This window comes from Pseudorca crassidens, chromosome 6 (genome assembly GCF_039906515.1).
Source record: "Pseudorca crassidens isolate mPseCra1 chromosome 6, mPseCra1.hap1, whole genome shotgun sequence".
Lineage (NCBI taxonomy): Eukaryota > Metazoa > Chordata > Mammalia > Artiodactyla > Delphinidae > Pseudorca > Pseudorca crassidens.
In genome coordinates, this window is record NC_090301.1 from 129052693 (window position 1) to 129122485 (window position 69793).

A 69793-nucleotide genomic window follows, 5' to 3' on the forward strand; every position below is an offset into this window, starting at 1 on the left:
GACCATCGCCAAACAATGGGAACTTCGCTGAATAAATTGTTCTTTCAAGGACTCTAAGTGTGGCTGGTTCCTTAACACAGGGAAGGCCTCAGCCAGGCGTAGTTGGCAATTCCTCTTACGACGACTACCAGTGTAACGTGAGGAATTGTGCTCTTTGCTCAGGTTGGTCCTCACTTCGACTTCCTGCTTAACCTAGAGAGGCAGCAAGTGTGAGCTCCCGGAAAGAACGCTGAGCAGAGTGTTCACCTCAATGCAGGTGGCTTTTCCTCACTGAATGCAAGTGGCCCAGCACATGAGACGGGCTCGGACTGCCTTCGTGAGCGTTGGCATGCTGGGGCAACGTAGGTTTCCAAGGAAGAGGACAGCGTGTCGCCTTGGAGTCTACATGCCAAGAAGTGTTATGAAGGGCCTGCACGGCGGCCTGTTTCTCAGCAGGCCGGGAAGAGACGTGTGGTCTTGCGTTCAGCTGCATGGCAAACTGTGCGGAGACCAGAGTTCTGTGAGAGCCGACAGCTCTCCTCGCTCTCCATTTAAGCCTGAAGACGGTGGAGAACTCACGGAAACCGCGGCAGGCAAGACCTGTCCGGCGGCCATTTCGCCACTACACTGAGGCCAAGGGTCGCCTTGCGGTTTCCCAGGACGAACGTGGGCTGCAGGATTAGCTCTCCTCCAGAGTTGCAAGAGCCCTGCTTCTCAGGCTAAAATACTCGCTTCCTACCCGGGCGTAGGGGCAGAGGAGAGATGCTGGGCAATAGCAGGGTCTTGCAAGCAGCCCCTGAGAAACCGGGATCCAAGCTTCCAAAGGGAAACGCCTGCTTCTGTATGCAGGGTCACCTAGCCTAGTTAGCAGCAAACCTAAGTCCCTGCTGTATTGGCCCTGCGAAGGGAGACCGTCGCAAGACACTGGGAACTTCGCTGAATAAAGTTTCCTTTACAGGCGTCTAAGTGTGGCGACTTCCCTAACAGAACGAAGACCTTAGCAAGGCCTAGTAGGCAATGCCTCTTACGACGACTACCACTGCAAAGTGAGCAATTGTGCTCTTTGCTCAGTTTGGACCTCACCTCGACATCCTGCTTAACCTAGAGAGGGGGCAATTGTGAGCTCCCGGAAAGAACGCTGAGCAGAGTGTTCACCTCAATGCAGGTGGCTTTTCGTAACCGAATCAAAGCTGCGCAGCACACGAGACTGGTTAGGACTGCCTTCGGTAGCGTTTGGCAAGCTGTGGCAACGTAGGTTTCCAAGGCAGAGGACAGCGTGTCGCCTTGGACTCTGCACGCCAGGAAATGTTAACAAGGGCCTACACGGATGCCTGTTTCTCAGCAGGTCGGGAGGAGACGTGTGGTCTTGCGTGCAGTTGCATGGCAAACAGTGCGGAGGCCAGAGTTCTGTGAGACCCGACAGCTCTCCTCGCTCTCCATTTAAGCCCGAAGACGGTGGAGAACTCACGGAAACCGCGGCAGGCAAGACCTGTCCGGCGGCCATTTCGCCACTACACTGAGGCCAAGGGTCGCCTTGCGGTTTCCCAGGACGAACGTGGGCTGCAGGATTAGCTCTCCACCAGAGTTGCAAGAGCCCTGCTTCTCAGGCTAAAATACTCGCTTCCTACCCGGGCATAGGGGCAGAGGAGAGATGCTGGGCAATAGCAGGGTCTTGCAAGCAGCCCCTGAGAAACCGGGATCCAAGCTTCCAAAGGGAAACGCCTGCTTCTGTATGCAGGGTCACCTAGCCCTGTTAGCAGCAAACCTAAGTCCCTGCAGTACTGGCGCTGCAAAGGTTGACCATCGCCAAACAATGGGAACTTCGCTGAATAAATTGTTCTTTCAAGGCCTCTAAGTGTGGCTGGTTCCTTAACACAGGGAAGGCCTCAGCCAGGCGTAGTTGGCAATTCCTCTTACGACGACTACCAGTGTAACGTGAGGAATTGTGCTCTTTGCTCAGGTTGGTCCTCACTACGACTTCCTGCTTAACCTAGAGAGGCGGCAAGTGTGAGCTCCCGGAAAGAACGCTGAGCAGAGTGTTCACCTCAATGCAGGTGGCTTTTCCTCACTGAATGCAAGTGGCCCAGCACATGAGACGGGCTCGGACTGCCTTCGTGAGCGTTGGCATGCTGGGGCAACGTAGGTTTCCAAGGAAGAGGACAGCGTGTCGCCTTGGAGTCTACATGCCAAGAAGTGTTACGAAGGGCCTGCACGGCGGCCTGTTTCTCAGCAGGCCGGGAGGAGACGTGCGGTCTTGCGTTCAGCTGCATGGCAAACAGTGCGGAGGCCAGAGTTCTGTGAGAGCCGACAGCTCTCCTCGCTCTCCATTTAAGCCCGAAGACGGTGGAGAACTCACGGAAACCGCGGCAGGCAAGACCTGTCCGGCGGCCATTTCGCCACTACACTGAGGCCAAGGGTCGCCTTGCGGTTTCCCAGGACGAACGTGGGCTGCAGGATTAGCTCTCCGCCAGAGTTGCAAGAGCCCTGCTTCTCAGGCTAAAATACTCGCTTCCTACCCGGGCGTAGGGGCAGAGGAGAGATGCTGGGCAATAGCAGGGTCTTGCAAGCAGCCCCTGAGAAACCGGGATCCAAGCTTCCAAAGGGAAACGCCTGCTTCTGTATGCAGGGTCACCTAGCCCTGTTAGCAGCAAACCTAAGTCCCTGCAGTACTGGCGCTGCAAAGGTTGACCATCGCCAAACAATGGGAACTTCGCTGAATAAATTGTTCTTTCAAGGCCTCTAAGTGTGGCTGGTTCCTTAACACAGGGAAGGCCTCAGCCAGGCGTAGTTGGCAATTCCTCTTACGACGACTACCAGTGTAACGTGAGGAATTGTGCTCTTTGCTCAGGTTGGTCCTCACTATGACTTCCTGCTTAACCTAGAGAGGCGGCAAGTGTGAGCACCCGGAAAGAACGCTGAGCAGAGTGTTCACCTCAATGCAGGTGGCTTTTCCTCACTGAATGCAAGTGGCCCAGCACATGAGACGGGCTCGGACTGCCTTCGTGAGCGTTGGCATGCTGGGGCAACGTAGGTTTCCAAGGAAGAGGACAGCGTGTCGCCTTGGAGTCTACATGCCAAGAAGTGTTACGAAGGGCCTGCACGGCGGCCTGTTTCTCAGCAGGCCGGGAGGAGACGTGCGGTCTTGCGTTCAGCTGCATGGCAAACAGTGCGGAGGCCAGAGTTCTGTGAGAGCCGACAGCTCTCCTCGCTCTCCATTTAAGCCCGAAGACGGTGGAGAACTCACAGAAACCGCGGCAGGAAGACCTGTCCGGCGGCCATTTCGCCACTACACTGAGGCCAAGGGTCGCCTTGCAGTTTCCCAGGACCAACGTGGTCTGCAGGATTAGCTCTCCACCAGAGTTGCAAGAGCCCTGCTTCTCAGGCTAAAATACTCGCTTCCTACCCGGGCGTAGGGGCAGAGGAGAGATGCTGGGCAATAGCAGGGTCTTGCAAGCAGCCCCTGAGAAACCGGGATCCAAGCTTCCAAAGGGAAACGCCTGCTTCTGTATGCAGGGTCACCTAGCCTAGTTAGCAGCAAACCTAAGTCCCTGCTGTATTGGCCCTGCGAAGGGAGACCGTCGCAAGACACTGGGAACTTCGCTGAATAAAGTTTCCTTTACAGGCGTCTAAGTGTGGCGACTTCCCTAACAGAACGAAGACCTTAGCAAGGCCTAGTAGGCAATGCCTCTTACGACGACTACCACTGCAAAGTGAGCAATTGTGCTCTTTGCTCAGTTTGGACCTCACCTCGACATCCTGCTTAACCTAGAGAGGGGGCAATTGTGAGCTCCCGGAAAGAACGCTGAGCAGAGTGTTCACCTCAATGCAGGTGGCTTTTCGTAACCGAATCAAAGCTGCGCAGCACACGAGACTGGTTAGGACTGCCTTCGGTAGCATTTGGCAAGTTGTGGCAACGTAGGATTCCAAGGCAGAGGACAGCGTGTCGCCTTGGACTCTGCACGCCAGGAAATGTTAACAAGGGCCTACACGGATGCCTGTTTCTCAGCAGGTCGGGAGGAGACGTGTGGTCTTGCGTGCAGTTGCATGGCAAACAGTGCGGAGGCCAGAGTTCTGTGAGAGCCGACAGCTCTCCTCGCTCTCCATTTAAGCCCGAAGACGGTGGAGAACTCCCGGAAACCGCGGCAGGCAAGACCTGTCCGGCGGCCATTTCGCCACTACACTGAGGCCAAGGGTCGCCTTGCGGTTTCCCAGGACGAACGTGGGCTGCAGGATTAGCTCTCCTCCAGAGTTGCAAGAGCCCTGCTTCTCAGGCTAAAATACTCGCTTCCTACCCGGGCGTAGGGGCAGAGGAGAGATGCTGGGCAATAGCAGGGTCTTGCAAGCAGCCCCTGAGAAACCGGGATCCAAGCTTCCAAAGGGAAACGCCTGCTTCTGTATGCAGGGTCACCTAGCCCTGTTAGCAGCAAACCTAAGTCCCTGCAGTACTGGCGCTGCAAAGGTTGACCATCGCCAAACAATGGGAACTTCGCTGAATAAATTGTTCTTTCAAGGCCTCTAAGTGTGGCTGGTTCCTTAACACAGGGAAGGCCTCAGCCAGGCGTAGTTGGCAATTCCTCTTACGACGACTACCAGTGTAACGTGAGGAATTGTGCTCTTTGCTCAGGTTGGTCCTCACTATGACTTCCTGCTTAACCTAGAGAGGCGGCAAGTGTGAGCACCCGGAAAGAACGCTGAGCAGAGTGTTCACCTCAATGCAGGTGGCTTTTCCTCACTGAATGCAAGTGGCCCAGCACATGAGACGGGCTCGGACTGCCTTCGTGAGCGTTGGCATGCTGGGGCAACGTAGGTTTCCAAGGAAGAGGACAGCGTGTCGCCTTGGAGTCTACATGCCAAGAAGTGTTACGAAGGGCCTGCACGGCGGCCTGTTTCTCAGCAGGCCGGGAGGAGACGTGCGGTCTTGCGTTCAGCTGCATGGCAAACAGTGCGGAGGCCAGAGTTCTGTGAGAGCCGACAGCTCTCCTCGCTCTCCATTTAAGCCCGAAGACGGTGGAGAACTCACGGAAACCGCGGCAGGCAAGACCTGTCCGGCGGCCATTTCGCCACTACACTGAGGCCAAGGGTCGCCTTGCGGTTTCCCAGGACGAACGTGGGCTGCAGGATTAGCTCTCCTCCAGAGTTGCAAGAGCCCTGCTTCTCAGGCTAAAATACTCGCTTCCTACCCGGGCGTAGGGGCAGAGGAGAGATGCTGGGCAATAGCAGGGTCTTGCAAGCAGCCCCTGAGAAACCGGGATCCAAGCTTCCAAAGGGAAACGCCTGCTTCTGTATGCAGGGTCACCTAGCCTAGTTAGCAGCAAACCTAAGTCCCTGCAGTACTGGCGCTGCAAAGGTTGACCATCGCCAAACAATGGGAACTTCGCTGAATAAATTGTTCTTTCAAGGCCTCTAAGTGTGGCTGGTTCCTTAACACAGGGAAGGCCTCAGCCAGGCGTAGTTGGCAATTCCTCTTACGACGACTACCAGTGTAACGTGAGGAATTGTGCTCTTTGCTCAGGTTGGTCCTCACTACGACTTCCTGCTTAACCTAGAGAGGCGGCAAGTGTGAGCACCCGGAAAGAACGCTGAGCAGAGTGTTCACCTCAATGCAGGTGGCTTTTCCTCACTGAATGCAAGTGGCCCAGCACATGAGACGGGCTCGGACTGCCTTCGTGAGCGTTGGCATGCTGGGGCAACGTAGGTTTCCAAGGAAGAGGACAGCGTGTCGCCTTGGAGTCTACATGCCAAGAAGTGTTACGAAGGGCCTGCACGGCGGCCTGTTTCTCAGCAGGCCGGGAGGAGACGTGCGGTCTTGCGTTCGGCTGCATGGCAAACAGTGCGGAGGCCAGAGTTCTGTGAGAGCCGACAGCTCTCCTCGCTCTCCATTTAAGCCCGAAGACGGTGGAGAACTCACGGAAACCGCGGCAGGCAAGACCTGTCCGGCGGCCATTTCGCCACTACACTGAGGCCAAGGGTCGCCTTGCGGTTTCCCAGGACGAACGTGGGCTGCAGGATTAGCTCTCCGCCAGAGTTGCAAGAGCCCTGCTTCTCAGGCTAAAATACTCGCTTCCTACCCGGGCGTAGGGGCAGAGGAGAGATGCTGGGCAATAGCAGGGTCTTGCAAGCAGCCCCTGAGAAACCGGGATCCAAGCTTCCAAAGGGAAACGCCTGCTTCTGTATGCAGGGTCACCTAGCCTAGTTAGCAGCAAACCTAAGTCCCTGCTGTATTGGCCCTGCGAAGGGAGACCGTCGCAAGACACTGGGAACTTCGCTGAATAAAGTTTCCTTTACAGGCGTCTAAGTGTGGCGACTTCCCTAACAGAACGAAGACCTTAGCAAGGCCTAGTAGGCAATGCCTCTTACGACGACTACCACTGCAAAGTGAGCAATTGTGCTCTTTGCTCAGTTTGGACCTCACCTCGACATCCTGCTTAACCTAGAGAGGGGGCAATTGTGAGCTCCCGGAAAGAACGCTGAGCAGAGTGTTCACCTCAATGCAGGTGGCTTTTCGTAACCGAATCAAAGCTGCGCAGCACACGAGACTGGTTAGGACTGCCTTCGGTAGCGTTTGGCAAGCTGTGGCAACGTAGGTTTCCAAGGCAGAGGACAGCGTGTCGCCTTGGACTCTGCACGCCAGGAAATGTTAACAAGGGCCTACACGGATGCCTGTTTCTCAGCAGGTCGGGAGGAGACGTGTGGTCTTGCGTGCAGTTGCATGGCAAACAGTGCGGAGGCCAGAGTTCTGTGAGAGCCGACAGCTCTCCTCGCTCTCCATTTAAGCCCGAAGACGGTGGAGAACTCACGGAAACCGCGGCAGGCAAGACCTGTCCGGCGGCCATTTCGCCACTACACTGAGGCCAAGGGTCGCCTTGCGGTTTCCCAGGACGAACGTGGGCTGCAGGATTAGCTCTCCGCCAGAGTTGCAAGAGCCCTGCTTCTCAGGCTAAAATACTCGCTTCCTACACGGGCGTAGGGGCAGAGGACAGATGCTGGGCAATAGCAGGGTCTTGCAAGCAGCCCCTGAGAAACCGGGATCCAAGCTTCCAAAGGGAAACGCCTGCTTCTGTATGCAGGGTCACCTAGCCCTGTTAGCAGCAAACCTAAGTCCCTGCAGTACTGGCGCTGCAAAGGTTGACCATCGCCAAACAATGGGAACTTCGCTGAATAAATTGTTCTTTCAAGGCCTCTAAGTGTGGCTGGTTCCTTAACACAGGGAAGGCCTCAGCCAGGCGTAGTTGGCAATTCCTCTTACGACGACTACCAGTGTAACGTGAGGAATTGTGCTCTTTGCTCAGGTTGGTCCTCACTACGACTTCCTGCTTAACCTAGAGAGGCGGCAAGTGTGAGCACCCGGAAAGAACGCTGAGCAGAGTGTTCACCTCAATGCAGGTGGCTTTTCCTCACTGAATGCAAGTGGCCCAGCACATGAGACGGGCTCGGACTGCCTTCGTGAGCGTTGGCATGCTGGGGCAACGTAGGTTTCCAAGGAAGAGGACAGCGTGTCGCCTTGGAGTCTACATGCCAAGAAGTGTTACGAAGGGCCTGCACGGCGGCCTGTTTCTCAGCAGGCCGGGAGGAGACGTGTGGTCTTGCGTTCAGCTGCATGGCAAACAGTGCGGAGGCCAGAGTTCTGTGAGAGCTGACAGCTCTCCTCGCTCTCCATTTAAGCCCGAAGACGGTGGAGAACTCACGGAAACCGCGGCAGGCAAGACCTGTCTGGCGGCCATTTCGCCACTACACTGAGGCCAAGGGTCGCCTTGCGGTTTCCCAGGACGAACGTGGGCTGCAGGATTAGCTCTCCACCAGAGTTGCAAGAGCCCTGCTTCTCAGGCTAAAATACTCGCTTCCTACCCGGGCGTAGGGGCAGAGGAGAGACGCTGGGCAATAGCAGGGTCTTGCAAGCAGCCCCTGAGAAACCGGGATCCAAGCTTCCAAAGGGAAAGGCCTGCTTCTGTATGCAGGGTCACCTAGCCCTGTTAGCAGCAAACCTAAGTTCCCTGCAGTACTGGCGCTGCAAAGGTTGACCATCGCCAAACAATGGGAACTTCGCTGAATAAATTGTTCTTTCAAGGCCTCTAAGTGTGGCTGGTTCCTTAACACAGGGAAGGCCTCAGCCAGGCGTAGTTGGCAATTCCTCTTACGACGACTACCAGTGTAACGTGAGGAATTGTGCTCTTTGCTCAGGTTGGTCCTCACTACGACTTCCTGCTTAACCTAGAGAGGCGGCAAGTGTGAGCTCCCGGAAAGAACGCTGAGCAGAGTGTTCACCTCAATGCAGGTGGCTTTTCCTCACTGAATGCAAGTGGCCCAGCACATGAGACGGGCTCGGACTGCCTTCGTGAGCGTTGGCATGCTGGGGCAACGTAGGTTTCCAAGGAAGAGGACAGCGTGTCGCCTTGGAGTCTACATGCCAAGAAGTGTTACGAAGGGCCTGCACGGCGGCCTGTTTCTCAGCAGGCCGGGAGGAGACGTGTGGTCTTGCGTTCGGCTGCATGGCAAACAGTGCGGAGGCCAGAGTTCTGTGAGAACTGACAGCTCTCCTCACTCTCCATTTAAGCCCGAAGACGCTGGAGAGCTCACGGAAACCGCGGCAGGCAAGACCTTTCCGGCGGCCATTTCGCCACTACACTGAGGCCAAGGGTCGCCTTGCGGTTTCCCAGGACGAACGTGGGCTGCAGGATTAGCTCTCCTCCAGAGTTGCAAGAGCCCTGCTTCTCAGGCTAAAATACTCGCTTCCTACCCGGGCGTAGGGGCAGAGGAGAGATGCTGGGCAATAGCAGGGTCTTGCAAGCAGCCCCTGAGAAACCGGGATCCAAGCTTCCAAAGGGAAATGCCTGCTTCTGTATGCAGGGTCACCTAGCCTAGTTAGCAGCAAACCTAAGTCCCTGCTGTATTGGCCCTGTGAAGGGAGACCGTCGCAAGACACTGGGAACTTCGCTGAATAAAGTTTCCTTTACAGGCGTCTAAGTGTGGCGACTTCCCTAACAGAACGAAGACCTTAGCAAGGCCTAGTAGGCAATGTCTCTTACGACGACTACCACTGCAAAGTGAGCAATTGTGCTCTTTGCTCAGTTTGGACCTCACCTCGACATCCTGCTTAACCTAGAGAGGGGGCAATTGTGAGCTCCCGGAAAGAACGCTGAGCAGAGTGTTCACCTCAATGCAGGTGGCTTTTCGTAACCGAATCAAAGTTGTGCAGCACACGAGACTGGTTAGGACTGCCTTCGGTAGCGTTTGGCAAGCTGTGGCAACGTAGGTTTCCAAGGCAGAGGACAGCGTGTCGCCTTGGACTCTGCACGCCAGGAAATGTTAACAAGGGCCTACACGGATGCCTGTTTCTCAGCAGGTCGGGAGGAGACGTGTGGTCTTGCGTGCAGTTGCATGGCAAACAGTGCGGAGGCCAGAGTTCTGTGAGAGCCGACAGCTCTCCTCGCTCTCCATTTAAGCCCGAAGACGGTGGAGAACTCACGGAAACCGCGGCAGGTAAGACCTGTCCGGCGGCCATTTCGCCACTACACTGAGGCCAAGGGTCGCCTTGCAGTTTCCCAGGACGAACGTGGGCTGCAGGATTAGCTTTCCACCAGAGTTGCAAGAGCCCTGCTTCTCAGGCTAAAATACTCGCTTCCTACCCGGGCGTAGGGGCAGAGGAGAGATGCTGGGCAATAGCAGGGTCTTGCAAGCAGCCCCTGAGAAACCGGGATCCAAGCTTCCAAAGGGAAACGCCTGCTTCTGTATGCAGGGTCACCTAGCCTAGTTAGCAGCAAACCTAAGTCCCTGCTGTATTGGCCCTGCGAAGGGAGACCGTCGCAAGACACTGGGAACTTCGCTGAATAAAGTTTCCTTTACAGGCGTCTAAGTGTGGCGACTTCCCTAACAGAACGAAGACCTTAGCAAGGCCTAGTAGGCAATGCCTCTTACGACGACTACCACTGCAAAGTGAGCAATTGTGCTCTTTGCTCAGTTTGGACCTCACCTCGACATCCTGCTTAACCTAGAGAGGGGGCAATTGTGAGCTCCCGGAAAGAACGCTGAGCAGAGTGTTCACCTCAATGCAGGTGGCTTTTCGTAACCGAATCAAAGCTGCGCAGCACACGAGACTGGTTAGGACTGCCTTCGGTAGCGTTTGGCAAGCTGTGGCAACGTAGGTTTCCAAGGCAGAGGACAGCGTGTCGCCTTGGACTCTGCACGCCAGGAAATGTTAACAAGGGCCTACACGGATGCCTGTTTCTCAGCAGGTCGGGAGGAGACGTGTGGTCTTGCGTGCAGTTGCATGGCAAACAGTGCGGAGGCCAGAGTTCTGTGAGAGCCGACAGCTCTCCTCGCTCTCCATTTAAGCCCGAAGACGGTGGAGAACTCACGGAAACCGCGGCAGGCAAGACCTGCCCGGCGGCCATTTCGCCACTACACTGAGGCCAAGGGTCTCCTTGCGGTTTCCCAGGACGAACGTGGGCTGCAGGATTAGCTCTCCTCCAGAGTTGCAAGAGCCCTGCTTCTCAGGCTAAAATACTCGCTTCCTACCCGGGCGTAGGGGCAGAGGAGAGATGCTGGGCAATAGCAGGGTCTTGCAAGCAGCCCCTGAGAAACCGGGATCCAAGCTTCCAAAGGGAAACGCCTGCTTCTGTATGCAGGGTCACCTAGCCCTGTTAGCAGCAAACCTAAGTCCCTGCAGTACTGGCGCTGCAAAGGTTGACCATCGCCAAACAATGGGAACTTCGCTGAATAAATTGTTCTTTCAAGGCCTCTAAGAGTGGCTGGTTCCTTAACACAGGGAAGGCCTCAGCCAGGCGTAGTTGGCAATTCCTCTTACGACGACTACCAGTGTAACGTGAGGAATTGTGCTCTTTGCTCAGGTTGGTCCTCACTACGACTTCCTGCTAAACCTAGAGAGGTGGCAAGTGTGAGCTCCCGGAAAGAACGCTGAGCAGAGTGTTCACCTCAATGCAGGTGGCTTTTCCTCACTGAATGCAAGTGGCCCAGCACATGAGACGGGCTCGGACTGCCTTCGTGAGCGTTGGCATGCTGGGGCAACGTAGGTTTCCAAGGAAGAGGACAGCGTGTCGCCTTGGAGTCTACATGCCAAGAAGTGTTACGAAGGGCCTGCACGGCGGCCTGTTTCTCAGCAGGCCAGGAGGAGACGTGCGGTCTTGCGTTCGGCTGCATGGCAAACAGTGCGGAGGCCAGAGTTCTGTGAGAGCCGACAGCTCTCCTCGCTCTCCATTTAAGCCCGAAGACGGTGGAGAACTCACGGAAACCGCGGCAGGCAAGACCTGTCCGGCGGCCATTTCGCCACTACACTGAGGCCAAGGGTCGCCTTGCGGTTTCCCAGGACGAACGTGGGCTGCAGGATTAGCTCTCCGCCAGAGTTGCAAGAGCCCTGCTTCTCAGGCTAAAATACTCGCTTCCTACCCGGGCGTAGGGGCAGAGGAGAGATGCTGGGCAATAGCAGGGTCTTGCAAGCAGCCCCTGAGAAACCGGGATCCAAGCTTCCAAAGGGAAACGCCTGCTTCTGTATGCAGGGTCACCTAGCCTAGTTAGCAGCAAACCTAAGTCCCTGCTGTATTGGCCCTGCGAAGGGAGACCGTCGCAAGACACTGGGAACTTCGCTGAATAAAGTTTCCTTTACAGGCGTCTAAGTGTGGCGACTTCCCTAACAGAACGAAGACCTTAGCAAGGCCTAGTAGGCAATGCCTCTTACGACGACTACCACTGCAAAGTGAGCAATTGTGCTCTTTGCTCAGTTTGGACCTCACCTCGACATCCTGCTTAACCTAGAGAGGGGGCAATTGTGAGCTCCCGGAAAGAACGCTGAGCAGAGTGTTCACCTCAATGCAGGTGGCTTTTCGTAACCGAATCAAAGCTGCGCAGCACACGAGACTGGTTAGGACTGCCTTCGGTAGCGTTTGGCAAGCTGTGGCAACGTAGGTTTCCAAGGCAGAGGACAGCGTGTCGCCTTGGACTCTGCACGCCAGGAAATGTTAACAAGGGCCTACACGGATGCCTGTTTCTCAGCAGGTCGGGAGGAGACGTGTGGTCTTGCGTGCAGTTGCATGGCAAACAGTGCGGAGGCCAGAGTTCTGTGAGAGCCGACAGCTCTCCTCGCTCTCCATTTAAGCCCGAAGACGGTGGAGAACTCACGGAAACCGCGGCAGGCAAGACCTGCCCGGCGGCCATTTCGCCACTACACTGAGGCCAAGGGTCGCCTTGCGGTTTCCCAGGACGAACGTGGGCTGCAGGATTAGCTCTCCTCCAGAGTTGCAAGAGCCCTGCTTCTCAGGCTAAAATACTCGCTTCCTACCCGGGCGTAGGGGCAGAGGACAGATGCTGGGCAATACCAGGGTCTTGCAAGCAGCCCCTGAGAAACCGGGATCCAAGCTTCCAAAGGGAAACGCCTGCTTCTGTATGCAGGGTCACCTAGCCCTGTTAGCAGCAAACCTAAGTCCCTGCAGTACTGGCGCTGCAAAGGTTGACCATCGCCAAACAATGGGAACTTCGCTGAATAAATTGTTCTTTCAAGGCCTCTAAGAGTGGCTGGTTCCTTAACACAGGGAAGGCCTCAGCCAGGCGTAGTTGGCAATTCCTCTTACGACGACTACCAGTGTAACGTGAGGAATTGTGCTCTTTGTTCAGGTTGGTCCTCACTACGACTTCCTGCTAAACCTAGAGAGGTGGCAAGTGTGAGCTCCCGGAAAGAACGCTGAGCAGAGTGTTCACCTCAATGCAGGTGGCTTTTCCTCACTGAATGCAAGTGGCCCAGCACATGAGACGGGCTCGGACTGCCTTCGTGAGCGTTGGCATGCTGGGGCAACGTAGGTTTCCAAGGAAGAGGACAGCGTGTCGCCTTGGAGTCTACATGCCAAGAAGTGTTACGAAGGGCCTGCACGGCGGCCTGTTTCTCAGCAGGCCGGGAGGAGACGTGTGGTCTTGCGTTCGGCTGCATGGCAAACAGTGCGGAGGCCAGAGTTCTGTGAGAACTGACAGCTCTCCTCACTCTCCATTTAAGCCCGAAGACGCTGGAGAGCTCACGGAAACCGCGGCAGGCAAGACCTTTCCGGCGGCCATTTCGCCACTACACTGAGGCCAAGGGTCGCCTTGCGGTTTCCCAGGACGAACGTGGGCTGCAGGATTAGCTCTCCTCCAGAGTTGCAAGAGCCCTGCTTCTCAGGCTAAAATACTCGCTTCCTACCCGGGCGTAGGGGCAGAGGAGAGATGCTGGGCAATAGCAGGGTCTTGCAAGCAGCCCCTGAGAAACCGGGATCCAAGCTTCCAAAGGGAAACGCCTGCTTCTGTATGCAGGGTCACCTAGCCTAGTTAGCAGCAAACCTAAGTCCCTGCTGTATTGGCCCTGTGAAGGGAGACCGTCGCAAGACACTGGGAACTTCGCTGAATAAAGTTTCCTTTACAGGCGTCTAAGTGTGGCGACTTCCCTAACAGAACGAAGACCTTAGCAAGGCCTAGTAGGCAATGTCTCTTACGACGACTACCACTGCAAAGTGAGCAATTGTGCTCTTTGCTCAGTTTGGACCTCACCTCGACATCCTGCTTAACCTAGAGAGGGGGCAATTGTGAGCTCCCGGAAAGAACGCTGAGCAGAGTGTTCACCTCAATGCAGGTGGCTTTTCGTAACCGAATCAAAGTTGCGCAGCACACGAGACTGGTTAGGACTGCCTTCGGTAGCGTTTGGCAAGCTGTGGCAACGTAGGTTTCCAAGGCAGAGGATAGCGTGTCGCCTTGGACTCTGCACGCCAGGAAATGTTAACAAGGGCCTACACGGATGCCTGTTTCTCAGCAGGTCGGGAGGAGACGTGTGGTCTTGCGTGCAGTTGCATGGCAAACAGTGCGGAGGCCAGAGTTCTGTGAGAGCCGACAGCTCTCCTCGCTCTCCATTTAAGCCCGAAGACGGTGGAGAACTCACGGAAACCGCGGCAGGCAAGACCTGTCCGGCGGCCATTTCGCCACTACACTGAGGCCAAGGGTCGCCTTGCAGTTTCCCAGGACGAACGTGGGCTGCAGGATTAGCTCTCCACCAGAGTTGCAAGAGCCCTGCTTCTCAGGCTAAAATACTCGCTTCCTACCCAGGCGTAGGGGCAGAGGAGAGATGCTGGGCAATAGCAGGGTCTTGCAAGCAGCCCCTGAGAAACCGGGATCCAAGCTTCCAAAGGGAAACGCCTGCTTCTGTATGCAGGGTCACCTAGCCTAGTTAGCAGCAAACCTAAGTCCCTGCTGTATTGGCCCTGCGAAGGGAGACCGTCGCAAGACACTGGGAACTTCGCTGAATAAAGTTTCCTTTACAGGCGTCTAAGTGTGGCGACTTCCCTAACAGAACGAAGACCTTAGCAAGGCCTAGTAGGCAATGCCTCTTACGACGACTACCACTGCAAAGTGAGCAATTGTGCTCTTTGCTCAGTTTGGACCTCACCTCGACATCCTGCTTAACCTAGAGAGGGGGCAATTGTGAGCTCCTGGAAAGAATGCTGAGCAGAGTGTTCACCTCAATGCAGGTGGCTTTTCGTAACCGAATCAAAGCTGCGCAGCACACGAGACTGGTTAGGACTGCCTTCGGTAGCGTTTGGCAAGCTGTGGCAACGTAGGTTTCCAAGGCAGAGGACAGCGTGTCGCCTTGGACTCTGCACGCCAGGAAATGTTAACAAGGGCCTACACGGATGCCTGTTTCTCAGCAGGTCGGGAGGAGACGTGTGGTCTTGCGTGCAGTTGCATGGCAAACAGTGCGGAGGCCAGAGTTCTGTGAGAGCCGACAGCTCTCCTCGCTCTCCATTTAAGCCCGAAGACGGTGGAGAACTCACGGAAACCGCGGCAGGCAAGACCTGCCCGGCGGCCATTTCGCCACTACACTGAGGCCAAGGGTCTCCTTGCGGTTTCCCAGGACGAACGTGGGCTGCAGGATTAGCTCTCCTCCAGAGTTGCAAGAGCCCTGCTTCTCAGGCTAAAATACTCGCTTCCTACCCGGGCGTAGGGGCAGAGGAGAGATGCTGGGCAATAGCAGGGTCTTGCAAGCAGCCCCTGAGAAACCGGGATCCAAGCTTCCAAAGGGAAACGCCTGCTTCTGTATGCAGGGTCACCTAGCCCTGTTAGCAGCAAACCTAAGTCCCTGCAGTACTGGCGCTGCAAAGGTTGACCATCGCCAAACAATGGGAACTTCGCTGAATAAATTGTTCTTTCAAGGCCTCTAAGAGTGGCTGGTTCCTTAACACAGGGAAGGCCTCAGCCAGGCGTAGTTGGCAATTCCTCTTACGACGACTACCAGTGTAACGTGAGGAATTGTGCTCTTTGCTCAGGTTGGTCCTCACTACGACTTCCTGCTAAACCTAGAGAGGTGGCAAGTGTGAGCTCCCGGAAAGAACGCTGAGCAGAGTGTTCACCTCAATGCAGGTGGCTTTTCCTCACTGAATGCAAGTGGCCCAGCACATGAGACGGGCTCGGACTGCCTTCGTGAGCGTTGGCATGCTGGGGCAACGTAGGTTTCCAAGGAAGAGGACAGCGTGTCGCCTTGGAGTCTACATGCCAAGAAGTGTTACGAAGGGCCTGCACGGCGGCCTGTTTCTCAGCAGGCCAGGAGGAGACGTGCGGTCTTGCGTTCGGCTGCATGGCAAACAGTGCGGAGGCCAGAGTTCTGTGAGAGCCGACAGCTCTCCTCGCTCTCCATTTAAGCCCGAAGACGGTGGAGAACTCACGGAAACCGCGGCAGGCAAGACCTGTCCGGCGGCCATTTCGCCACTACACTGAGGCCAAGGGTCGCCTTGCGGTTTCCCAGGACGAACGTGGGCTGCAGGATTAGCTCTCCGCCAGAGTTGCAAGAGCCCTGCTTCTCAGGCTAAAATACTCGCTTCCTACCCGGGCGTAGGGGCAGAGGAGAGATGCTGGGCAATAGCAGGGTCTTGCAAGCAGCCCCTGAGAAACCGGGATCCAAGCTTCCAAAGGGAAACGCCTGCTTCTGTATGCAGGGTCACCTAGCCTAGTTAGCAGCAAACCTAAGTCCCTGCTGTATTGGCCCTGCGAAGGGAGACCGTCGCAAGACACTGGGAACTTCGCTGAATAAAGTTTCCTTTACAGGCGTCTAAGTGTGGCGACTTCCCTAACAGAACGAAGACCTTAGCAAGGCCTAGTAGGCAATGCCTCTTACGACGACTACCACTGCAAAGTGAGCAATTGTGCTCTTTGCTCAGTTTGGACCTCACCTCGACATCCTGCTTAACCTAGAGAGGGGGCAATTGTGAGCTCCTGGAAAGAATGCTGAGCAGAGTGTTCACCTCAATGCAGGTGGCTTTTCGTAACCGAATCAAAGCTGCGCAGCACACGAGACTGGTTAGGACTGCCTTCGGTAGCGTTTGGCAAGCTGTGGCAACGTAGGTTTCCAAGGCAGAGGACAGCGTGTCGCCTTGGACTCTGCACGCCAGGAAATGTTAACAAGGGCCTACACGGATGCCTGTTTCTCAGCAGGTCGGGAGGAGACGTGTGGTCTTGCGTGCAGTTGCATGGCAAACAGTGCGGAGGCCAGAGTTCTGTGAGAGCCGACAGCTCTCCTCGCTCTCCATTTAAGCCCGAAGACGGTGGAGAACTCACGGAAACCGCGGCAGGCAAGACCTGCCCGGCGGCCATTTCGCCACTACACTGAGGCCAAGGGTCTCCTTGCGGTTTCCCAGGACGAACGTGGGCTGCAGGATTAGCTCTCCTCCAGAGTTGCAAGAGCCCTGCTTCTCAGGCTAAAATACTCGCTTCCTACCCGGGCGTAGGGGCAGAGGAGAGATGCTGGGCAATAGCAGGGTCTTGCAAGCAGCCCCTGAGAAACCGGGATCCAAGCTTCCAAAGGGAAACGCCTGCTTCTGTATGCAGGGTCACCTAGCCCTGTTAGCAGCAAACCTAAGTCCCTGCAGTACTGGCGCTGCAAAGGTTGACCATCGCCAAACAATGGGAACTTCGCTGAATAAATTGTTCTTTCAAGGCCTCTAAGAGTGGCTGGTTCCTTAACACAGGGAAGGCCTCAGCCAGGCGTAGTTGGCAATTCCTCTTACGACGACTACCAGTGTAACGTGAGGAATTGTGCTCTTTGCTCAGGTTGGTCCTCACTACGACTTCCTGCTAAACCTAGAGAGGTGGCAAGTGTGAGCTCCCGGAAAGAACGCTGAGCAGAGTGTTCACCTCAATGCAGGTGGCTTTTCCTCACTGAATGCAAGTGGCCCAGCACATGAGACGGGCTCGGACTGCCTTCGTGAGCGTTGGCATGCTGGGGCAACGTAGGTTTCCAAGGAAGAGGACAGCGTGTCGCCTTGGAGTCTACATGCCAAGAAGTGTTACGAAGGGCCTGCACGGCGGCCTCTTTCTCAGCAGGCCGGGAGGAGACGTGCGGTCTTGCGTTCAGCTGCATGGCAAACAGTGCGGAGGCCAGAGTTCTGTGAGAGCCGACAGCTCTCCTCGCTCTCCATTTAAGCCCGAAGACGGTGGAGAACTCACGGAAACCGCGGCAGGCAAGACCTGTCTGGCGGCCATTTCGCCACTACACTGAGGCCAAGGGTCGCCTTGCGGTTTCCCAGGACGAACGTGGGCTGCAGGATTAGCTCTCCGCCAGAGTTGCAAGAGCCCTGCTTCTCAGGCTAAAATACTCGCTTCCTACCCGGGCGTAGGGGCAGAGGAGAGATGCTGGGCAATAGCAGGGTCTTGCAAGCAGCCCCTGAGAAACCGGGATCCAAGCTTCCAAAGGGAAACGCCTGCTTCTGTATGCAGGGTCACCTAGCCTAGTTAGCAGCAAACCTAAGTCCCTGCTGTATTGGCCCTGCGAAGGGAGACCGTCGCAAGACACTGGGAACTTCGCTGAATAAAGTTTCCTTTACAGGCGTCTAAGTGTGGCGACTTCCCTAACAGAACGAAGACCTTAGCAAGGCCTAGTAGGCAATGCCTCTTACGACGACTACCACTGCAAAGTGAGCAATTGTGCTCTTTGCTCAGTTTGGACCTCACCTCGACATCCTGCTTAACCTAGAGAGGGGGCAATTGTGAGCTCCCGGAAAGAACGCTGAGCAGAGTGTTCACCTCAATGCAGGTGGCTTTTCGTAACCGAATCAAAGCTGCGCAGCACACGAGACTGGTTAGGACTGCCTTCGGTAGCGTTTGGCAAGCTGTGGCAACGTAGGTTTCCAAGGCAGAGGACAGCGTGTCGCCTTGGACTCTGCACGCCAGGAAATGTTAACAAGGGCCTACACGGATGCCTGTTTCTCAGCAGGTCGGGAGGAGACGTGTGGTCTTGCGTGCAGTTGCATGGCAAACAGTGCGGAGGCCAGAGTTCTGTGAGAGCCGACAGCTCTCCTCGCTCTCCATTTAAGCCCGAAGACGGTGGAGAACTCACGGAAACCGCGGCAGGCAAGACCTGCCCGGCGGCCATTTCGCCACTACACTGAGGCCAAGGGTCTCCTTGCGGTTTCCCAGGACGAACGTGGGCTGCAGGATTAGCTCTCCTCCAGAGTTGCAAGAGCCCTGCTTCTCAGGCTAAAATACTCGCTTCCTACCCGGGCGTAGGGGCAGAGGAGAGATGCTGGGCAATAGCAGGGTCTTGCAAGCAGCCCCTGAGAAACCGGGATCCAAGCTTCCAAAGGGAAACGCCTGCTTCTGTATGCAGGGTCACCTAGCCCTGTTAGCAGCAAACCTAAGTCCCTGCAGTACTGGCGCTGCAAAGGTTGACCATCGCCAAACAATGGGAACTTCGCTGAATAAATTGTTCTTTCAAGGCCTCTAAGAGTGGCTGGTTCCTTAACACAGGGAAGGCCTCAGCCAGGCGTAGTTGGCAATTCCTCTTACGACGACTACCAGTGTAACGTGAGGAATTGTGCTCTTTGCTCAGGTTGGTCCTCACTACGACTTCCTGCTAAACCTAGAGAGGTGGCAAGTGTGAGCTCCCGGAAAGAACGCTGAGCAGAGTGTTCACCTCAATGCAGGTGGCTTTTCCTCACTGAATGCAAGTGGCCCAGCACATGAGACGGGCTCGGACTGCCTTCGTGAGCGTTGGCATGCTGGGGCAACGTAGGTTTCCAAGGAAGAGGACAGCGTGTCGCCTTGGAGTCTACATGCCAAGAAGTGTTACGAAGGGCCTGCACGGCGGCCTGTTTCTCAGCAGGCCAGGAGGAGACGTGCGGTCTTGCGTTCGGCTGCATGGCAAACAGTGCGGAGGCCAGAGTTCTGTGAGAGCCGACAGCTCTCCTCGCTCTCCATTTAAGCCCGAAGACGGTGGAGAACTCACGGAAACCGCGGCAGGCAAGACCTGTCCGGCGGCCATTTCGCCACTACACTGAGGCCAAGGGTCGCCTTGCGGTTTCCCAGGACGAACGTGGGCTGCAGGATTAGCTCTCCGCCAGAGTTGCAAGAGCCCTGCTTCTCAGGCTAAAATACTCGCTTCCTACCCGGGCGTAGGGGCAGAGGAGAGATGCTGGGCAATAGCAGGGTCTTGCAAGCAGCCCCTGAGAAACCGGGATCCAAGCTTCCAAAGGGAAACGCCTGCTTCTGTATGCAGGGTCACCTAGCCTAGTTAGCAGCAAACCTAAGTCCCTGCTGTATTGGCCCTGCGAAGGGAGACCGTCGCAAGACACTGGGAACTTCGCTGAATAAAGTTTCCTTTACAGGCGTCTAAGTGTGGCGACTTCCCTAACAGAACGAAGACCTTAGCAAGGCCTAGTAGGCAATGCCTCTTACGACGACTACCACTGCAAAGTGAGCAATTTTGCTCTTTGCTCAGTTTGGACCTCACCTCGACATCCTGCTTAACCTAGAGAGGGGGCAATTGTGAGCTCCCGGAAAGAACGCTGAGCAGAGTGTTCACCTCAATGCAGGTGGCTTTTCGTAACCGAATCAAAGCTGCGCAGCACACGAGACTGGTTAGGACTGCCTTCGGTAGCGTTTGGCAAGCTGTGGCAACGTAGGTTTCCAAGGCAGAGGACAGCGTGTCGCCTTGGACTCTGCACGCCAGGAAATGTTAACAAGGGCCTACACGGATGCCTGTTTCTCAGCAGGTCGGTAGGAGACGTGTGGTCTTGCGTGCAGTTGCATGGCAAACAGTGCGGAGGCCAGAGTTCTGTGAGAGCCGACAGCTCTCCTCGCTCTCCATTTAAGCCCGAAGACGGTGGAGAACTCACGGAAACCGCGGCAGGCAAGACCTGCCCGGCGGCCATTTCGCCACTACACTGAGGCCAAGGGTCTCCTTGCGGTTTCCCAGGACGAACGTGGGCTGCAGGATTAGCTCTCCTCCAGAGTTGCAAGAGCCCTGCTTCTCAGGCTAAAATACTCGCTTCCTACCCGGGCGTAGGGGCAGAGGAGAGATGCTGGGCAATAGCAGGGTCTTGCAAGCAGCCCCTGAGAAACCGGGATCCAAGCTTCCAAAGGGAAACGCCTGCTTCTGTATGCAGGGTCACCTAGCCCTGTTAGCAGCAAACCTAAGTCCCTGCAGTACTGGCGCTGCAAAGGTTGACCATCGCCAAACAATGGGAACTTCGCTGAATAAATTGTTCTTTCAAGGCCTCTAAGAGTGGCTGGTTCCTTAACACAGGGAAGGCCTCAGCCAGGCGTAGTTGGCAATTCCTCTTACGACGACTACCAGTGTAACGTGAGGAATTGTGCTCTTTGCTCAGGTTGGTCCTCACTACGACTTCCTGCTAAACCTAGAGAGGTGGCAAGTGTGAGCTCCCGGAAAGAACGCTGAGCAGAGTGTTCACCTCAATGCAGGTGGCTTTTCCTCACTGAATGCAAGTGGCCCAGCACATGAGACGGGCTCGGACTGCCTTCGTGAGCGTTGGCATGCTGGGGCAACGTAGGTTTCCAAGGAAGAGGACAGCGTGTCGCCTTGGAGTCTACATGCCAAGAAGTGTTACGAAGGGCCTGCACGGCGGCCTCTTTCTCAGCAGGCCGGGAGGAGACGTGCGGTCTTGCGTTCGGCTGCATGGCAAACAGTGCGGAGGCCAGAGTTCTGTGAGAGCCGACAGCTCTCCTCGCTCTCCATTTAAGCCCGAAGACGGTGGAGAACTCACGGAAACCGCGGCAGGCAAGACCTGTCTGGCGGCCATTTCGCCACTACACTGAGGCCAAGGGTCGCCTTGCGGTTTCCCAGGACGAACGTGGGCTGCAGGATTAGCTCTCCGCCAGAGTTGCAAGAGCCCTGCTTCTCAGGCTAAAATACTCGCTTCCTACCCGGGCGTAGGGGCAGAGGAGAGATGCTGGGCAATAGCAGGGTCTTGCAAGCAGCCCCTGAGAAACCGGGATCCAAGCTTCCAAAGGGAAACGCCTGCTTCTGTATGCAGGGTCACCTAGCCTAGTTAGCAGCAAACCTAAGTCCCTGCTGTATTGGCCCTGCGAAGGGAGACCGTCGCAAGACACTGGGAACTTCGCTGAATAAAGTTTCCTTTACAGGCGTCTAAGTGTGGCGACTTCCCTAACAGAACGAAGACCTTAGCAAGGCCTAGTAGGCAATGCCTCTTACGACGACTACCACTGCAAAGTGAGCAATTGTGCTCTTTGCTCAGTTTGGACCTCACCTCGACATCCTGCTTAACCTAGAGAGGGGGCAATTGTGAGCTCCCGGAAAGAACGCTGAGCAGAGTGTTCACCTCAATGCAGGTGGCTTTTCGTAACCGAATCAAAGCTGCGCAGCACACGAGACTGGTTAGGACTGCCTTCGGTAGCGTTTGGCAAGCTGTGGCAACGTAGGTTTCCAAGGCAGAGGACAGCGTGTCGCCTTGGACTCTGCACGCCAGGAAATGTTAACAAGGGCCTACACGGATGCCTGTTTCTCAGCAGGTCGGGAGGAGACGTGTGGTCTTGCGTGCAGTTGCATGGCAAACAGTGCGGAGGCCAGAGTTCTGTGAGAGCCGACAGCTCTCCTCGCTCTCCATTTAAGCCCGAAGACGGTGGAGAACTCACGGAAACCGCGGCAGGCAAGACCTGCCCGGCGGCCATTTCGCCACTACACTGAGGCCAAGGGTCTCCTTGCGGTTTCCCAGGACGAACGTGGGCTGCAGGATTAGCTCTCCTCCAGAGTTGCAAGAGCCCTGCTTCTCAGGCTAAAATACTCGCTTCCTACCCGGGCGTAGGGGCAGAGGAGAGATGCTGGGCAATAGCAGGGTCTTGCAAGCAGCCCCTGAGAAACCGGGATCCAAGCTTCCAAAGGGAAACGCCTGCTTCTGTATGCAGGGTCACCTAGCCCTGTTAGCAGCAAACCTAAGTCCCTGCAGTACTGGCGCTGCAAAGGTTGACCATCGCCAAACAATGGGAACTTCGCTGAATAAATTGTTCTTTCAAGGCCTCTAAGAGTGGCTGGTTCCTTAACACAGGGAAGGCCTCAGCCAGGCGTAGTTGGCAATTCCTCTTACGACGACTACCAGTGTAACGTGAGGAATTGTGCTCTTTGCTCAGGTTGGTCCTCACTACGACTTCCTGCTAAACCTAGAGAGGTGGCAAGTGTGAGCTCCCGGAAAGAACGCTGAGCAGAGTGTTCACCTCAATGCAGGTGGCTTTTCCTCACTGAATGCAAGTGGCCCAGCACATGAGACGGGCTCGGACTGCCTTCGTGAGCGTTGGCATGCTGGGGCAACGTAGGTTTCCAAGGAAGAGGACAGCGTGTCGCCTTGGAGTCTACATGCCAAGAAGTGTTACGAAGGGCCTGCACGGCGGCCTGTTTCTCAGCAGGCCGGGAGGAGACGTGCGGTCTTGCGTTCGGCTGCATGGCAAACAGTGCGGAGGCCAGAGTTCTGTGAGAGCCGACAGCTCTCCTCGCTCTCCATTTAAGCCCGAAGACGGTGGAGAACTCACGGAAACCGCGGCAGGCAAGACCTGTCCGGCGGCCATTTCGCCACTACACTGAGGCCAAGGGTCGCCTTGCGGTTTCCCAGGACGAACGTGGGCTGCAGGATTAGCTCTCCGCCAGAGTTGCAAGAGCCCTGCTTCTCAGGCTAAAATACTCACTTCCTACCCGGGCGTAGGGGCAGAGGAGAGATGCTGGGCAATAGCAGGGTCTTGCAAGCAGCCCCTGAGAAACCGGGATCCAAGCTTCCAAAGGGAAACGCCTGCTTCTGTATGCAGGGTCACCTAGCCTAGTTAGCAGCAAACCTAAGTCCCTGCTGTATTGGCCCTGCGAAGGGAGACCGTCGCAAGACACTGGGAACTTCGCTGAATAAAGTTTCCTTTACAGGCGTCTAAGTGTGGCGACTTCCCTAACAGAACGAAGACCTTAGCAAGGCCTAGTAGGCAATGCCTCTTACGACGACTACCACTGCAAAGTGAGCAATTGTGCTCTTTGCTCAGTTTGGACCTCACCTCGACATCCTGCTTAACCTAGAGAGGGGGCAATTGTGAGCTCCTGGAAAGAATGCTGAGCAGAGTGTTCACCTCAATGCAGGTGGCTTTTCGTAACCGAATCAAAGCTGCGCAGCACACGAGACTGGTTAGGACTGCCTTCGGTAGCGTTTGGCAAGCTGTGGCAACGTAGGTTTCCAAGGCAGAGGACAGCGTGTCGCCTTGGACTCTGCACGCCAGGAAATGTTAACAAGGGCCTACACGGATGCCTGTTTCTCAGCAGGTCGGGAGGAGACGTGTGGTCTTGCGTGCAGTTGCATGGCAAACAGTGCGGAGGCCAGAGTTCTGTGAGAGCCGACAGCTCTCCTCGCTCTCCATTTAAGCCCGAAGACGGTGGAGAACTCACGGAAACCGCGGCAGGCAAGACCTGTCCGGCGGCCATTTCGCCACTACACTGAGGCCAAGGGTCGCCTTGCGGTTTCCCAGGACGAACGTGGGCTGCAGGATTAGCTCTCCTCCAGAGTTGCAAGAGCCCTGCTTCTCAGGCTAAAATACTCGCTTCCTACCCGGGCGTAGGGGCAGAGGAGAGATGCTGGGCAATAGCAGGGTCTTGCAAGCAGCCCCTGAGAAACCGGGATCCAAGCTTCCAAAGGGAAATGCCTGCTTCTGTATGCAGGGTCACCTAGCCCTGTTAGCAGCAAACCTAAGTCCCTGCAGTACTGGCGCTGCAAAGGTTGACCATCGCCAAACAATGGGAACTTCGCTGAATAAATTGTTCTTTCAAGGCCTCTAAGTGTGGGTGGTTCCTTAACACAGGGAAGGCCTCAGCCAGGCGTAGTTGGCAATTCCTCTTACGACGACTACCAGTGTAACGTGAGGAATTGTGCTCTTTGCTCAGGTTGGTCCTCACTTCGACTTCCTGCTTAACCTAGAGAGGCGGCAAGTGTGAGCTCCCGGAAAGAACGCTGAGCAGAGTGTTCACCTCAATGCAGGTGGCTTTTCCTCACTGAATGCAAGTGGCCCAGCACATGAGACGCGCTCGGACTGCCTTCATGAGCGTTGGCATGCTGGGGCAACGTAGGTTTCCAAGGAAGAGGACAGCGTGTCGCCTTGGAGTCTACATGCCAAGAAGTGTTACGAAGGGCCTGCACGGCGGCCTGTTTCTCAGCAGGCCGGGAGGAGACGTGCGGTCTTGCGTGCAGTTGCATGGCAAACAGTGCGGAGGCCAGAGTTCTGTGAGAGCCGACAGCTCTCCTCGCTCTCCATTTAAGCCCGAAGACGCTGGAGAACTCACGGAAACCGCGGCAGGCAAGACCTGTCCGGCGGCCATTTCACCACTACACTGAGGCCAAGGGTCACCTTGCGGTTTCCCAGGACGAACCTGGGCTGCAGGATTAGCTCTCCTCCAGAGTTGCAAGAGCCCTGCTTCTCAGGCTAAAATACTCGCTTCCTACCCGGGCGTAGGGGCAGAGGAGAGATGCTGGGCAATAGCAGGGTCTTGCAAGCAGCCCCTGAGAAACCGGGATCCAAGCTTCCAAAGGGAAACGCCTGCTTCTGTATGCAGGGTCACCTAGCCCTGTTAGCAGCAAACCTAAGTCCCTGCTGTATTGGCCCTGCGAAGGGAGACCGTCGCAAGACACTGGGAACTTCGCTGAATAAAGTTTCCTTTTCAGGCGTCTAAGTGTGGCGACTTCCCTAACAGAACGAAGACCTTAGCAAGGCCTAGTAGGCAATGCCTCTTACGACGACTACCACTGCAAAGTGAGCAATTGTGCTCTTTGCTCAGTTTGGACCTCACCTCGACATCCTGCTTAACCTAGAGAGGGGGCAATTGTGAGCTCCCGGAAAGAACGCTGAGCAGAGTGTTCACCTCAATGCAGATGGCTTTTCGTAACCGAATCAAAGTTGCGCAGCACACGAGACTGTTTAGGACTGCCTTCGGTAGCGTTTGGCAAGCTGTGGCAACGTAGGTTTCCAAGGCAGAGGACAGCGTGTCGCCTTGGACTCTGCACGTCAGGAAATGTTAACAAGGGCCTACACGGATGCCTGTTTCTCAGCAGGTCGGGAGGAGACGTGTGGTCTTGCGTGCAGTTGCATGGCAAACAGTGCGGAGGCCAGAGTTCTGTGAGAGCCGACAGCTCTCCTCGCTCTCCATTTAAGCCCGAAGACGGTGGAGAACTCACGGAAACCGCGGCAGGCAAGACCTGTCCGGCGGCCATTTCGCAACTACACTGAGGCCAAGGGTCGCCTTGCGGTTTCCCAGGACGAACGTGGGCTGCAGGATTAGCTCTCCGCCAGAGTTGCAAGAGCCCTGCTTCTCAGGCTAAAATACTCGCTTCCTACCCGGGCGTAGGGGCAGAGGACAGATGCTGGGCAATAGCAGGGTCTTGCAAGCAGCCCCTGAGAAACCGGGATCCAAGCTTCCAAAGGGAAACGCCTGCTTCTGTATGCAGGGTCACCTAGCCCTGTTAGCAGCAAACCTAAGTCCCTGCAGTACTGGCGCTGCAAAGGTTGACCATCGCCAAACAATGGGAACTTCGCTGAATAAATTGTTCTTTCAAGGCCTCTAAGTGTGGCTGGTTCCTTAACACAGGGAAGGCCTCAGCCAGGTGTAGTTGGCAATTTCTCTTACGACGACTACCAGTGTAACGTGAGGAATTGTGTTCTTTGCTCAGGTTGGTCCTCACTACGACTTCCTGCTTAACCTAGAGAGGCGGCAAGTGTGAGCTCCCGGAAAGAATGCTGAGCAGAGTGTTCACCTCAATGCAGGTGGCTTTTCCTCACTGAATGCAAGTGGCCCAGCACATGAGACGGGCTCGGACTGCCTTCGTGAGCGTTGGCATGCTGGGGCAACGTAGGTTTCCAAGGAAGAGGACAGCGTGTCGCCTTGGAGTCTACATGCCAAGAAGTGTTACGAAGGGCCTGCACGGCGGCCTGTTTCTCAGCAGGCCGGGAGGAGACGTGTGGTCTTGCGTTCAGCTGCATGGCAAACAGTGCGGAGGCCAGAGTTCTGTGAGAGCCGACAGCTCTCCTCGCTCTCCATTTAAGCCCGAAGACGGTGGAGAACTCACGGAAACCGCGGCAGGCAAGACCTTCCCGGCGGCCATTTCGCCACTACACTGAGGCCAAGGGTCGCCTTGCGGTTTCCCAGGACGAACGTGGGCTGCAGGATTAGCTCTCCGCCAGAGTTGCAAGAGCCCTGCTTCTCAGGCTAAAATACTCGCTTCCTACCCGGGCGTAGGGGCAGAGGAGAGATGCTGGGCAATAGCAGGGTCTTGCAAGCAGCCCCTGAGAAACCGGGATCCAAGCTTCCAAAGGGAAACGCCTGCTTCTGTATGCAGGGTCACCTAGCCTAGTTAGCAGCAAACCTAAGTCCCTGCTGTATTGGCCCTGCGAAGGGAGACCGTCGCAAGACACTGGGAACTTCGCTGAATAAAGTTTCCTTTACAGGCATCTAAGTGTGGCGACTTCCCTAACAGAACGAAGACCTTAGCAAGGCCTAGTAGGCAATGCCTCTTACGACGACTACCACTGCAAAGTGAGCAATTGTGCTCTTTGCTCAGTTTGGACCTCACCTCGACATCCTGCTTAACCTAGAGAGGGGGCAATTGTGAGCTCCCGGAAAGAACGCTGAGCAGAGTGTTCACCTCAATGCAGGTGGCTTTTCGTAACCGAATCAAAGCTGCGCAGCACACGAGACTGGTTAGGACTGCCTTCGGTAGCGTTTGGCAAGCTGTGGCAACGTAGGTTTCCAAGGCAGAGGACAGCGTGTCGCCTTGGACTCTGCACGCCAGGAAATGTTAACAAGGGCCTACACGGATGCCTGTTTCTCAGCAGGTCGGGAGGAGACGTGTGGTCTTGCGTGCAGTTGCATGGCAAACAGTGCGGAGGCCAGAGTTCTGTGAGAGCCGACAGCTCTCCTCGCTCTCCATTTAAGCCCGAAGACGGTGGAGAACTCACGGAAACCGCGGCAGGCAAGACCTGTCCGGCGGCCATTTCGCCACTACACTGAGGCCAAGGGTCGCCTTGCGGTTTCCCAGGACGAACGTGGGCTGCAGGATTAGCTCTCCGCCAGAGTTGCAAGAGCCCTGCTTCTCAGGCTAAAATACTCGCTTCCTACCCGGGCGTAGGGGCAGAGGAGAGATGCTGGGCAATAGCAGGGTCTTGCAAGCAGCCCCTGAGAAACCGGGATCCAAGCTTCCAAAGGGAAACGCCTGCTTCTGTATGCAGGGTCACCTAGCCCTGTTAGCAGCAAACCTAAGTCCCTGCAGTACTGGCGCTGCAAAGGTTGACCATCGCCAAACAATGGGAACTTCGCTGAATAAATTGTTCTTTCAAGGCCTCTAAGTGTGGCTGGTTCCTTAACACAGGGAAGGCCTCAGCCAGGCGTAGTTGGCAATTCCTCTTACGACGACTACCAGTGTAACGTGAGGAATTGTGCTCTTTGCTCAGGTTGGTCCTCACTACGACTTCCTGCTTAACCTAGAGAGGCGGCAAGTGTGAGCTCCCGGAAAGAACGCTGAGCAGAGTGTTCACCTCAATGCAGGTGGCTTTTCCTCACTGAATGCAAGTGGCCCAGCACATGAGACGGGCTCGGACTGCCTTCGTGAGCGTTGGCATGCTGGGGCAACGTAGGTTTCCAAGGAAGAGGACAGCGTGTCGCCTTGGAGTCTACATGCCAAGAAGTGTTACGAAGGGCCTGCACGGCGGCCTGTTTCTCAGCAGGCCGGGAGGAGACGTGCGGTCTTGCGTTCAGCTGCATGGCAAACAGTGCGGAGGCCAGAGTTCTGTGAGAGCCGACAGCTCTCCACGCTCTCCATTTAAGCCCGAAGACGGTGGAGAACTCACGGAAACCACGGCAGGCAAGACCTGTCCGGCGGCCATTTCGCCACTACACTGAGGCCAAGGGTCGCCTTGCAGTTTCCCAGGACGAACGTGGGCTGCAGGATTAGCTCTCCACCAGAGTTGCAAGAGCCCTGCTTCTCAGGCTAAAATACTCGCTTCCTACCCAGGCGTAGGGGCAGAGGAGAGATGCTGGGCAATAGCAGGGTCTTGCAAGCAGCCCCTGAGAAACCGGGATCCAAGCTTCCAAAGGGAAACGCCTGCTTCTGTATGCAGGGTCACCTAGCCTAGTTAGCAGCAAACCTAAGTCCCTGCTGTATTGGCCCTGCGAAGGGAGACCGTCGCAAGACACTGGGAACTTCGCTGAATAAAGTTTCCTTTACAGGCGTCTAAGTGTGGCGACTTCCCTAACAGAACGAAGACCTTAGCAAGGCCTAGTAGGCAATGCCTCTTACGACGACTACCACTGCAAAGTGAGCAATTGTGTTCTTTGCTCAGTTTGGACCTCACCTCGACATCCTGCTTAACCTAGAGAGGGGGCAATTGTGAGCTCCCGGAAAGAACGCTGAGCAGAGTGTTCACCTCAATGCAGGTGGCTTTTCGTAACCGAATCAAAGCTGCGCAGCACACGAGACTGGTTAGGACTGCCTTCGGTAGCGTTTGGCAAGCTGTGGCAACGTAGGTTTCCAAGGCAGAGGACAGCGTGTCGCCTTGGACTCTGCACGCCAGGAAATGTTAACAAGGGCCTACACGGGTGCCTGTTTCTCAGCAGGTCGGGAGGAGACGTGTGGTCTTGCGTGCAGTTGCATGGCAAACAGTGCGGAGGCCAGAGTTCTGTGAGAGCCGACAGCTCTCCTCGCTCTCCATTTAAGCCCGAAGACGGTGGAGAACTCACGGAAACCGCGGCAGGCAAGACCTGTCCGGCGGCCATTTCGCCACTACACTGAGGCCAAGGGTCACCTTGCGGTTTCCCAGGACGAACGTGGGCTGCAGGATTAGCTCTCCGCCAGAGTTGCAAGAGCCCTGCTTCTCAGGCTAAAATACTCGCTTCCTACCCGGGCGTAGGGGCAGAGGACAGATGCTGGGCAATAGCAGGGTCTTGCAAGCAGCCCCTGAGAAACCGGGATCCAAGCTTCCAAAGGGAAACGCCTGCTTCTGTATGCAGGGTCACCTAGCCCTGTTAGCAGCAAACCTAAGTCCCTGCAGTACTGGCGCTGCAAAGGTTGACCATCGCCAAACAATGGGAACTTCGCTGAATAAATTGTTCTTTCAAGGCCTCTAAGTGTGGCTGGTTCCTTAACACAGGGAAGGCCTTAGCCAGGAGTAGTTGGCAATTCCTCTTACGACGACTACCAGTGTAACGTGAGGAATTGTGCTCTTTGCTCAGGTTGGTCCTCACTACGACTTCCTGCTTAACCTAGAGAGGCGGCAAGTGTGAGCTCCCGGAAAGAACGCTGAGCAGAGTGTTGACCTCAATGCAGGTGGCTTTTCCTCACTGAATGCAAGTGGCCCAGCACATGAGACGGGCTCGGACTGCCTTCGTGAGCGTTGGCATGCTGGGGCAACGTAGGTTTCCAAGGAAGAGGACAGCGTGTCGCCTTGGAGTCTACATGCCAAGAAGTGTTACGAAGGGCCTGCACGGTGGCCTGTTTCTCAGCAGGCCGGGAGGAGACGTGCGGTCTTGCGTTCAGCTGCATGGCAAACAGTGCGGAGGCCAGAGTTCTGTGAGAGCCGACAGCTCTCCACGCTCTCCATTTAAGCCCGAAGACGGTGGAGAACTCACGGAGACCGCGGCAGGCAAGACCTGTCCGGCGGCCATTTCGCCACTACAGTGAGGCCAAGGGTCGCCTTGCAGTTTCCCAGGACGAACGTGGGCTGCAGGATTAGCTCTCCACCAGAGTTGCAAGAGCCCTGCTTCTCAGGCTAAAATACTCGCTTCCTACCCGGGCGTAGGGGCAGAGGAGAGATGCTGGGCAATAGCAGGGTCTTGCAAGCAGCCCCTGAGAAACCGGGATCCAAGCTTCCAAAGGGAAACGCCTGCTTCTGTATGCAGGGTCACCTAGCCTAGTTAGCAGCAAACCTAAGTCCCTGCTGTATTGGCCCTGCGAAGGGAGACCGTCGCAAGACACTGGGAACTTCGCTGAATAAAGTTTCCTTTACAGGCGTCTAAGTGTGGCGACTTCCCTAACAGAACGAAGACCTTAGCAAGGCCTAGTAGGCAATGCCTCTTACGACGACTACCACTGCAAAGTGAGCAATTGTGCTCTTTGCTCAGTTTGGACCTCACCTCGACATCCTGCTTAACCTAGAGAGGGGGCAATTGTGAGCTCCCGGAAAGAACGCTGAGCAGAGTGTTCACCTCAATGCAGGTGGCTTTTCGTAACCGAATCAAAGCTGCGCAGCACACGAGACTGGTTAGGACTGCCTTCGGTAGCGTTTGGCAAGCTGTGGCAACGTAGGTTTCCAAGGCAGAGGACAGCGTGTCGCCTTGGACTCTGCACGCCAGGAAATGTTAACAAGGGCCTACACGGATGTCTGTTTCTCAGCAGGTCGGGAGGAGACGTGTGGTCTTGCGTGCAGTTGCATGGCAAACAGTGCGGAGGCCAGAGTTCTGTGAGAGCCGACAGCTCTCCTCACTCTCCATTTAAGCCCGAAGACGGTGGAGAACTCACGGAAACCGCGGCAGGCAAGACCTGTCCGGCGGCCATTTCGCCACTACACTGAGGCCAAGGGTCGCCTTGCGGTTTCCCAGGACGAACGTGGGCTGCAGGATTAGCTCTCCGCCAGAGTTGCAAGAGCCCTGCTTCTCAGGCTAAAATACTCGCTTCCTACCCGGGCGTAGGGGCAGAGGAGAGATGCTGGGCAATAGCAGGGTCTTGCAAGCAGCCCCTGAGAAACCGGGATCCAAGCTTCCAAAGGGAAACGCCTGCTTCTGTATGCAGGGTCACCTAGCCCTGTTAGCAGCAAACCTAAGTCCCTGCAGTACTGGCGCTGCAAAGGTTGACCATCGCCAAACAATGGGAACTTCGCTGAATAAATTGTTCTTTCAAGGCCTCTAAGTGTGGCTGGTTCCTTAACACAGGGAAGGCCTCAGCCAGGCGTAGTTGGCAATTCCTCTTACGACGACTACCAGTGTAACGTGAGGAATTGTGCTCTTTGCTCAGGTTGGTCCTCACTACGACTTCCTGCTTAACCTAGAGAGGCGGCAAGTGTGAGCTCCCGGAAAGAACGCTGAGCAGAGTGTTCACCTCAATGCAGGTGGCTTTTCCTCACTGAATGCAAGTGGCCCAGCACATGAGACGGGCTCGGACTGCCTTCGTGAGCGTTGGCATGCTGGGGCAACGTAGGTTTCCAAGGAAGAGGACAGCGTGTCGCCTTGGAGTCTACATGCCAAGAAGTGTTACGAAGGGCCTGCACGGCGGCCTGTTTCTCAGCAGGCCGGGAGGAGACGTGCGGTCTTGCGTTCAGCTGCATGGCAAACAGTGCGGAGGCCAGAGTTCTGTGAGAGCCGACAGCTCTCCTCGCTCTCCATTTAAGCCCGAAGACGGTGGAGAACTCACGGAAACCGCGGCAGGCAAGACCTGTCCGGCGGCCATTTCGCCACTACACTGAGGCCAAGGGTCGCCTTGCGGTTTCCCAGGACGAACGTGGGCTGCAGGATTAGCTCTCCTCCAGAGTTGCAAGAGCCCTGCTTCTCAGGCTAAAATACTCGCTTCCTACCCGGGCGTAGGGGCAGAGGAGAGATGCTGGGCAATAGCAGGGTCTTGCAAGCAGCCCCTGAGAAACCGGGATCCAAGCTTCCAAAGGGAAACGCCTGCTTCTGTATGCAGGGTCACCTAGCCTAGTTAGCAGCAAACCTAAGTCCCTGCTGTATTGGCCCTGTGAAGGGAGACCGTCGCAAGACACTGGGAACTTCGCTGAATAAAGTTTCCTTTACAGGCGTCTAAGTGTGGCGACTTCCCTAACAGAACGAAGACCTTAGCAAGGCCTAGTAGGCAATGCCTCTTACGACGACTACCACTGCAAAGTGAGCAATTGTGCTCTTTGCTCAGTTTGGACCTCACCTCGACATCCTGCTTAACCTAGAGAGGGGGCAATTGTGAGCTCCCGGAAAGAACGCTGAGCAGAGTGTTCACCTCAATGCAGGTGGCTTTTCGTAACCGAATCAAAGTTGCGCAGCACACGAGACTGGTTAGGACTGCCTTCGGTAGCGTTTGGCAAGCTGTGGCAACGTAGGTTTCCAAGGCAGAGGACAGCGTGTCGCCTTGGACTCTGCACGCCAGGAAATGTTAACAAGGGCCTACACGGATGCCTGTTTCTCAGCAGGTCGGGAGGAGACGTGTGGTCTTGCGTGCAGTTGCATGGCAAACAGTGCGGAGGCCAGAGTTCTGTGAGAGCCGACAGCTCTCCTCGCTCTCCATTTAAGCCCGAAGACGGTGGAGAACTCACGGAAACCGCGGCAGGCAAGAACTGTCCGGCGGCCATTTCGCCACTACACTGAGGCCAAGGGTCGCCTTGCGGTTTCCCAGGACGAACGTGGGCTGCAGGATTAGCTCTCCTCCAGAGTTGCAAGAGCCCTGCTTCTCAGGCTAAAATACTCGCTTCCTACCCGGGCGTAGGGGCAGAGGAGAGATGCTGGGCAATAGCAGGGTCTTGCAAGCAGCCCCTGAGAAACCGGGATCCAAGCTTCCAAAGGGAAACGCCTGCTTCTGTATGCAGGGTCACCTAGCCCTGTTAGCAGCAAACCTAAGTCCCTGCAGTACTGGCGCTGCAAAGGTTGACCATCGCCAAACAATGGGAACTTCGCTGAATAAATTGTTCTTTCAAGGCCTCTAAGTGTGGCTGGTTCCTTAACACAGGGAAGGCCTCAGCCAGGCGTAGTTGGCAATTCCTCTTACGACGACTACCAGTGTAACGTGAGGAATTGTGCTCTTTGCTCAGGTTGGGCCTCACTACGACTTCCTGCTTAACCTAGAGAGGCGGCAAGTGTGAGCTCCCGGAAAGAACGCTGAGCAGAGTGTTCACCTCAATGCAGGTGGCTTTTCCTCACTGAATGCAAGTGGCCCAGCACATGAGACGGGCTCGGACTGCCTTCGTGAGCGTTGGCATGCTGGGGCAACGTAGGTTTCCAAGGAAGAGGACAGCGTGTCGCCTTGGAGTCTACATGCCAAGAAGTGTTACGAAGGGCCTGCACGGCGGCCTGTTTCTCAGCAGGCCGGGAGGAGACGTGTGGTCTTGCGTTCGGCTGCATGGCAAACAGTGCGGAGGCCAGAGTTCTGTGAGAACTGACAGCTCTCCTCACTCTCCATTTAAGCCCGAAGACGCTGGAGAGCTCACGGAAACCGCGGCAGGCAAGACCTTTCCGGCGGCCATTTCGCCACTACACTGAGGCCAAGGGTCGCCTTGCGGTTTCCCAGGACGAACGTGGGCTGCAGGATTAGCTCTCCTCCAGAGTTGCAAGAGCCCTGCTTCTCAGGCTAAAATACTCGCTTCCTACCCGGGCGTAGGGGCAGAGGAGAGATGCTGGGCAATAGCAGGGTCTTGCAAGCAGCCCCTGAGAAACCGGGATCCAAGCTTCCAAAGGGAAATGCCTGCTTCTGTATGCAGGGTCACCTAGCCTAGTTAGCAGCAAACCTAAGTCCCTGCTGTATTGGCCCTGCGAAGGGAGACCGTCGCAAGACACTGGGAACTTCGCTGAATAAAGTTTCCTTTACAGGCGTCTAAGTGTGGCGACTTCCCTAACAGAACGAAGACCTTAGCAAGGCCTAGTAGGCAATGCCTCTTACGACGACTACCACTGCAAAGTGAGCAATTGTGCTCTTTGCTCAGTTTGGACCTCACCTCGACATCCTGCTTAACCTAGAGAGGGGGCAATTGTGAGCTCCCGGAAAGAACGCTGAGCAGAGTGTTCACCTCAATGCAGGTGGCTTTTCGTAACCGAATCAAAGCTGCGCAGCACACGAGACTGGTTAGGACTGCCTTCGGTAGCGTTTGGCAAGCTGTGGCAACGTAGGTTTCCAAGGCAGAGGACAGCGTGTCGCCTTGGACTCTGCACGCCACGAAATGTTAACAAGGGCCTACACGGATGCCTGTTTCTCAGCAGGTCGGGAGGAGACGTGTGGTCTTGCGTGCAGTTGCATGGCAAACAGTGCGGAGGCCAGAGTTCTGTGAGAGCCGACAGCTCTCCTCGCTCTCCATTTAAGCCCGAAGACGGTGGAGAACTCACGGAAACCGCGGCAGGCAAGACCTGTCCGGCGGCCATTTCGCCACTACACTGAGGCCAAGGGTCACCTTGCGGTTTCCCAGGACGAACGTGGGCTGCAGGATTAGCTCTCCGCCAGAGTTGCAAGAGCCCTGCTTCTCAGGCTAAAATGCTTCCTACCCGGGTGTAGGGGCAGAGGAGAGATGCTGGGCAATAGCAGGGTCTTGCAAGCAGCCCCTGAGAAACCGGGATCCAAGCTTCCAAAGGGAAACGCCTGCTTCTGTATGCAGGGTCACCTAGCCCTGTTAGCAGCAAACCTAAGTCCCTGCAGTACTGGCGCTGCAAAGGTTGACCATCGCCAAACAATGGGAACTTCGCTGAATAAATTGTTCTTTCAAGGCCTCTAAGTGTGGCTGGTTCCTTAACACAGGGAAGGCCTCAGCCAGGCGTAGTTGGCAATTCCTCTTACGACGACTACCAGTGTAACGTGAGGAATTGTGCTCTTTGCTCAGGTTGGTCCTCACTACGACTTCCTGCTTAACCTAGAGAGGCGGCAAGTGTGAGCTCCCGGAAAGAACGCTGAGCAGAGTGTTCACCTCAATGCAGGTGGCTTTTCCTCACTGAATGCAAGTGGCCCAGCACATGAGACGGGCTCGGACTGCCTTCGTGAGCGTTGGCATGCTGGGGCAACGTAGGTTTCCAAGGAAGAGGACAGCGTGTCGCCTTGGAGTCTACATGCCAAGAAGTGTTACGAAGGGCCTGCACGGCGGCCTGTTTCTCAGCAGGCCGGGAGGAGTCGTGCGGTCTTGCGTTCAGCTGCATGGCAAACAGTGCGGAGGCCAGAGTTCTGTGAGAGCCGACAGCTCTCCTCGCTCTCCATTTAAGCCCGAAGACGGTGGAGAACTCACGGAAACCGCGGCAGGCAAGACCTGTCTGGCGGCCATTTCGCCACTACACTGAGGCCAAGGGTCGCCTTGCGGATTCCCAGGACGAACGTGGGCTGCAGGATTAGCTCTCCGCCAGAGTTGCAAGAGCCCTGCTTCTCAGGCTAAAATACTCGCTTCCTACCCGGGCGTAGGGGCAGAGGAGAGATGCTGGGCAATAGCAGGGTCTTGCAAGCAGCCCCTGAGAAACCGGGATCCAAGCTTCCAAAGGGAAACGCCTGCTTCTGTATGCAGGGTCACCTAGCCTAGTTAGCAGCAAACCTAAGTCCCTGCTGTATTGGCCCTGCGAAGGGAGACCGTCGCAAGACACTGGGAACTTCGCTGAATAAAGTTTCCTTTACAGGCGTCTAAGTGTGGCGACTTCCCTAACAGAACGAAGACCTTAGCAAGGCCTAGTAGGCAATGCCTCTTACGACGACTACCACTGCAAAGTGAGCAATTGTGCTCTTTGCTCAGTTTGGACCTCACCTCGACATCCTGCTTAACCTAGAGAGGGGGCAATTGTGAGCTCCCGGAAAGAACGCTGAGCAGAGTGTTCACCTCAATGCAGGTGGCTTTTCGTAACCGAATCAAAGCTGCGCAGCACACGAGACTGGTTAGGACTGCCTTCGGTAGCGTTTGGCAAGCTGTGGCAACGTAGGTTTCCAAGGCAGAGGACAGCGTGTCGCCTTGGACTCTGCACGCCAGGAAATGTTAACAAGGGCCTACACGGATGCCTGTTTCTCAGCAGGTCGGGAGGAGACGTGTGGTCTTGCGTGCAGTTGCATGGCAAACAGTGCGGAGGCCAGAGTTCTGTGAGAGCCGACAGCTCTCCTCGCTCTCCATTTAAGCCCGAAGACGGTGGAGAACTCACGGAAACCGCGGCAGGCAAGACCTGTCCGGCGGCCATTTCGCCACTACACTGAGGCCAAGGGTCGCCTTGCGGTTTCCCAGGACGAACGTGGGCTGCAGGATTAGCTCTCCTCCAGAGTTGCAAGAGCCCTGCTTCTCAGGCTAAAATACTCGCTTCCTACCCGGGCGTAGGGGCAGAGGAGAGATGCTGGGCAATAGCAGGGTCTTGCAAGCAGCCCCTGAGAAACCGGGATCCAAGCTTCCAAAGGGAAACGCCTGCTTCTGTATGCAGGGTCACCTAGCCCTGTTAGCAGCAAACCTAAGTCCCTGCAGTACTGGCGCTGCAAAGGTTGACCATCGCCAAACAATGGGAACTTCGCTGAATAAATTGTTCTTTCAAGGCCTCTAAGTGTGGCTGGTTCCTTAACACAGGGAAGGCCTCAGCCAGGCGTAGTTGGCAATTCCTCTTACGACGACTACCAGTGTAACGTGAGGAATTGTGCTCTTTGCTCAGGTTGGTCCTCACTACGACTTCCTGCTTAACCTAGAGAGGCGGCAAGTGTGAGCTCCCGGAAAGAACGCTGAGCAGAGTGTTCACCTCAATGCAGGTGGCTTTTCCTCACTGAATGCAAGTGGCCCAGCACATGAGACGGGCTCGGACTGCCTTCGTGAGCGTTGGCATGCTGGGGCAACGTAGGTTTCCAAGGAAGAGGACAGCGTGTCGCCTTGGAGTCTACATGCCAAGAAGTGTTACGAAGGGCCTGCACGGCGGCCTGTTTCTCAGCAGGCCGGGAGGAGTCGTGCGGTCTTGCGTTCAGCTGCATGGCAAACAGTGCGGAGGCCAGAGTTCTGTGAGAGCCGACAGCTCTCCTCGCTCTCCATTTAAGCCCGAAGACGGTGGAGAACTCACGGAAACCGCGGCAGGCAAGACCTGTCTGGCGGCCATTTCGCCACTACACTGAGGCCAAGGGTCGCCTTGCGGATTCCCAGGACGAACGTGGGCTGCAGGATTAGCTCTCCGCCAGAGTTGCAAGAGCCCTGCTTCTCAGGCTAAAATACTCGCTTCCTACCCGGGCGTAGGGGCAGAGGACAGATGCTGGGCAATAGCAGGGTCTTGCAAGCAGCCCCTGAGAAACCGGGATCCAAGCTTCCAAAGGGAAAAGCCTGCTTCTGTATGCAGGGTCACCTAGCCTAGTTAGCAGCAAACCTAAGTCCCTGCTGTATTGGCCCTGCGAAGGGAGACCGTCGCAAGACACTGGGAACTTCGCTGAATAAAGTTTCCTTTACAGGCGTCTAAGTGTGGCGACTTCCCTAACAGAACGAAGACCTTAGCAAGGCCTAGTAGGCAATGCCTCTTACGACGACTACCACTGCAAAGTGAGCAATTGTGCTCTTTGCTCAGTTTGGACCTCACCTCGACATCCTGCTTAACCTAGAGAGGGGGCAATTGTGAGCTCCCGGAAAGAACGCTGAGCAGAGTGTTCACCTCAATGCAGGTGGCTTTTCGTAACCGAATCAAAGCTGCGCAGCACACGAGACTGGTTAGGACTGCCTTCGGTAGCGTTTGGCAAGCTGTGGCAACGTAGGTTTCCAAGGCAGAGGACAGCGTGTCGCCTTGGACTCTGCACGCCAGGAAATGTTAACAAGGGCCTACACGGATGCCTGTTTCTCAGCAGGTCGGGAGGAGACGTGTGGTCTTGCGTGCAGTTGCATGGCAAACAGTGCGGAGGCCAGAGTTCTGTGAGAGCCGACAGCTCTCCTCGCTCTCCATTTAAGCCCGAAGACGGTGGAGAACTCACGGAAACCGCGGCAGGCAAGACCTGTCCGGCGGCCATTTCGCCACTACACTGAGGCCAAGGGTCGCCTTGCGGTTTCCCAGGACGAACGTGGGCTGCAGGATTAGCTCTCCTCCAGAGTTGCAAGAGCCCTGCTTCTCAGGCTAAAATACTCGCTTCCTACCCGGGCGTAGGGGCAGAGGAGAGATGCTGGGCAATAGCAGGGTCTTGCAAGCAGCCCCTGAGAAACCGGGATCCAAGCTTCCAAAGGGAAACGCCTGCTTCTGTATGTATGCAGGGTCACCTAGCCCTGTTAGCAGCAAACCTAAGTCCCTGCAGTACTGGCGCTGCAAAGGTTGACCATCGCCAAACAATGGGAACTTCGCTGAATAAATTGTTCTTTCAAGGCCTCTAAGTGTGGCTGGTTCCTTAACACAGGGAAGGCCTCAGCCAGGCGTAGTTGGCAATTCCTCTTACGACGACTACCAGTGTAACGTGAGGAATTGTGCTCTTTGCTCAGGTTGGTCCTCACTACGACTTCCTGCTTAACCTAGAGAGGCGGCAAGTGTGAGCTCCCGGAAAGAACGCTGAGCAGAGTGTTCACCTCAATGCAGGTGGCTTTTCCTCACTGAATGCAAGTGGCCCAGCACATGAGACGGGCTCGGACTGCCTTCGTGAGCGTTGGCATGCTGGGGCAACGTAGGTTTCCAAGGAAGAGGACAGCGTGTTGCCTTGGAGTCTACATGCCAAGAAGTGTTACGAAGGGCCTGCACGGCGGCCTGTTTCTCAGCAGGCCGGGAGGAGACGTGCGGTCTTGCGTTCAGCTGCATGGCAAACAGTGCGGAGGCCAGAGTTCTGTGAGAGCCGACAGCTCTCCTCGCTCTCCATTTAAGCCCGAAGACGGTGGAGAACTCACAGAAACCGCGGCAGGCAAGACCTGTCCGGCGGCCATTTCGCCACTACACTGAGGCCAAGGGTCGCCTTGCGGTTTCCCAGGACGAACGTGGGCTGCAGGATTAGCTCTCCTCCAGAGTTGCAAGAGCCCTGCTTCTCAGGCTAAAATACTCGCTTCCTACCCGGGCGTAGGGGCAGAGGAGAGATGCTGGGCAATAGCAGGGTCTTGCAAGCAGCCCCTGAGAAACCGGGATCCAAGCTTCCAAAGGGAAAAGCCTGCTTCTGTATGCAGGGTCACCTAGCCTAGTTAGCAGCAAACCTAAGTCCCTGCTGTATTGGCCCTGCGAAGGGAGACCGTCGCAAGACACTGGGAACTTCGCTGAATAAAGTTTCCTTTACAGGCGTCTAAGTGTGGCGACTTCCCTAACAGAACGAAGACCTTAGCAAGGCCTAGTAGGCAATGTCTCTTATGACGACTACCACTGCAAAGTGAGCAATTGTGCTCTTTGCTCAGTTTGGACCTCACCTCGACATCCTGCTTAACCTAGAGAGGGGGCAATTGTGAGCTCCCGGAAAGAACGCTGAGCAGAGTGTTCACCTCAATGCAGGTGGCTTTTCGTAACCGAATCAAAGTTGCGCAGCACACGAGACTGGTTAGGACTGCCTTCGGTAGCGTTTGGCAAGCTGTGGCAACGTAGGTTTCCAAGGCAGAGGACAGCGTGTCGCCTTGGACTCTGCACACCAGGAAATGTTAACAAGGGCCTACACGGATGCCTGTTTCTCAGCAGGTCGGGAGGAGACGTGTGGTCTTGCGTGCAGTTGCATGGCAAACAGTGCGGAGGCCAGAGTTCTGTGAGAGCCGACAGCTCTCCTCGCTCTCCATTTAAGCCCGAAGACGGTGGAGAACTCACGGAAACCGCGGCAGGCAAGACCTGTCCGGCGGCCATTTCGCCACTACACTGAGGCCAAGGGTCGCCTTGCAGTTTCCCAGGACGAACGTGGGCTGCAGGATTAGCTCTCCACCAGAGTTGCAAGAGCCCTGCTTCTCAGGCTAAAATACTCGCTTCCTACCCGGGCGTAGGGGCAGAGGAGAGATGCTGGGCAATAGCAGGGTCTTGCAAGCAGCCCCTGAGAAACCGGGATCCAAGCTTCCAAAGGGAAACGCCTGCTTCTGTATGCAGGGTCACCTAGCCTAGTTAGCAGCAAACCTAAGTCCCTGCTGTATTGGCCCTGCGAAGGGAGACCGTCGCAAGACACTGGGAACTTCGCTGAATAAAGTTTCCTTTACAGGCGTCTAAGTGTGGCGACTTCCCTAACAGAACGAAGACCTTAGCAAGGCCTAGTAGGCAATGCCTCTTACGACGACTACCACTGCAAAGTGAGCAATTGTGCTCTTTGCTCAGTTTGGACCTCACCTCGACATCCTGCTTAACCTAGAGAGGGGGCAATTGTGAGCTCCCGGAAAGAACGCTGAGCAGAGTGTTCACCTCAATGCAGGTGGCTTTTCGTAACAGAATCAAAGTTGCGCAGCACACGAGACTGGTTAGGACTGCCTTCGGTAGCGTTTGGCAAGCTGTGGCAACGTAGGTTTCCAAGGCAGAGGACAGCGTGTCGCCTTGGACTCTGCACGCCAGGAAATGTTAACAAGGGCCTACACAGATGCCTGTTTCTCAGCAGGTCAGGAGGAGACGTGTGGTCTTGCGTGCAGTTGCATGGCAAACAGTGCGGAGGCCAGAGTTCTGTGAGAGCCGACAGCTCTCCTCGCTCTCCATTTAAGCCCGAAGACGGTGGAGAACTCACGGAAACCGCGGCAGGCAAGACCTGTCCGGCGGCCATTTCGCCACTACACTGAGGCCAAGGGTCGCCTTGCGGTTTCCCAGGACGAACGTGGGCTGCAGGATTAGCTCTCCTCCAGAGTTGCAAGAGCCCTGCTTCTCAGGCTAAAATACTCGTTTCCTACGCGGGCGTAGGGGCAGAGGACAGATGCTGGGCAATAGCAGGGTCTTGCAAGCAGCCCCTGAGAAACCGGGATCCAAGCTTCCAAAGGGAAACGCCTGCTTCTGTATGCAGGGTCACCTAGCCCTGTTAGCAGCAAACCTAAGTCCCTGCAGTACTGGCGCTGCAAAGGTTGACCATCGCCAAACAATGGGAACTTCGCTGAATAAATTGTTCTTTCAAGGCCTCTAAGTGTGGCTGGTTCCTTAACACAGGGAAGGCCTCAGCCAGGCGTAGTTGGCAATTCCTCTTACGACGACTACCAGTGTAACGTGAGGAATTGTGCTCTTTGCTCAGGTTGGTCCTCACTACGACTTCCTGCTTAACCTAGAGAGGCGGCAAGTGTGAGCTCCCGGAAAGAACGCTGAGCAGAGTGTTCACCTCAATGCAGGTGGCTTTTCCTCACTGAATGCAAGTGGCCCAGCACATGAGACGGGCTCGGACTGCCTTCGTGAGCGTTGGCATGCTGGGGCAACGTAGGTTTCCAAGGAAGAGGACAGCGTGTCGCCTTGGAGTCTACATGCCAAGAAGTGTTACGAAGGGCCTGCACGGCGGCCTGTTTCTCAGCAGGCCGGGAGGAGACGTGTGGTCTTGCGTTCGGCTGCATGGCAAACAGTGCGGAGGCCAGAGTTCTGTGAGAACTGACAGCTCTCCTCGCTCTCCATTTAAGCCCGAAGACGCTGGAGAGCTCACGGAAACCGCGGCAGGCAAGACCTTTCCGGCGGCCATTTCGCCACTACACTGAGGCCAAGGGTCGCCTTGCGGTTTCCCAGGACGAACGTGGGCTGCAGGATTAGCTCTCCTCCAGAGTTGCAAGAGCCCTGCTTCTCAGGCTAAAATACTCGCTTCCTACCCGGGCGTAGGGGCAGAGGAGAGATGCTGGGCAATAGCAGGGTCTTGCAAGCAGCCCCTGAGAAACCGGGATCCAAGCTTCCAAAGGGAAAAGCCTGCTTCTGTATGCAGGGTCACCTAGCCTAGTTAGCAGCAAACCTAAGTCCCTGCTGTATTGGCCCTGCGAAGGGAGACCGTCGCAAGACACTGGGAACTTCGCTGAATAAAGTTTCCTTTACAGGCGTCTAAGTGTGGCGACTTCCCTAACAGAACGAAGACCTTAGCAAGGCCTAGTAGGCAATGTCTCTTATGACGACTACCACTGCAAAGTGAGCAATTGTGCTCTTTGCTCAGTTTGGACCTCACCTCGACATCCTGCTTAACCTAGAGAGGGGGCAATTGTGAGCTCCCGGAAAGAACGCTGAGCAGAGTGTTCACCTCAATGCAGGTGGCTTTTCGTAACCGAATCAAAGTTGCGCAGCACACGAGACTGGTTAGGACTGCCTTCGGTAGCGTTTGGCAAGCTGTGGCAACGTAGGTTTCCAAGGCAGAGGACAGCGTGTCGCCTTGGACTCTGCACGCCAGGAAATGTTAACAAGGGCCTACACGGATGCCTGTTTCTCAGCAGGTCGGGAGGAGACGTGTGGTCTTGCGTGCAGTTGCATGGCAAACAGTGCGGAGGCCAGAGTTCTGTGAGAGCCGACAGCTCTCCTCGCTCTCCATTTAAGCCCGAAGACGGTGGAGAACTCACGGAAACCGCGGCAGGCAAGACCTGTCCGGCGGCCATTTCGCCACTACACTGAGGCCAAGGGTCGCCTTGCAGTTTCCCAGGACGAACGTGGGCTGCAGGATTAGCTCTCCACCAGAGTTGCAAGAGCCCTGCTTCTCAGGCTAAAATACTCGCTTCCTACCCGGGCGTAGGGGCAGAGGAGAGATGCTGGGCAATAGCAGGGTCTTGCAAGCAGCCCCTGAGAAACCGGGATCCAAGCTTCCAAAGGGAAACGCCTGCTTCTGTATGCAGGGTCACCTAGCCTAGTTAGCAGCAAACCTAAGTCCCTGCTGTATTGGCCCTGCGAAGGGAGACCGTCGCAAGACACTGGGAACTTCGCTGAATAAAGTTTCCTTTACAGGCGTCTAAGTGTGGCGACTTCCCTAACAGAACGAAGACCTTAGCAAGGCCTAGTAGGCAATGCCTCTTACGACGACTACCACTGCAAAGTGAGCAATTGTGCTCTTTGCTCAGTTTGGACCTCACCTCGACATCCTGCTTAACCTAGAGAGGGGGCAATTGTGAGCTCCCGGAAAGAACGCTGAGCAGAGTGTTCACCTCAATGCAGGTGGCTTTTCGTAACAGAATCAAAGTTGCGCAGCACACGAGACTGGTTAGGACTGCCTTCGGTAGCGTTTGGCAAGCTGTGGCAACGTAGGTTTCCAAGGCAGAGGACAGCGTGTCGCCTTGGACTCTGCACGCCAGGAAATGTTAACAAGGGCCTACACAGATGCCTGTTTCTCAGCAGGTCAGGAGGAGACGTGTGGTCTTGCGTGCAGTTGCATGGCAAACAGTGCGGAGGCCAGAGTTCTGTGAGAGCCGACAGCTCTCCTCGCTCTCCATTTAAGCCCGAAGACGGTGGAGAACTCACGGAAACCGCGGGAGGCAAGACCTGTCCGGCGGCCATTTCGCCACTACACTGAGGCCAAGGGTCGCCTTGCGGTTTCCCAGGACGAACGTGGGCTGCAGGATTAGCTCTCCTCCAGAGTTGCAAGAGCCCTGCTTCTCAGGCTAAAATACTCGCTTCCTACCCGGGCGTAGGGGCAGAGGAGAGATGCTGGGCAATAGCAGGGTCTTGCAAGCAGCCCCTGAGAAACCGGGATCCAAGCTTCCAAAGGGAAACGCCTGCTTCTGTATGCAGGGTCACCTAGCCCTGTTAGCAGCAAACCTAAGTCCCTGCAGTACTGGCGCTGCAAAGGTTGACCATCGCCAAACAATGGGAACTTCGCTGAATAAATTGTTCTTTCAAGGCCTCTAAGTGTGGCTGGTTCCTTAACACAGGGAAGGCCTCAGCCAGGCGTAGTTGGCAATTCCTCTTACGACGACTACCAGTGTAACGTGAGGAATTGTGCTCTTTGCTCAGGTTGGTCCTCACTACGACTTCCTGCTTAACCTAGAGAGGCGGCAAGTGTGAGCTCCCGGAAAGAACGCTGAGCAGAGTGTTCACCTCAATGCAGGTGGCTTTTCCTCACTGAATGCAAGTGGCCCAGCACATGAGACGGGCTCGGACTGCCTTCGTGAGCGTTGGCATGCTGGGGCAACGTAGGTTTCCAAGGAAGAGGACAGCGTGTCGCCTTGGAGTCTACATGCCAAGAAGTGTTACGAAGGGCCTGCACGGCGGCCTGTTTCTCAGCAGGCCGGGAGGAGACGTGTGGTCTTGCGTTCGGCTGCATGGCAAACAGTGCGGAGGCCAGAGTTCTGTGAGAGCCGACAGCTCTCCTCGCTCTCCATTTAAGCCCGAAGACGGTGGAGAACTCACGGAAACCGCGGCAGGCAAGACCTGTCCGGCAGCCATTTCGCCACTACACTGAGGCCAAGGGTCGCCTTGCGGTTTCCCAGGACGAACGTGGGCTGCAGGATTAGCTCTCCGCCAGAGTTGCAAGAGCCCTGCTTCTCAGGCTAAAATACTCACTTCCTACCCGGGCGTAGGGGCAGAGGAGAGATGCTGGGCAATAGCAGGGTCTTGCAAGCAGCCCCTGAGAAACCGGGATCCAAGCTTCCAAAGGGAAAAGCCTGCTTCTGTATGCAGGGTCACCTAGCCTAGTTAGCAGCAAACCTAAGTCCCTGCTGTATTGGCCCTGCGAAGGGAGACCGTCGCAAGACACTGGGAACTTCGCTGAATAAAGTTTCCTTTACAGGCGTCTAAGTGTGGCGACTTCCCTAACAGAACGAAGACCTTAGCAAGGCCTAGTAGGCAATGCCTCTTATGACGACTACCACTGCAAAGTGAGCAATTGTGCTCTTTGCTCAGTTTGGACCTCACCTCGACATCCTGCTTAACCTAGAGAGGGGGCAATTGTGAGCTCCCGGAAAGAACGCTGAGCAGAGTGTTCACCTCAATGCAGGTGGCTTTTCGTAACTGAATCAAAGCTGCGCAGCACACGAGACTGGTTAGGACTGCCTTCGGTAGCATTTGGCAAGCTGTGGCAACGTAGGTTTCCAAGGCAGAGGACAGTGTGTCGCCTTGGACTCTGCACGCCAGGAAATGTTAACAAGGGCCTACACGGATGCCTGTTTCTCAGCAGGTCGGGAGGAGACGTGTGGTCTTGCGTGCAGTTGCATGGCAAACAGTGCGGAGGCCAGAGTTCTGTGAGAGCCGACAGCTCTCCTCGCTCTCCATTTAAGCCCGAAGACGGTGGAGAACTCACGGAAACCGCGGCAGGCAAGACCTGTCCGGCGGCCATTTCGCCACTACACTGAGGCCAAGGGTCTCCTTGTGGTTTCCCAGGACGAACGTGGGCTGCAGGATTAGCTCTCCTCCAGAGTTGCAAGAGCCCTGCTTCTCAGGCTAAAATACTCGTTTCCTACGCGGGCGTAGGGGCAGAGGACAGATGCTGGGCAATAGCAGGGTCTTGCAAGCAGCCCCTGAGAAACCGGGATCCAAGCTTCCAAAGGGAAACGCCTGCTTCTGTATGCAGGGTCACCTAGCCCTGTTAGCAGCAAACCTAAGTCCCTGCAGTACTGGCGCTGCAAAGGTTGACCATCGCCAAACAATGGGAACTTCGCTGAATAAATTGTTCTTTCAAGGCCTCTAAGTGTGGCTGGTTCCTTAACACAGGGAAGGCCTCAGCCAGGCGTAGTTGGCAATTCCTCTTACGACGACTACCAGTGTAACGTGAGGAATTGTGCTCTTTGCTCAGGTTGGTCCTCACTACGACTTCCTGCTTAACCTAGAGAGGCGGCAAGTGTGAGCTCCCGGAAAGAACGCTGAGCAGAGTGTTCACCTCAATGCAGGTGGCTTTTCCTCACTGAATGCAAGTGGCCCAGCACATGAGACGGGCTCGGACTGCCTTCGTGAGCGTTGGCATGCTGGGGCAACGTAGGTTTCCAAGGAAGAGGACAGCGTGTCGCCTTGGAGTCTACATGCCAAGAAGTGTTACGAAGGGCCTGCACGGCGGCCTGTTTCTCAGCAGGCCGGGAGGAGACGTGTGGTCTTGCGTTCGGCTGCATGGCAAACAGTGCGGAGGCCAGAGTTCTGTGAGAGCCGACAGCTCTCCTCGCTCTCCATTTAAGCCCGAAGACGGTGGAGAACTCACGGAAACTGCGGCAGGCAAGACCTGTCCGGCGGCCATTTCGCCACTACACTGAGGCCAAGGGTCGCCTTGCGGTTTCCCAGGACGAACGTGGGCTGCAGGATTAGCTCTCCACCAGAGTTGCAAGAGCCCTGCTTCTCAGGCTAAAATACTCGCTTCCTACCCGGGCGTAGGGGCAGAGGACAGATGCTGGGCAATAGCAGGGTCTTGCAAGCAGCTCCTGAGAAACCGGGATCCAAGCTTCCAAAGGGAAAAGCCTGCTTCTGTATGCAGGGTCACCTAGCCTAGTTAGCAGCAAACCTAAGTCCCTGCTGTATTGGCCCTGCGAAGGGAGACCGTCGCAAGACACTGGGAACTTCGCTGAATAAAGTTTCCTTTACAGGCGTCTAAGTGTGGTGACTTCCCTAACAGAACGAAGACCTTAGCAAGGCCTAGTAGGCAATGCCTCTTACGACGACTACCACTGCAAAGTGAGCAATTGTGCTCTTTGCTCAGTTTGGACCTCACCTCGACATCCTGCTTAACCTAGAGAGGGGGCAATTGTGAGCTCCCGGAAAGAACGCTGAGCAGAGTGTTCACCTCAATGCAGGTGGCTTTTCGTAACCGAATCAAAGCTGCGCAGCACACGAGACTGGTTAGGACTGCCTTCGGTAGCGTTTGGCAAGCTGTGGCAACGTAGGTTTCCAAGGCAGAGGACAGCATGTCGCCTTGGACTCTGCACGCCAGGAAATGTTAACAAGGGCCTACACGGATGCCTGTTTCTCAGCAGGTCGGGAGGAGACGTGTGGTCTTGCGTGCAGTTGCATGGCAAACAGTGCGGAGGCCAGAGTTCTGTGAGAGCCGACAGCTCTCCTCGCTCTCCATTTAAGCCCGAAGACGGTGGAGAACTCACGGAAACCGCGGCAGGCTAGACCTGTCCGGCGGCCATTTCGCCACTACACTGAGGCCAAGGGTCTCCTTGTGGTTTCCCAGGACGAACGTGGGCTGCAGGATAAGCTCTCCACCAGAGTTGCAAGAGCCCTGCTTCTCAGGCTAAAATACTCGCTTCCTACCCGGGCGTAGGGGCAGAGGAGAGATGCTGGGCAATAGCAGGGTCTTGCAAGCAGCCCCTGAGAAACCGGGATCCAAGCTTCCAAAGGGAAACGCCTGCTTCTGTATGCAGGGTCACCTAGCCCTGTTAGCAGCAAACCTAAGTCCCTGCAGTACTGGCGCTGCAAAGGTTGACCATCGCCAAACAATGGGAACTTCGCTGAATAAATTGTTCTTTCAAGGCCTCTAAGTGTGGCTGGTTCCTTAACACAGGGAAGGCCTCAGCCAGGCGTAGTTGGCAATTCCTCTTACGACGACTACCAGTGTAACGTGAGGAATTGTGCTCTTTGCTCAGGTTGGTCCTCACTACGACTTCCTGCTTAACCTAGAGAGGCGGCAAGTGTGAGCTCCCGGAAAGAACGCTGAGCAGAGTGTTCACCTCAATGCAGGTGGCTTTTCCTCACTGAATGCAAGTGGCCCAGCACATGAGACGGGCTCGGACTGCCTTCGTGAGCGTTGGCATGCTGGGGCAACGTAGGTTTCCAAGGAAGAGGACAGCGTGTCGCCTTGGAGTCTACATGCCAAGAAGTGTTACAAAGGGCCTGCACGGCGGCCTGTTTCTCAGCAGGCCGGGAGGAGACGTGTGGTCTTGCGTTCGGCTGCATGGCAAACAGTGCGGAGGCCAGAGTTCTGTGAGAGCCGACAGCTCTCCTCGCTCTCCATTTAAGCCCGAAGACGGTGGAGAACTCACGGAAACTGCGGCAGGCAAGACCTGTCCGGCGGCCATTTCGCCACTACACTGAGGCCAAGGGTCGCCTTGCGGTTTCCCAGGACGAACGTGGGCTGCAGGATTAGCTCTCCTCCAGAGGTGCAAGAGCCCTGCTTCTCAGGCTAAAATACTCGCTTCCTACCCGGGCGTAGGGGCAGAGGAGAGATGCTGGGCAATAGCAGGGTCTTGCAAGCAGCCCCTGAGAAACCGGGATCCAAGCTTCCAAAGGGAAAAGCCTGCTTCTGTATGCAGGGTCACCTAGCCTAGTTAGCAGCAAACCTAAGTCCCTGCTGTATTGGCCCTGCGAAGGGAGACCGTCGCAAGACACTGGGAACTTCGCTGAATAAAGTTTCCTTTACAGGCGTCTAAGTGTGGCGACTTCCCTAACAGAACGAAGACCTTAGCAAGGCCTAGTAGGCAATGCCTCTTACGACGACTACCACTGCAAAGTGAGCAATTGTGCTCTTTGCTCAGTTTGGACCTCACCTCGACATCCTGCTTAACCTAGAGAGGGGGCAATTGTGAGCTCCCGGAAAGAACGCTGAGCAGAGTGTTCACCTCAATGCAGGTGGCTTTTCGTAACCGAATCAAAGTTGCGCAGCACACGAGACTGGTTAGGACTGCCTTCGGTAGCGTTTGGCAAGCTGTGGCAAAGTAGGTTTCCAAGGCAGAGGACAGCGTGTCGCCTTGGACTCTGCACGCCAGGAAATGTTAACAAGGGCCTACACGGATGCCTGTTTCTCAGCAGGTCGGGAGGAGACGTGTGGTCTTGCGTGCAGTTGCATGGCAAACAGTGCGGAGGCCAGAGTTCTGTGAGAGCCGACAGCTCTCCTCGCTCTCCATTTAAGCCCGAAGACGGTGGAGAACTCACGGAAACCGCGGCAGGCAAGACCTGTCCGGCGGCCATTTCGCCACTACACTGAGGCCAAGGGTCGCCTTGCGGTTTCCCAGGACGAACGTGGGCTGCAGGATTAGCTCTCCTCCAGAGTTGCAAGAGCCCTGCTTCTCAGGCTAAAATACTCGGTTCCTACCCGGGCGTAGGGGCAGAGGACAGATGCTGGGCAATAGCAGGGTCTTGCAAGCAGCCCCTGAGAAACCGGGATCCAAGCTTCCAAAGGGAAACGCCTGCTTCTGTATGTATGCAGGGTCACCTAGCCCTGTTAGCAGCAAACCTAAGTCCCTGCAGTACTGGCGCTGCAAAGGTTGACCATCGCCAAACAATGGGAACTTCGCTGAATAAATTGTTCTTTCAAGGCCTCTAAGTGTGGCTGGTTCCTTAACACAGGGAAGGCCTCATCCAGGCGTAGTTGGCAATTCCTCTTACGACGACTACCAGTGTAACGTGAGGAATTGTGCTCTTTGCTCAGGTTGGTACTCACTACGACTTCCTGCTTAACCTAGAGAGGCGGCAAGTGTGAGCTCCCGGAAAGAACGCTGAGCAGAGTGTTCACCTCAATGCAGGTGGCTTTTCCTCACTGAATGCAAGTGGCCCAGCACATGAGACGGGCTCGGACTGCCTTCGTGAGCGTTGGCATGCTGGGGCAACGTAGGTTTCCAAGGAAGAGGACAGCGTGTCGCCTTGGAGTCTACATGCCAAGAAGTGTTACGAAGGGCCTGCACGGCGGCCTGTTTCTCAGCAGGCAGGGAGGAGACGTGTGGTCTTGCGTTCAGCTGCATGGCAAACAGTGCGGAGGCCAGAGTTCTGTGAGAGCCGACAGCTCTCCTCGCTCTCCATTTAAGCCCGAAGACGGTGGAGAACTCACGGAAACCGCGGCAGGCAAGACCTGTCCGGCGGCCATTTCGCCACTACACTGAGGCCAAGGGTCGCCTTGCGGTTTCCCAGGACGAACGTGGGCTGCAGGATTAGCTCTCCGCCAGAGTTGCAAGAGCCCTGCTTCTCAGGCTAAAATACTCGCTTCCTACCCGGGCGTAGGGGCAGAGGAGAGATGCTGGGCAATAGCAGGGTCTTGCAAGCAGCCCCTGAGAAACCGGGATCCAAGCTTCCAAAGGGAAAAGCCTGCTTCTGTATGCAGGGTCACCTAGCCTAGTTAGCAGCAAACCTAAGTCCCTGCTGTATTGGCCCTGCGAAGGGAGACCGTCGCAAGACACTGGGAACTTCGCTGAATAAAGTTTCCTTTACAGGCGTCTAAGTGTGGCGACTTCCCTAACAGAACGAAGACCTTAGCAAGGCCTAGTAGGCAATGTCTCTTACGACGACTACCACTGCAAAGTGAGCAATTGTGCTCTTTGCTCAGTTTGGACCTCACCTCGACATCCTGCTTAACCTAGAGAGGGGGCAATTGTGAGCTCCCGGAAAGAACGCTGAGCAGAGTGTTCACCTCAATGCAGGTGGCTTTTCGTAACCGAATCAAAGCTGTGCAGCACACGAGACTGGTTAGGACTGCCTTCGGTAGCGTTTGGCAAGCTGTGGCAACGTAGGTTTCCAAGGCAGAGGACAGCGTGTCGCCTTGGACTCTGCACGCCAGGAAATGTTAACAAGGGCCTACACGGATGCCTGTTTCTCAGCAGGTCGGGAGGAGACGTGTGGTCTTGCGTGCAGTTGCATGGCAAACAGTGCGGAGGCCAGAGTTCTGTGAGAGCCGACAGCTCTCCTCGCTCTCCATTTAAGCCCGAAGACGGTGGAGAACTCACGGAAACCGCGGCAGGCAAGACCTGTCCGGCGGCCATTTCGCCACTACACTGAGGCCAAGGGTCGCCTTGCGGTTTCCCAGGACGAACGTGGGCTGCAGGATTAGCTCTCCTCCAGAGTTGCAAGAGCCCTGCTTCTCAGGCTAAAATACTCGCTTCCTACCTGGGCGTAGGGGCAGAGGAGAGATGCTGGGCAATAGCAGGGTCTTGCAAGCAGCCCCTGAGAAACCGGGATCCAAGCTTCCAAAGGGAAACGCCTGCTTCTGTATGTATGCAGGGTCACCTAGCCCTGTTAGCAGCAAACCTAAGTCCCTGCAGTACTGGCGCTGCAAAGGTTGACCATCGCCAAACAATGGGAACTTCGCTGAATAAATTGTTCTTTCAAGGCCTCTAAGTGTGGCTGGTTCCTTAACACAGGGAAGGCCTCAGCCAGGTGTAGTTGGCAATTCCTCTTACGACGACTACCAGTGTAACGTGAGGAATTGTGCTCTTTGCTCAGGTTGGTCCTCACTACGACTTCCTGCTTAACCTAGAGAGGCGGCAAGTGTGAGCTCCCGGAAAGAACGCTGAGCAGAGTGTTCACCTCAATGCAGGTGGCTTTTCCTCACTGAATGCAAGTGGCCCAGCACATGAGACGGGCTCGGACTGCCTTCGTGAGCGTTGGCATGCTGGGGCAACGTAGGTTTCCAAGGAAGAGGACAGCGTGTCGCCTTGGAGTCTACATGCCAAGAAGTGTTACGAAGGGCCTGCACGGCGGCCTGTTTCTCAGCAGGCCGGGAAGAGACGTGCGGTCTTGCGTTCAGCTGCATGGCAAACAGTGCGGAGGCCAGAGTTCTGTGAGAGCCGACAGCTCTCCTCGCTCTCCATTTAAGCCCGAAGACGGTGGAGAACTCACGGAAACCGCGGCAGGCAAGACCTGTCCGGCGGCCATTTCGCCACTACACTGAGGCCAAGGGTCGCCTTGCGGTTTCCCAGGATGAACGTGGGCTGCAGGATTAGCTCTCCGCCAGAGTTGCAAGAGCCCTGCTTCTCAGGCTAAAATACTCGCTTCCTACCCGGGCGTAGGGGCAGAGGAGAGATGCTGGGCAATAGCAGGGTCTTGCAAGCAGCCCCTGAGAAACCGGGATCCAAGCTTCCAAAGGGAAAAGCCTGCTTCTGTATGCAGGGTCACCTAGCCTAGTTAGCAGCAAACCTAAGTCCCTGCTGTATTGGCCCTGCGAAGGGAGACCGTCGCAAGACACTGGGAACTTCGCTGAATAAAGTTTCCTTTACAGGCGTCTAAGTGTGGCGACTTCCCTAACAGAACGAAGACCTTAGCAAGGCCTAGTAGGCAATGCCTCTTACGACGACTACCACTGCAAAGTGAGCAATTGTGCTCTTTGCTCAGTTTGGACCTCACCTCGACATCCTGCTTAACCTAGAGAGGGGGCAATTGTGAGCTCCCGGAAAGAACGCTGAGCAGAGTGTTCACCTCAATGCAGGTGGCTTTTCGTAACCGAATCAAAGTTGCGCAGCACACGAGACTGGTTAGGACTGCCTTCGGTAGCGTTTGGCAAGCTGTGGCAACGTAGGTTTCCAAGGCAGAGGACAGCGTGTCGCCTTGGACTCTGCACGCCAGGAAATGTTAACAAGGGCCTACACGGATGCCTGTTTCTCAGCAGGTCGGGAGGAGACGTGTGGTCTTGCGTGCAGTTGCATGGCAAACAGTGCGGAGGCCAGAGTTCTGTGAGAGCCGACAGCTCTCCTCGCTCTCCATTTAAGCCCGAAGACGGTGGAGAACTCACGGAAACCGCGGCAGGCAAGACCTGTCCGGCGGCCATTTCGCCACTACACTGAGGCCAAGGGTCGCCTTGCGGTTTCCCAGGACGAACGTGGGCTGCAGGATTAGCTCTCCTCCAGAGTTGCAAGAGCCCTGCTTCTCAGGCTAAAATACTCGCTTCCTACCCGGGCGTAGGGGCAGAGGAGAGATGCTGGGCAATAGCAGGGTCTTGCAAGCAGCCCCTGAGAAACCGGGATCCAAGCTTCCAAAGGGAAACGCCTGCTTCTGTATGCAGGGTCACCTAGCCCTGTTAGCAGCAAACCTAAGTCCCTGCAGTACTGGCGCTGCAAAGGTTGACCATCGCCAAACAATGGGAACTTCGCTGAATAAATTGTTCTTTCAAGGCCTCTAAGTGTGGCTGGTTCCTTAACACAGGGAAGGCCTCAGCCAGGCGTAGTTGGCAATTCCTCTTACGACGACTACCAGTGTAACGTGAGGAATTGTGCTCTTTGCTCAGGTTGGTCCTCACTACGACTTCCTGCTTAACCTAGAGAGGCGGCAAGTGTGAGCTCCCGGAAAGAACGCTGAGCAGAGTGTTCACCTCAATGCAGGTGGCTTTTCCTCACTGAATGCAAGTGGCCCAGCACATGAGACGGGCTCGGACTGCCTTCGTGAGCGTTGGCATGCTGGGGCAACGTAGGTTTCCAAGGAAGAGGACAGCGTGTCGCCTTGGAGTCTACATGCCAAGAAGTGTTACGAAGGGCCTGCACGGCGGCCTGTTTCTCAGCAGGCCGGGAGGAGACGTGTGGTCTTGCGTTCAGCTGCATGGCAAACACTGCGGAGGCCAGAGTTCTGTGAGAGCCGACAGCTCTCCTCGCTCTCCATTTAAGCCCGAAGACGCTGGAGAACTCACGGAAACCGTGGCAGGCAAGACCTTCCCGGCGGCCATTTCGCCACTACACTGAGGCCAAGGGTCGCCTTGCGGTTTCCCAGGACGAACGTGGGCTGCAGGATTAGCTCTCCGCCAGAGTTGCAAGAGCCCTGCTTCTCAGGCTAAAATACTCGCTTCCTACCCGGGCGTAGGGGCAGAGGAGAGATGCTGGGCAATAGCAGGGTCTTGCAAGCAGCCCCTGAGAAACCGGGATCCAAGCTTCCAAAGGGAAACGCCTGCTTCTGTATGCAGGGTCACCTAGCCTAGTTAGCAGCAAACCTAAGTCCCTGCTGTATTGGCCCTGCGAAGGGAGACCGTCGCAAGACACTGGGAACTTCGCTGAATAAAGTTTCCTTTACAGGCGTCTAAGTGTGGCGACTTCCCTAACAGAACGAAGACCTTAGCAAGGCCTAGTAGGCAATGCCTCTTACGACGACTACCACTGCAAAGTGAGCAATTGTGCTCTTTGCTCAGTTTGGACCTCACCTCGACATCCTGCTTAACCTAGAGAGGGGGCAATTGTGAGCTCCCGGAAAGAACGCTGAGCAGAGTGTTCACCTCAATGCAGGTGGCTTTTCGTAACCGAATCAAAGTTGCGCAGCACACGAGACTGGTTAGGACTGCCTTCGGTAGCGTTTGGCAAGCTGTGGCAACGTAGGTTTCCAAGGCAGAGGACAGCGTGTCGCCTTGGACTCTGCACGCCAGGAAATGTTAACAAGGGCCTACACGGATGCCTGTTTCTCAGCAGGCAGGGAGGAGACGTGTGGTCTTGCGTGCAGTTGCATGGCAAACAGTGCGGAGGCCAGAGTTCTGTGAGAGCCGACAGCTCTCCTCGCTCTCCATTTAAGCCCGAAGACGGTGGAGAACTCACGGAAACCGCGGCAGGCAAGACCTGTCCGGCGGCCATTTCGCCACTACACTGAGGCCAAGGGTCGCCTTGCGGTTTCCCAGGACGAACGTGGGCTGCAGGATTAGCTCTCCTCCAGAGTTGCAAGAGCCCTGCTTCTCAGGCTAAAATACTCGCTTCCTACCCGGGCGTAGGGGCAGAGGAGAGATGCTGGGCAATAGCAGGGTCTTGCAAGCAGCCCCTGAGAAACCGGGATCCAAGCTTCCAAAGGGAAACGCCTGCTTCTGTATGCAGGGTCACCTAGCCCTGTTAGCAGCAAACCTAAGTCCCTGCAGTACTGGCGCTGCAAAGGTTGACCATCGCCAAACAATGGGAACTTCGCTGAATAAATTGTTCTTTCAAGGCCTCTAAGTGTGGCTGGTTCCTTAACACAGGGAAGGCCTCAGCCAGGCGTAGTTGGCAATTCCTCTTATGACGACTACCAGTGTAACGTGAGGAATTGTGCTCTTTGCTCAGGTTGGTCCTCACTACGACTTCCTGCTTAACCTAGAGAGGCGGCAAGTGTGAGCTCCCGGAAAGAACGCTGAGCAGAGTGTTCACCTCAATGCAGGTGGCTTTTCCTCACTGAATGCAAGTGGCCCAGCACATGAGACGGGCTCGGACTGCCTTCGTGAGCGTTGGCATGCTGGGGCAACGTAGGTTTCCAAGGAAGAGGACAGCGTGTCGCCTTGGAGTCTACATGCCAAGAAGTGTTACGAAGGGCCTGCACGGCGGCCTGTTTCTCAGCAGGCCGGGAAGAGACGTGTGGTCTTGCGTTCGGCTGCATGGCAAACAGTGCGGAGGCCAGAGTTCTGTGAGAGCCGAAAGCTCTCCTCGCTCTCCATTTAAGCCTGAAGACGCTGGAGAACTCACGGAAACCGTGGCAGGCAAGACCTGTCCGGCGGCCATTTCGCCACTACACTGAGGCCAAGGGTCGCCTTGCAGTTTCCCAGGACGAACGTGGGCTGCAGGATTAGCTCTCCTCCAGAGTTGCAAGAGCCCTGCTTCTCAGGCTAAAATACTCGCTTCCTACCCGGGCGTAGGGGCAGAAGACAGATGCTGGGCAATAGCAGGGTCTTGCAAGCAGCCCCTGAGAAACCGGGATCCAAGCTTCCAAAGGGAAACGCCTGCTTCTGTATGCAGGGTCACCTAGCCCTGTTAGCAGCAAACCTAAGTCCCTGCAGTACTGGCGCTGCAAAGGTTGACCATCGCCAAACAATGGGAACTTCGCTGAATAAATTGTTCTTTCAAGGCCTCTAAGTGTGGCTGGTTCCTTAACACAGGGAAGGCCTCAGCCAGGCGTAGTTGGCAATTCCTCTTACGACGACTACCAGTGTAACGTGAGGAATTGTGCTCTTTGCTCAGGTTGGTCCTCACTACGACTTCCTGCTTAACCTAGAGAGGCGGCAAGTGTGAGCTCCCGGAAAGAACGTTGAGCAGAGTGTTCACCTCAATGCAGGTGGCTTTTCCTCACTGAATGCAAGTGGCCCAGCACATGAGACGGGCTCGGACTGCCTTCGTGAGCGTTGGCATGCTGGGGCAACGTAGGTTTCCAAGGAAGAGGACAGCGTGTCGCCTTGGAGTCTACATGCCAAGAAGTGTTACGAAGGTCCTGCACGGCGGCCTGTTTCTCAGAAGGCCGGGAGGAGACGTGTGGTCTTGCGTTCAGCTGCATGGCAAACAGTGCGGAGGCCAGAGTTCTGTGAGAGCCGACAGCTCTCCTCGCTCTCCATTTAAGCCCGAAGACGGTGGAGAACTCACGGTAACCGCGGCAGGCAAGACTTTCCCGGCGGCCATTTTGCCACTACACTGAGGCCAAGGGTCGCCTTGCGGTTTCCCAGGACGAACGTGGGCTGCAGGATTAGCTCTCCTCCAGAGTTGCAAGAGCCCTGCTTCTCAGGCTAAAATACTCGCTTCCTACCCGGGCGTAGGGGCAGAGGAGAGATGCTGGGCAATAGCAGGGTCTTGCAAGCAGCCCCTGAGAAACCGGGATCAAAGCTTCCAAAGGGAAAAGCCTGCTTCTGTATGCAGGGTCACCTAGCCTAGTTAGCAGCAAACCTAAGAACCTGCTGTATTGGCCCTGCGAAGGCAGACCGTCGCAAGACACTGGGAACTTCGCTGAATAAAGTTTCCTTTACAGGCGTCTAAGTGTGGCGACTTCCCTAACAGAACGAAGACCTTAGCAAGGCCTAGTAGGCAATGCCTCTTACGACGACTACCACTGCAAAGTGAGCAATTGTGCTCTTTGCTCAGTTTGGACCTCACCTCGACATCCTGCTTAACCTAGAGAGGGGGCAATTGTGAGCTCCCGGAAAGAACGCTGAGCAGAGTGTTCACCTCAATGCAGGTGGCTTTTCGTAACCGAATCAAAGTTGCGCAGCACACGAGACTGGTTAGGACTGCCTTCGGTAGCGTTTGGCAAGCTGTGGCAACGTAGGTTTCCAAGGCAGAGGACAGCGTGTCGCCTTGGACTCTGCACGCCAGGAAATGTTAACAAGGGCCTACACGGATGCCTGTTTCTCAGCAGGTCGGGAGGAGACGTGTGGTCTTGCGTGCAGTTGCATGGCAAACAGTGCGGAGGCCAGAGTTCTGTGAGAGCCGACAGCTCTCCTCGCTCTCCATTTAAGCCCGAAGACGGTGGAGAACTCACGGAAACCGCGGCAGGCAAGACCTGTCCGGCGGCCATTTCGCCACTACACTGAGGCCAAGGGTCGCCTTGCGGTTTCCCAGGACGAACGTGGGCTGCAGGATTAGCTCTCCTCCAGAGTTGCAAGAGCCCTGCTTCTCAGGCTAAAATACTCGCTTCCTACCCGGGCGTAGGGGCAGAGGAGAGATGCTGGGCAATAGCAGGGTCTTGCAAGCAGCCCCTGAGAAACCGGGATCCAAGCTTCCAAAGGGAAACGCCTGCTTCTGTATGCAGGGTCACCTAGCCCTGTTAGCAGCAAACCTAAGTCCCTGCAGTACTGGCGCTGCAAAGGTTGACCATCGCCAAACAATGGGAACTTCGCTGAATAAATTGTTCTTTCAAGGCCTCTAAGTGTGGCTGGTTCCTTAACACAGGGAAGGCCTCAGCCAGGTGTAGTTGGCAATTCCTCTTACGACGACTACCAGTGTAACGTGAGGAATTGTGCTCTTTGCTCAGGTTGGTCCTCACTACGACTTCCTGCTTAACCTAGAGAGGCGGCAAGTGTGAGCTCCCGGAAAGAACGCTGAGCAGAGTGTTCACCTCAATGCAGGTGGCTTTTCCTCACTGAATGCAAGTGGCCCAGCACATAAGACGGGCTCGGACTGCCTTCGTGAGCATTGGCATGCTGGGGCAACGTAGGTTTCCAAGGAAGAGGACAGCGTGTCGCCTTGGAGTCTACATGCCAAGAAGTGTTACGAAGGGCCTGCACGGCGGCCTGTTTCTCAGCAGGCCGGGAGGAGACGTGTGGTCTTGCGTTCAGCTGCATGGCAAACAGTGCGGAGGCCAGAGTTCTGTGAGAGCCGACAGCTCTCCTCGCTCTCCATTTAAGCCCGAAGACGGTGGAGAACTCACGGAAACCGCGGCAGGCAAGACCTTCCCGGCGGCCATTTCGCCACTACACTGAGGCCAAGGGTCGCCTTGCGGTTTCCCAGGACGAACGTGGGCTGCAGGATTAGCTCTCCGCCAGAGTTGCAAGAGCCCTGCTTCTCAGGCTAAAATACTCGCTTCCTGCCTGGGCGTAGGGGCAGAGGAGAGATGCTGGGCAATAGCAGGGTCTTGCAAGCAGCCCCTGAGAAACCGGGATCCAAGCTTCCAAAGGGAAACGCCTGCTTCTGTATGCAGGGTCACCTAGCCTAGTTAGCAGCAAACCTAAGTCCCTGCTGTATTGGCCCTGCGAAGGGAGACCGTCGCAAGACACTGGGAACTTCGCTGAATAAAGTTTCCTTTACAGGCGTCTAAGTGTGGCGACTTCCCTAACAGAACGAAGACCTTAGCAAGGCCTAGTAGGCAATGCCTCTTACGACGACTACCACTGCAAAGTGAGCAATTGTGCTCTTTGCTCAGTTTGGACCTCACCTCGACATCCTGCTTAACCTAGAGAGGGGGCAATTGTGAGCTCCCGGAAAGAACGCTGAGCAGAGTGTTCACCTCAATGCAGGTGGCTTTTCGTAACCGAATCAAAGCTGCGCAGCACACGAGACTGGTTAGGACTGCCTTCGGTAGCGTTTGGCAAGCTGTGGCAACGTAGGTTTCCAAGGCAGAGGACAGCGTGTCGCCTTGGACTCTGCACGCCAGGAAATGTTAACAAGGGCCTACACGGATACCTGTTTCTCAGCAGGTCGGGAGGAGACGTGTGGTCTTGCGTGCAGTTGCATGGCAAACAGTGCGGAGGCCAGAGTTCTGTGAGAGCCGACAGCTCTCCTCGCTCTCCATTTAAGCCCGAAGACGGTGGAGAACTCACGGAAACCGCGGCAGGCAAGACCTGTCCGGCGGCCATTTCGCCACTACACTGAGGCCAAGGGTCGCCTTGCGGTTTCCCAGGACGAACGTGGGCTGCAGGATTAGCTCTCCTCCAGAGTTGCAAGAGCCCTGCTTCTCAGGCTAAAATACTCGCTTCCTACCCGGGCGTAGGGGCAGAGGAGAGATGCTGGGCAATAGCAGGGTCTTGCAAGCAGCCCCTGAGAAACCGGGATCCAAGCTTCCAAAGGGAAACGCCTGCTTCTGTATGCAGGGTCACCTAGCCCTGTTAGCAGCAAACCTAAGTCCCTGCAGTACTGGCGCTGCAAAGGTTGACCATCGCCAAACAATGGGAACTTCGCTGAATAAATTGTTCTTTCAAGGCCTCTAAGTGTGGCTGGTTCCTTAACACAGGGAAGGCCTCAGCCAGGCGTAGTTGGCAATTCCTCTTACGACGACTACCAGTGTAACGTGAGGAATTGTGCTCTTTGCTCAGGTTGGTCCTCACTACGACTTCCTGCTTAACCTAGAGAGGCGGCAAGTGTGAGCTCCCGGAAAGAACGCTGAGCAGAGTGTTCACCTCAATGCAGGTGGCTTTTCCTCACTGAATGCAAGTGGCCCAGCACATGAGACGGGCTCGGACTGCCTTCGTGAGCGTTGGCATGCTGGGGCAACGTAGGTTTCCAAGGAAGAGGACAGCGTGTCGCCTTGGAGTCTACATGCCAAGAAGTGTTACGAAGGGCCTGCACGGCGGCCTGTTTCTCAGCAGGCCGGGAGGAGACGTGTGGTCTTGCGTTCAGCTGCATGGCAAACAGTGCGGAGGCCAGAGTTCTGTGAGAGCCGACAGCTCTCCTCGCTCTCCATTTAAGCCCGAAGACGCTGGAGAACTCACGGAAACCGTGGCAGGCAAGACCTTCCCGGCGGCCATTTCGCCACTACACTGAGGCCAAGGGTCGCCTTGCGGTTTCCCAGGACGAACGTGGGCTGCAGGATTAGCTCTCCGCCAGAGTTGCAAGAGCCCTGCTTCTCAGGCTAAAATACTCGCTTCCTACCCGGGCGTAGGGGCAGAGGAGAGATGCTGGGCAATAGCAGGGTCTTGCAAGCAGCCCCTGAGAAACCGGGATCCAAGCTTCCAAAGGGAAACGCCTGCTTCTGTATGCAGGGTCACCTAGCCTAGTTAGCAGCAAACCTAAGTCCCTGCTGTATTGGCCCTGCGAAGGGAGACCGTCGCAAGACACTGGGAACTTCGCTGAATAAAGTTTCCTTTACAGGCGTCTAAGTGTGGCGACTTCCCTAACAGAACGAAGACCTTAGCAAGGCCTAGTAGGCAATGCCTCTTACGACAACTACCACTGCAAAGTGAGCAATTGTGCTCTTTGCTCAGTTTGGACCTCACCTCGACATCCTGCTTAACCTAGAGAGGGGGCAATTGTGAGCTCCCGGAAAGAACGCTGAGCAGAGTGTTCACCTCAATGCAGGTGGCTTTTCGTAACCGAATCAAAGTTGCGCAGCACACGAGACTGGTTAGGACTGCCTTCGGTAGCGTTTGGCAAGCTGTGGCAACGTAGGTTTCCAAGGCAGAGGACAGCGTGTCGCCTTGGACTCTGCACGCCAGGAAATGTTAACAAGGGCCTACACGGATGCCTGTTTCTCAGCAGGTCGGGAGGAGACGTGTGGTCTTGCGTGCAGTTGCATGGCAAACAGTGCGGAGGCCAGAGTTCTGTGAGAGCCGACAGCTCTCCTCGCTCTCCATTTAAGCCCGAAGACGGTGGAGAACTCACGGAAACCGCGGCAGGCAAGACCTGTCCGGCGGCCATTTCGCCACTACACTGAGGCCAAGGGTCGCCTTGCTGTTTCCCAGGACGAACGTGGGCTGCAGGATTAGCTCTCCGCCAGAGTTGCAAGAGCCCTGCTTCTCAGGCTAAAATACTCGGTTCCTACCCGGGTGTAGGGGCAGAGGAGAGATGCTGGGCAATAGCAGGGTCTTGCAAGCAGCCCCTGAGAAACCGGGATCCAAGCTTCCAAAGGGAAACGCCTGCTTCTGTATGCAGGGTCACCTAGCCCTGTTAGCAGCAAACCTAAGTCCCTGCAGTACTGGCGCTGCAAAGGTTGACCATCGCCAAACAATGGGAACTTCGCTGAATAAATTGCTCTTTCAAGGCCTCTAAGTGTGGCTGGTTCCTTAACACAGGGAAGGCCTCAGCCAGGCGTAGTTGGCAATTCCTCTTACGACGACTACCAGTGTAACGTGAGGAATTGTGCTCTTTGCTCAGGTTGGTCCTCACTACGACTTCCTGCTTAACCTAGAGAGGCGGCAAGTGTGAGCTCCCGGAAAGAACGCTGAGCAGAGTGTTCACCTCAATGCAGGTGGCTTTTCCTCACTGAATGCAAGTGGCCCAGCACATGAGACGGGCTCGGACTGCCTTCGTGAGCGTTGGCATGCTGGGGCAACGTAGGTTTCCAAGGAAGAGGACAGCGTGTCGCCTTGGAGTCTACATGCCAAGAAGTGTTACGAAGGGCCTGCACGGCGGCCTGTTTCTCAGCAGGCCGGGAGGAGACGTGCGGTCTTGCGTTCGGCTGCATGGCAAACAGTGCGGAGACCAGAGTTCTGTGAGAGCCGACAGCTCTCCTCGCTCTCCATTTAAGCCCGAAGACGGTGGAGAACTCATGGAAACCGCGGCAGGGAAGACCTGTCCGGCGGCCATTTCGCCACTACACTGAGGCCAAGGGTCGCCTTGCGGTTTCCCAGGACGAACGTGGGCTGCAGGATTAGCTCTCCGCCAGAGTTGCAAGAGCCCTGCTTCTCAGGCTAAAATACTCGCTTCCTACCCGGGCGTAGGGGCAGAGGAGAGATGCTGGGCAATAGCAGGGTCTTGCAAGCAGCCCCTGAGAAACCGGGATCCAAGCTTCCAAAGGGAAACGCCTGCTTCTGTATGCAGGGTCACCTAGCCTAGTTAGCAGCAAACCTAAGTCCCTGCTGTATTGGCCCTGCGAAGGGAGACAGTCGCAAGACACTGGGAACTTCGCTGAATAAAGTTTCCTTTACAGGCGTCTAAGTGTGGCGACTTCCCTAACAGAACGAAGACCTTAGCAAGGCCTAGTAGGCAATGCCTCTTACGACGACTACCACTGCAAAGTGAGCAATTGTGCTCTTTGCTCAGTTTGGACCTCACCTCGACATCCTGCTTAACCTAGAGAGGGGGCAATTGTGAGCTCCCGGAAAGAACGCTGAGCAGAGTGTTCACCTCAATGCAGGTGGCTTTTCGTAACCGAATCAAAGCTGCGCAGCACACGAGACTGGTTAGGACTGCCTTCGGTAGCGTTTGGCAAGCTGTGGCAACGTAGGTTTCCAAGGCAGAGGACAGCGTGTCGCCTTGGACTCTGCACGCCAGGAAATGTTAACAAGGGCCTACACGGATGCCTGTTTCTCAGCAGGTCGGGAGGAGACGTGTGGTCTTTCGTGCAGTTGCATGGCAAACAGTGCGGAGGCCAGAGTTCTGTGAGAGCCGACAGCTCTCCTCGCTCTCCATTTAAGCCCGAAGACGGTGGAGAACTCACGGAAACCGCGGCAGGCAAGACCTGTCCGGCGGCCATTTCGCCACTACACTGAGGCCAAGGGTCGCCTTACAGTTTCCCAGGACGAACGTGGGCTGCAGGATTAGCTCTCCTCCAGAGTTGCAAGAGCCCTGCTTCTCAGGCTAAAATACTCGCTTCCTACCCGGGCGTAGGGGCAGAGGACAGATGCTGGGCAATAGCAGGGTCTTGCAAGCAGCCCCTGAGAAACCGGGATCCAAGCTTCCAAAGGGAAACGCCTGCTTCTGTATGCAGGGTCACCTAGCCCTGTTAGCAGCAAACCTAAGTCACTGCAGTACTGGCGCTGCAAAGGTTGACCATCGCCAAACAATGGGAACTTCGCTGAATAAATTGTTCTTTCAAGGCCTCTAAGTGTGGCTGGTTCCTTAACACAGGGAAGGCCTCAGCCAGGCGTAGTTGGCAATTCCTCTTACGACGACTACCAGTGTAACGTGAGGAATTGTGCTCTTTGCTCAGGTTGGTCCTCACTACGACTTCCTGCTTAACCTAGAGAGGCGGCAAGTGTGAGCTCCCGGAAAGAACGCTGAGCAGAGTGTTCACCTCAATGCAGGTGGCTTTTCCTCACTGAATGCAAGTGGCCCAGCACATGAGACGGGCTCGGACTGCCTTCGTGAGCATTGGCATGCTGGGGCAACGTAGGTTTCCAAGGAAGAGGACAGCGTGTCGCCTTGGAGTCTACATGCCAAGAAGTGTTACGAAGGGCCTGCACGGCGGCCTGTTTCTCAGCCGGCCGGGAGGAGACGTGTGGTCTTGCTTCCGGCTGCATGGCAAACAGTGCGGAGGCCAGAGTTCTGTGAGAGCTGACAGCTCTCCGCGCTCTCCATTTAAGCCCGAAGACGGTGGAGAACTCACGGAAACCGCGGCAGGCAAGACCTGTCTGGCGGCCATTTCGCCACTACACTGAGGCCAAGGGTCGCCTTGCGGTTTCCCAGGACGAACGTGGGCTGCAGGATTAGCTCTCCGCCAGAGTTGCAAGAGCCCTGCTTCTCAGGCTAAAATACTCGCTTCCTACCCGGGCGTAGGGGCAGAGGAGAGATGCTGGGCAATAGCAGGGTCTTGCAAGCAGCCCCTGAGAAACCGGGATCCAAGCTTCCAAAGGGAAAGGCCTGCTTCTGTATGCAGGGTCACCTAGCCCTGTTAGCAGCAAACCTAAGTCCCTGCAGTACTGGCGCTGCAAAGGTTGACCATCGCCAAACAATGGGAACTTCGCTGAATAAATTGTTCTTTCAAGGCCTCTAAGTGTGGCTGGTTCCTTAACACAGGGAAGGCCTCAGCCAGGCGTAGTTGGCAATTCCTCTTACGACGACTACCAGTGTAACGTGAGGAATTGTGCTCTTTGCTCAGGTTGGTCCTCACTACGACTTCCTGCTTAACCTAGAGAGGCGGCAAGTGTGAGCTCCCGGAAAGAACGCTGAGCAGAGTGTTCACCTCAATGCAGGTGGCTTTTCCTCACTGAATGCAAGTGGCCCAGCACATGAGACGGGCTCGGACTGCCTTCGTGAGCGTTGGCATGCTGGGGCAACGTAGGTTTCCAAGGAAGAGGACAGCGTGTCGCCTTGGAGTCTACATGCCAAGAAGTGTTACGAAGGGCCTGCACGGTGGCCTGTTTCTCAGCAGGCCGGGAGGAGACGTGCGGTCTTGCGTTCAGCTGCATGGCAAACAGTGCAGAGGCCAGAGTTCTGTGAGAGCCGACAGCTCTCCTCGCTCTCCATTTAAGCCCGAAGACGGTGGAGAACTCACGGAAACCGCGGCAGGCAAGACCTGTCTGGCGGCCATTTCGCCACTACACTGAGGCCAAGGGTCGCCTTGCGGTTTCCCAGGACGAACGTGGGCTGCAGGATTAGCTCTCCGCCAGAGTTGCAAGAGCCCTGCTTCTCAGGCTAAAATACTCGCTTCCTACCCGGGCGTAGGGGCAGAGGAGAGATGCTGGGCAATAGCAGGGTCTTGCAAGCAGCCCCTGAGAAACCGGGATCCAAGCTTCCAAAGGGAAACGCCTGCTTCTGTATGCAGGGTCACCTAGCCTAGTTAGCAGCAAACCTAAGTCCCTGCTGTATTGGCCCTGCGAAGGGAGACCGTCGCAAGACACTGGGAACTTCGCTGAATAAAGTTTCCTTTACAGGCGTCTAAGTGTGGCGACTTCCCTAACAGAACGAAGACCTTAGCAAGGCCTAGTAGGCAATGCCTCTTACGACGACTACCACTGCAAAGTGAGCAATTGTGCTCTTTGCTCAGTTTGGACCTCACCTCGACATCCTGCTTAACCTAGAGAGGGGGCAATTGTGAGCTCCCGGAAAGAACGCTGAGCAGAGTGTTCACCTCAATGCAGGTTGCTTTTCGTAACGGAATCAAAGCTGCGCAGCACACGAGACTGGTTAGGACTGCCTTCGGTAGCGTTTGGCAAGCTGTGGCAACGTAGGTTTCCAAGGCAGAGGACAGCGTGTCGCCTTGGACTCTGCACGCCAGGAAATGTTAACAAGGGCCTACACGGATGCCTGTTTCTCAGCAGGTCGGGAGGAGACGTGTGGTCTTGCGTGCAGTTGCATGGCAAACAGTGCGGAGGCCAGAGTTCTGTGAGAGCCGACAGCTCTCCTCGCTCTCCATTTAAGCCCGAAGACGGTGGAGAACTCACGGAAACCGCGGCAGGCAAGACCTGTCCGGCGGCCATTTCACCACTACACTGAAGCCAACTGTCTCCTTGCGGTTTCCCAGGACGAACGTGGGCTGCAGGATTAGCTCTCCTCCAGAGTTGCAAGAGCCCTGCTTCTCAGGCTAAAATACTCACTTCCTACCCGGGCGTAGGGGCAGAGGAGAGATGCTGGGCAATAGCAGGGTCTTGCAAGCAGCCCCTGAGAAACCGGGATCCAAGCTTCCAAAGGGAAAGGCCTGCTTCTGTATGCAGGGTCACCTAGCCCTGTTAGCAGCAAACCTAAGTCCCTGCAGTACTGGCGCTGCAAAGGTTGACCATCGCCAAACAATGGGAACTTCGCTGAATAAATTGTTCTTTCAAGGCCTCTAAGTGTGGCTGGTTCCTTAACACAGGGAAGGCCTCAGCCAGGCGTAGTTGGCAATTCCTCTTACGACGACTACCAGTGTAACGTGAGGAATTGTGCTCTTTGCTCAGGTTGGTCCTCACTACGACTTCCTGCTTAACCTAGAGAGGCGGCAAGTGTGAGCTCCCGGAAAGAACGCTGAGCAGAGTGTTCACCTCAATGCAGGTGGCTTTTCCTCACTGAATGCAAGTGGCCCAGCACATGAGACGGGCTCGGACTGCCTTCGTGAGCGTTGGCATGCTGGGGCAACGTAGGTTTCCAAGGAAGAGGACAGCATGTCGCCTTGGAGTCTACATGCCAAGAAGTGTTACGAAGGGCCTGCACGGCGGCCTGTTTCTCAGCAGGCCGGGAGGAGACGTGCGGTCTTGCGTTCGGCTGCATGGCAAACAGTGCGGAGGCCAGAGTTCTGTGAGAGCCGACAGCTCTCCTCGCTCTCCATTTAAGCCCGAAGACGGTGGAGAACTCATGGAAACCGCGGCAGGGAAGACCTGTCCGGCGGCCATTTCGCCACTACACTGAGGCCAAGGGTCGCCTTGCGGTTTCCCAGGACGAACGTGGGCTGCAGGATTAGCTCTCCGCCAGAGTTGCAAGAGCCCTGCTTCTCAGGCTAAAATACTCGCTTCCTACCCGGGCGTAGGGGCAGAGGAGAGATGCTGGGCAATAGCAGGGTCTTGCAAGCAGCCCCTGAGAAACCGGGATCCAAGCTTCCAAAGGGAAACGCCTGCTTCTGTATGCAGGGTCACCTAGCCTAGTTAGCAGCAAACCTAAGTCTCTGCTGTATTGGCCCTGCGAAGGGAGACCGTCGCAAGACACTGGGAACTTCGCTGAATAAAGTTTCCTTTACAGGCGTCTAAGTGTGGCGACTTCCCTAACAGAACGAAGACCTTAGCAAGGCCTAGTAGGCAATGCCTCTTACGACGACTACCACTGCAAAGTGAGCAATTGTGCTCTTTGCTCAGTTTGGACCTCACCTCGACATCCTGCTTAACCTAGAGAGGGGGCAATTGTGAGCTCCCGGAAAGAACGCTGAGCAGAGTGTTCACCTCAATGCAGGTGGCTTTTCGTAACCGAATCAAAGCTGCGCAGCACACGAGACTGGTTAGGACTGCCTTCGGTAGCGTTTGGCAAGCTGTGGCAACGTAGGTTTCCAAGGCAGAGGACAGCGTGTCGCCTTGGACTCTGCACGCCAGGAAATGTTAACAAGGGCCTACACGGATGCCTGTTTCTCAGCAGGTCGGGAGGAGACGTGTGGTCTTGCGTGCAGTTGCATGGCAAACAGTGCGGAGGCCAGAGTTCTGTGAGAGCCGACAGTTCTCCTCGCTCTCCATTTAAGCCCGAAGACGGTGGAGAACTCACGGAAACCGCGGCAGGCAAGACCTGTCCGGCGGCCATTTCGCCACTACACTGAGGCCAAGGGTCGCCTTGCGGTTTCCCAGGACGAACGTGGGCTGCAGGATTAGCTCTCCTCCAGAGTTGCAAGAGCCCTGCTTCTCAGGCTAAAATACTCGCTTCCTACACGGGCGTAGGGGCAGAGGACAGATGCTGGGCAATAGCAGGGTCTTGCAAGCAGCCCCTGAGAAACCGGGATCCAAGCTTCCAAAGGGAAACGCCTGCTTCTGTATGCAGGGTCACCTAGCCCTGTTAGCAGCAAACCTAAGTCCCTGCAGTACTGGCGCTGCAAAGGTTGACCATCGCCAAACAATGGGAACTTCGCTGAATAAATTGTTCTTTCAAGGCCTCTAAGTGTGGCTGGTTCCTTAACACAGGGAAGGCCTCAGCCAGGCGTAGTTGGCAATTCCTCTTACGACGACTACCAGTGTAACGTGAGGAATTGTGCTCTTTGCTCAGGTTGGTCCTCACTACGACTTCCTGCTTAACCTAGAGAGGCGGCAAGTGTGAGCTCCCGGAAAGAACGCTGAGCAGAGTGTTCACCTCAATGCAGGTGGCTTTTCCTCACTGAATGCAAGTGGCCCAGCACATGAGACGGGCTCGGACTGCCTTCGTGAGCATTGGCATGCTGGGGCAACGTAGGTTTCCAAGGAAGAGGACAGCGTGTCGCCTTGGAGTCTACATGCCAAGAAGTGTTACGAAGGGCCTGCACGGCGGCCTGTTTCTCAGCCGGCCGGGAGGAGACGTGTGGTCTTGCTTCCGGCTGCATGGCAAACAGTGCGGAGGCCAGAGTTCTGTGAGAGCTGACAGCTCTCCGCGCTCTCCATTTAAGCCCGAAGACGGTGGAGAACTCACGGAAACCGCGGCAGGCAAGACCTGTCCGGCGGCCATTTCACCACTACACTGAGGCCAACTGTCTCCTTGCGGTTTCCCAGGACGAACGTGGGCTGCAGGATTAGCTCTCCTCCAGAGTTGCAAGAGCCCTGCTTCTCAGGCTAAAATACTCACTTCCTACCCGGGCGTAGGGGCAGAGGAGAGATGCTGGGCAATAGCAGGGTCTTGCAAGCAGCCCCTGAGAAACCGGGATCCAAGCTTCCAAAGGGAAACGCCTGCTTCTGTATGCAGGGTCACCTAGCCCTGTTAGCAGCAAACCTAAGTCCCTGCAGTACTGGCGCTGCAAAGGTTGACCATCGCCAAACAATGGGAACTTCGCTGAATAAATTGTTCTTTCAAGGCCTCTAAGTGTGGCTGGTTCCTTAACACAGGGAAGGTCTCAGCCAGGCGTAGTTGGCAATTCCTCTTACGACGACTACCAGTGTAACGTGAGGAATTGTGCTCTTTGCTCAGGTTGGTCCTCACTACGACTTCCTGCTTAACCTAGAGAGGCGGCAAGTGTGAGCTCCCAGAAAGAACGCTGAGCAGAGTGTTCACCTCAATGCAGGTGGCTTTTCCTCACTGAATGCAAGTGGCCCAGCACATGAGACGGGCTCGGACTGCCTTCGTGAGCGTTGGCATGCTGGGGCAACGTAGGTTTCCAAGGAAGAGGACAGCGTGTCGCCTTGGAGTCTACATGCCAAGAAGTGTTACGAAGGGCCTGCACGGCGCCCTGTTTCTCAGCAGGCCGGGAGGAGACGTGTGGTCTTGCGTTCGGCTGCATGGCAAACAGTGCGGAGGCCAGAGTTCTGTGAGAGCCGACAGCTCTCCTCGCTCTCCATTTAAGCCCGAAGACGGTGGAGAACTCACGGAAACCGCGGCAGGCAAGACCTGTCCGGCGGCCATTTCGCCACTACACTGAGGCCAAGGGTCCCCTTGTGGTTTCCCAGGACGAACGTGGGCTGCAGGATTAGCTCTCCGCCAGAGTTGCAAGAGCCCTGCTTCTCAGGCTAAAATACTCGCTTCCTACCCGGGCGTAGGGGCAGAGGAGAGATGCTGGGCAATAGCAGGGTCTTGCAAGCAGCCCCTGAGAAACCGGGATCCAAGCTTCCAAAGGGAAACGCCTGCTTCTGTATGCAGGGTCACCTAGCCTAGTTAGCAGCAAACCTAAGTCCCTGCTGTATTGGCCCTGCGAAGGGAGACCGTCGCAAGACACTGGGAACTTCGCTGAATAAAGTTTCCTTTACAGGCGTCTAAGTGTGGCGACTTCCCTAACAGAACGAAGACCTTAGCAAGGCCTAGTAGGCAATGCCTCTTACAACGACTACCACTGCAAAGTGAGCAATTGTGCTCTTTGCTCAGTTTGGACCTCACCTCGACATCCTGCTTAACCTAGAGAGGGGGCAATTGTGAGCTCCCGGAAAGAACGCTGAGCAGAGTGTTCACCTCAATGCAGGTGGCTTTTCGTAACCGAATCAAAGCTGCGCAGCACACGAGACTGGTTAGGACTGCCTTCGGTAGCGTTTGGCAAGCTGTGGCAACGTAGGTTTCCAAGGCAGAGGACAGCGTGTCGCCTTGGACTCTGCACGCCAGGAAATGTTAACAAGGGCCTACACGGATGCCTGTTTCTCAGCAGGTCGGGAGGAGACGTGTGGTCTTGCGTGCAGTTGCATGGCAAACAGTGCGGAGGCCAGAGTTCTGTGAGAGCCGACAGCTCTCCTCGCTCTCCATTTAAGCCCGAAGACGGTGGAGAACTCACGGAAACCGCGGCAGGCAAGACCTGTCCGGCGGCCATTTCGCCACTACACTGAGGCCAAGGGTCACCTTGCGGTTTCCCAGGACGAACGTGGGCTGCAGGATTAGCTCTCCTCCAGAGTTGCAAGAGCCCTGCTTCTCAGGCTAAAATACTCGCTTCCTACCCAGGTGTAGGGGCAGAGGAGAGATGCTGGGCAATAACAGGGTCTTGCAAGCAGCCCCTGAGAAACCGGGATCCAAGCTTCCAAAGGGAAACGCCTGCTTCTGTATGCAGGGTCACCTAGCCCTGTTAGCAGCAAACCTAAGTCCCTGCAGTACTGGCGCTGCAAAGGTTGACCATCGCCAAACAATGGGAACTTCACTGAATAAATTGTTCTTTCAAGGCCTCTAAGTGTGGCTGGTTCCTTAACACAGGGAAGGCCTCAGCCAGGCGTAGTTGGCAATTCCTCTTACGACGACTACCAGTGTAACGTGAGGAATTGTGCTCTTTGCTCAGGTTGGTCCTCACTACGACTTCCTGCTTAACCTAGAGAGGTGGCAAGTGTGAGCTCCCGGAAAGAACGCTGAGCAGAGTGTTCACCTCAATGCAGGTGGCTTTTCCTCACTGAATGCAAGTGGCCCAGCACATGAGACGGGCTCGGACTGCCTTCGTGAGCGTTGGCATGCTGGGGCAACGTAGGTTTCCAAGGAAGAGGACAGCGTGTCGCCTTGGAGTCTACATGCCAAGAAGTGTTACGAAGGGCCTGCACGGCGGCCTGTTTCTCAGCAGGCCGGGAGGAGACGTGCGGTCTTGCGTTCGGCTGCATGGCAAACAGTG